Here is a 72,089-nt window from a genome sequence, read left to right on the forward strand (position 1 = left end):
AGAGCTAGTCTTGGCTTCTCTACTTGGCACAGGAGAGAAAACTAGTGTTTCGAGAAGAAAGAATCGAGTTAATGTTCCACTATTAGAGCTAATTCCCCACCATTGTCACTGTGTACTTGGATATTTAACCTAATTGAAATTCAATGAGGCAACACATTTTCATTCATGTATCAGAAATGTTTAGGACTATTCTTGGGATGTTTATGGTATACGTTGTGTTCATATGTACTATAGAAATTGAACTCTTTCAATGGCTTGGGTACTCATCTTGTTGAATGTGTGTTGTATTCACTTTAATAATCATTATGTGAACTATTCTGCTAACAAATATTTCTTATGATCTCGTGTGTCTCTCTTAGGTTAGTACTATTACTGCCTTCCAGAGACTCACTCTTTATCTCCCATGCATGAAAGTCTCATTTTACACATTGCATTCGGTGTTTAACAATGTAAAATTACTTGCTTGTTCAAAGTTTATGTATATAATATCTTATAATATCCATTGAAAACAAGAGGAACCTATGTGTTATTGTGGTCAGGCTGATACTCCATATGGGGCTCCTACTCCAAACACTATGAGGTCTAATTGGGACTTCACATTGGGGAGAGCCTTTGTGTATTTGTGTTATCCAACACTGTCAACATTTTGGTGCTAGAAGGAGGGATAGATGACAAGTTGTGCCCATTGAGTCCATTTTGAATCTCTTATCTTAAATGGATCTTTCCCAGATTAAAATCCCAATATATTTTTCTAAGGAGATTTATATTACCATTCCTGCAGAAATTATTCATGACTTGTCTCAATTCAAGTTCGATGGAGAGAGTGAACTAACTGTCCTTGGACACTTCTTCCAATTTATGCATTTTGGTATCTCTAATGGAATTAATTATAAAGATGTCATGGACAGGTTGTTCACCCTCATGTTTGAAGGTCAAGTTAAGAAATTGTTTCATACATTATCTGGTGCTTCTATCCATTCACTCGAGCAACTTATTAAGGAGCTTGGTAAAGATTTTGACAGGTATGATTATCAAGATGTATGTGATAGAATTTATTTTCATAGAATGGAACATGGTGAAACTGTAAAGGATTTTCTTAATCATTTTCTTCACGTTTTCTGTGAATTTCTCGAGCGAGTTATTGATTCAAATTTCATTATGGAAAAAAATTCAGAATTTAATTCTAATCTCTTTGAGATATTTTGAACTAGAACCGCCAGATGATTCTCTTTGCCCAACTTTTACAAACCATGGGATACCTAAATATTTCAAGGAGGAACCTATTATTCATTTTTTTCCTTCTCCTGCTCCTTTTCCAGTACTATTTTGAGTGCTCCCTGATAATGATGTTAAATTTGGGAAATATGAAAATCAAGTTGCTGATTTGTCTATTCAACCTCCATCCAATTCTTATGATCCACATCCTACTGGGGAAAACTTGGAATGGTTCACTAATTGCATGGATCCTAAAATGAAAACTCATTCCTCTGGTTTTCAAGTTCACATCAATATGCATAATTCAAGTCTTGAGTTTGATTCAATTTTTTATACCCTTCAACCTCTACCACCTATGTTTCATGATTCCTTGTTTCCTGATCCACTTGTTTCACCTACTTCAACTCATAATGATGTTCAACCTATTGTTTCAAGTGGTAATCAAGAACAATGTAGATGTATTTCACATGTAGAGGAGCAAAGTGTTGAAGATATGTCTTATCTTTCCTCCCTCTTCTAAAATGATAATCTTTCATTTCCAACTGATCTATGATCTTTTAATATTGATAACCTATCAAATGACTCTGAACCTCGCATCCAAGTTGAGACTTTGGATAACCATCACTATGAAATCCCTATTTCCATTAACACATCTAGCGGTGAACATCCAAGTATATCAAATGATATCTTCTCTTCCTCTGAGGGCTTGGATTTGCAAGGTATCGATTCAGATTCTGTTTCTCACAGTTTACAATCTCCATTTGTGAATTGGGATTCTCTTTTAATTTTGAATGATACTAAATCTTATTTACTTCAAACATCCTTGGATGGAAAATATAAAGTGGCAAGTTGTTGGGTTTTTTAATCTTTGGAAGTTCCTGGTTAATATGAGTGTCATACTAATATGCCAATCTTTGACCATTATACTGATGAGCATGATGTTGATCCATTGTTGTTTCAAGTTCAATTTGATTTAAGTACAACTTCTCCTCCTCCTCCTGAGTCTTTCAACCCTTCTTCATCTCTAGCACACTATTCATTTTACCTAGATATGTTTATTAAGTTTACCACAACATCAACCCCCTAAATCCTTTTGATCTCTATCGAGATGATCATGGTTGCAATCAAGTACATGATGGTGTGATACTACAATCAAAGGATGAAAAGTTTGAATCTATTATTCATGATCTATTCAATTGTAAATATTTCATAAGTCTAGAAGAATATGTTCCAACTCTAAATGATCAAGGGATTTTTCAAATTGATGTATCTCGATTTTCTATACATCAAGAGTCTAATATTATTAATCCTAAATATGAGCAAACCAAAGGCATTAACAATTTTTTTATTAATACATGAGATGATAGTGATGCATGTCTACTTGTTGATGTTTCTAAGCCACCCAAATTTGATGATCCACCATCAGAAAGTTTTGGGACTTGTTAGGAAGTCAAGGCACTTCAAATCCTCCTGATGGTTATGTTAGGTCCTTGCAATCCTCTTGAGATCTCTAAATTAATTTGGATCCATATTTACATGCATAATTATTTCCTTAACATCCATCAATTTAAATTGAATTCACTCTCAAAGGACTCCTATTATTTTCAAGTGGGCCTCCAAGATAGGATTTCTTATCAGAGGAAAGGTGTTTGTTTGCTTAGTTTCTTTTCATGTCAACCATTTGAGCTAGGCTAAGGGTCAGAGAGCACATATTTCACAAATTATGATGGTTTCAAGGCATGTCATTTTAATGATTGAGATAAAGGTCATTTTGGGTTGAAATGTTTTTCTTTGTTAAACCCTTCTGAATCTTACCGTTTTATTATCTATTTTTTGTATATCATGAAACTAATCATATCCATGGAGCATTTCCTCTTCTAGAATAATTACATTTTCTTTGATCATTCAGCTGACCAAAACCCTTGTGTTAGTACTGGGATTTATTTGACACATGCTTCTAATATTTTTCCTACTCAATATCCTTATTGGTTTCCCAGATTCACAATGTCAACAATTTTATTGAATGTCCTAAGATTTCTTATTGCTTATTTTTCATGTAACTAGATACTAAGGGAACCAATAGAGAATCGAGAACATTATATGTTAATAAACCAATATGATCATAATACCAAAGATTCTCGTTGTGATTCAAATGCATTAATTGAAAATTCATTTTTCCATCTATCCCAAGGTCTTACCTAGCAAGCTTCATTGTAAATAATAAGTTTCGATATTTCTTAATGTTTGTAAGGGTGGAGAGCGTAGATGAATTTGTATTCACAAGAAGCCTTCAAGGTTTGTATAATTGAAATTTCAAACAAAAATGTAAAGTTTGAAACTAGCTCAAACCATTCGGTAGGGCACAACCTTTTGGTAACAAGCCATACCTTCAATTAGTTGTGCAATTTTTCCAAGTTCTTATCTTTTCTATTGCACATTGTTTTATATTGGTTTTAATTGCTCCTATTTTTGTGGTTGCAAGTGAGGAACGATGATGGCTGCATTGGAAATATAATTACACTTAGCCCTAACCTTCTAGTTGATTATGTTAGGAGAAGGCTTAGTTACATCTAGTTTCCCTTGCATTGCATCCACCCTTTATCCTTCTCTCCATTGAGTCTCTGAATTTGTTTGTTTTCTTATTGTATATTACCCACGTTGCTTTATCTTTCACCTCCATTTTACTTCTTCTTCAGTTTTGTTTTGTTTGGTAAGATTTTTCATGAAAGATGCTCTTGTCTGGCTTGAAACCTAATGTTTAAAATCTTGAAAAGGAAAATTATGATGATGAATAATGCTTGTCTAACCTGTTACCTCTTCTCTATCTTGGGTTTATATATCTTTCAAGTCAATGATGTCTAAATGGAAAATATGATTCGTTCCAGATAGAAAGCCTTTGGTTGAACTACGAAGTTAGTATCTTTATTAGGACCTTATTTCTAACTCAACCTTGTATTGAATGCTTAGACATGTCAACTTGACTGGGTAGAGAAGGGAAAGGAGAAAAGCTTTAAAACAAACATGTATATTTTAAATCCCTTAAAACACAAAAAAACCTCTTCTTCTCTCAATAAGTCAATATCCCTCTTCCACCCCATTAAGTAAATAAGTTCCTAAGCACAGTTCTGTAAATAAAATAATTAAAGGGTGAAAGAAGAGAAAGGCTTCCTGCTCAAAGAGTTGAAGAAAGCAACTTTGTCAAGGTCCTATCTAGGCCCACTGGTAGTGAAGTGACACTTTTGTGCTCTATAGGCAACTCCATATGGGTATTGTTCAGGCTTGTTAATAGCAGAGAAACACTGGGGAATGTGCTTATAAGCTCTATATAATTACTATTCTTATCCCCTATTGAAAGAATCAAGGCATAACTAGTCTTATATTGATGTGTTTAAAGTTGAACAAAGAATAAAGGGGACTATATCTTTAACCAGGATAATTAACAAAACTGAGGTAACCTATATGGAAAATCAATACTTCTTGAAATACTTATAACTTGCACTTAGAGATTAAACCTAAATAGAGAATCTAGAGTTCTGCCAGTGTGTTTCTAAGTGTTGACGTTGCATTCAAAACCCTCCAATTTTTTTGCCACACTTTAATTTTGGATCCTAATGAGGATCTTACGGTCTATGATCTTATGGTTACTTCATGGTAGTTTGATGTTTTGTAAAGCATTTAAGTCTTCTTCCTAGTTTTAAATTGTCAAGTCACTTGAACACACATGCTCAATCTTCCTTCAATTCATAAGTAAAATTCCTTTATGCAAGCTTAAACAACCATTGCACCATGCATGAAGACAATGCCTATGCAATTTTCAACTCATTTCAAAAGTCAGTGTGCACCTTTATTGATAGTCCCCCTCACTTTTGTTGTGTTTGTACTTCCATTTTGGTATGTTTTCTCAACTGTCGTCTTTTGCGCACTTTCACTTTCACAAGTGTGATTTTCACATTCATGGCTATCGCTTTTTGTCTATTTCACTTTAATAAGTGTATTTTTCATGTTATCTTAGTTATGGTATGTGTCTCTTTCAAGCATTTTGCAAGTGTTGTCTTTATGTTTTCCTCCTGTCATAGTTGTCGCTTTTGTTTTTTCAATCCTACATGTGTCACACCTTTGTGTATCACCAAATTTAGTTATGGAACACTCTTCTATGTTATATGGTCTTAAATATAATTATAATATGTTCTAGATACATTCCTACAACTTAGCGCACCTTTTGGTTACAGTAGTCTCTGTTGTCGCGACTTGTGTTCTAAGTTACGTAATGTCGCTTCAACTGTCGCACTTAGAAATAAGTGTCGCTTTGTTGTTGTTTCAAGGTTTCATTGTTATCCATGGATCTTGCATATCTTTATGGATTTTATTGATGGTTTTATGTGTGTGATCCATGTTTGAGTCATATTCAAATGTGTTTCTCTTTTTTCTTTTTCAGTCTCACACTTAGCCATTTTGAAGCCCTTCTTGGTCCTTTAGCCTAGTGCAAGTTATGAAGGAATTACCCCTCTTACCAAGGGAAGAGCTTAACCTATTCATGGGACTAAATTTCAAAATCATACTCACCAAGAATAGTGCACTAATTCCTCCTCAAGATCACCTCCAAACTGCTGCACATTATGATCCTCCCAAGGGAAGTCAACTAATCTTTCTTAGTCATACTGACTCATTACCCTAAGTTCTAATCACCTCTACCTTGATTGATGCATAAATAACTCCTAGCTAACATGTTTAACCTCTTCAACCCTTTTGTAGAGGAAAATCATGCCATGCAAAGACCCTCCTATCCTCCGAATGTAGTGAAAACCCTCCTAGCCAAAGTGGTTTCATTCCTATGGACTCCCCTAATGAAAAGTGCACTCCATATGGTCAAGCACCCACTATTGGGTCAAAATATTCTAGCCTAGGATTAAAAGCACACTCCAAAGCCATAGTGACCCCTTGTGAAAGAAAATGGTGTTATCTTTCAAGCCTTTTCCCTTTGAGCACATAGTGCACTCCCGAGGTTGAAGATTTCACCTTCCCCCTTCCCCTATGTGCAGTCCACCCAAGCGTTGCTTAACCTCTTACTGAAGAGCACATGACACACTAGGTAAGGCTAAAGGAAGCCCCCTCCCTTCCCTTGACTAGTCAAACTACGCTTTCAAGTCTCCTCCTCTTTTATTTAGGGCATATGGTGCAGACTTGAAGGTTGAAGCCTTCACCCTTCCTCCTTAATGCTTCCTCAATGCACTAGACCAAGGAGAGCTCCTCTTCATAGTGCATGGCATAGTAAAAATGAACAATGGAGTCTTCCTAAGACATTGATGAGATTGAATTCACCCTCCTAATGAAGCATCATTCTTTCAACCCTCTTACAGGCCTATGACGAACTGATCATTCTATTGTCACCCTCTGCATTATTTGTTTTTCAGTTGTCAAAAGGGTGAAAAAGAGAAGGAATCATTTCAGCCATATTCTAAACCATAGAAGCACTCAAAACTAAATTTGACCACTCCATGGGAAAGTTCTTAGAAGAATCTTTCCAACGGTATATAGAACTCCCCATATGGACTCCAGAATCAAAATTTAGAGCAGATGAAAGTTCCCCTTTCAAAGGCCAGAGAAAAAAGGAAAATGCCTAAGTATAAACCCCTGATCCTACATATCAGAGTTTTCTAAAGCAGCGGTAGTGAAGTTTAAAGAAAATCTGCAATATCTGATCACCAATATCGACAATTGGAGATCGGAGGTCCAAGGCATATGGTACATCAGAGCATATCGACGATCAGAGCTGCATGGTCATATCGATGATCAAGGCATATGACACATAGTAAATCGACGATGGCATATCAAAGAATTTTGTGACATGAAAATGTTGTGAATCAGAGAAAGTTACGATATGGAAAGCACCGATAGTGTTAAAAATGTTGGGAAAAGTATCGATAGTGTTAAACTGTTGGGAAAGCACTGAAACAGGTTAATAAAGAAATTCATTACATAACCAAGGGAGGATGGGCCCTTTTCTCTCTCATCCAAGGGGCCATGTGGCTGAACATTATTAGATCTGATAAAATAAACATAGCTACGCATGATTGGTTCTGATACATGACACTTGGTAGCACATGGTTGGTTTCGATAAGGGCCACATGGCGGTTGACATCATCATGACATGGCAATATGATGGACACATGGCAGGAAGATTCGACATTTTCAAGGGTCATATGAGGCCAAGAAAAGGGTGACACATAGCAGTGAGGATGTCACACATCAGAGATTGGCGACCAGAGGTTGTAGTGTGTTGTAAATCAAAGTGGAATCATCAATTTAAAACCTCTGATTATGGGGGATCCGATATGGGGGATGGCCTATGGTCATGGGAAGAGCCAAAGAACCAAGAGCTAAGCAACAAAAGGTGATTGGCATTCGACAATCACAAATTTTGGAGGGTGCAATGAAAGGTAATTCTATGAAATCGCCGATTGCGATATCCCGATACCATGGGCCCAAGGCGATGTGGACATGTGGCATAAGGTGGGTCACATTGATATATGTGCCTTATGTATCAAAACCAATGGTTAGGTGGAGGAATTGATAAAGGTTTTAATAGACCGGAGAAAGATTGTTAAAGGATTTTATGTGTTAAAACTATCACGTTGGCCCTCCCTCATTCCATATACACGTGGATCATGTTGGGTTGTGTGATATTCTTTCGATGACTAGCTGAAGTAGTTAAATGGGGGGTTAGAAGGGGGGCGGAGCCACCCCTTCATTGCCTCGATTGCATAGTAGAGGGGTCACAGGGGGTTTTAGGGGTGTAGGTAACCCCACTCTATGGGGTCCGGTGCAGTGCCCTGGAAAAGTTTGTTTTTGGACACTATATTAGGTTGGGCAAACATACCTATGGTTTTGTGCATGTTTTTTTGCACATGGTTTTGGATGCAATGTTTTTCAGTCCATGGTATTGGATGCTTCAGCGTGTAAAAATATGTATTGTAACATTGAAAGGAATATAATGAAAAATCAAGCTAGGAGTCCCATTTTTTGGATCCAGGGTAAAATCTCTGTGTATGTGTGTTTTATGTGTCGTACTCTCGCATTATTTATTTTTTGTGTTTTAGAATTCATATGCAGGTAATTTTTGTATGCGGTTAAAACCTACATTTGGTGTCAAAGCTATTTTGGCTTCAAGGGGACACCTTTGCTACTAAGGGGTTTCGCTCGGGCTTGTGCTAGACCCTGTTCAGTGGGAGATCTATGGGATCGATTCTAGTAGTGAAAGAAGATGGCGAGCAGTGGAATGATAGAGATCGAGAAATTTAATGGTCAGAGTTTTGAGTTGTGGAAATTCAAGATGGAGGATCTGTTGGTGGATAAAGATCAGTGGATCATTGTAGATTCGGGTATTAAACCAACAGGAGTGTCCGATGAAGAATGGAAGAAGTTGGATTGGAAGGCAAAGAGCACAATACGATTGTGTGTCTCAGATTCAGTATTTCTGAATGTATCAGGGGAAGCTACAGTCAAGGCTTTGTGCAACAAGTTAGGGACTTTCTATCAATCTAAATCTCTAGTGAATAAATTGTTCTTGCGAAAAACGCTATATAACCTAAGGATGAAAGATGGAGACTTGGTGACAGAGAATCTGAACACATTTAATACTGTGGTAAGTTAGTTATCATCTATTGATATTAAAATTTCAGATGAGGATAAGTGCTCAGTTTATTATGTTCTCTACCGAATTCATGGGATAGTTTGGTTATTGCAATAAGTAGCAATGCAACCGTAGTTTGATGAAATAGCCTCATCCTTGCTGATGGAGGAAATGAGAAGCAAAAATATGGAGAGCCAAAATGGTGATGCCTTGTCTATACGAGGATGGTCCTAGAACAGAAGCAAAAATAAGTCATCGAGTGGGAGATCTAAATCTAGAGGGAGATCTAAATCTCCAGGAAAATCTATAAAGGTGGTGTGCTGGAAATTTGGAAAGGAAGGGCACTACAAAAGGGACTGTAAATCTAAAGCTCTTGATAAAGGAAAGGGATCTGATGATACTACTTCTATAGAGGTGAAAACAACTTCAGATGAAGGTGGGGATGTGTACTTGGCTTCTTCAAGTACACATGTAGATCATGAGGCATGGTTGATTGACGCAGGTGCATCCTTTCACTTCACTCCCCATAGAGAGTGGTTCTGCGAGTATGAGAAATATGATGGTGGTGATGTCTTATTGGGGGATGACAAGAAGGCTAGAATTGTTGGTCATGGAAAAGTAATGTTGAAGTTGCAAGGTGGAAGGGTTATAACACTGTCAGGTGTTCTTCATATTCCTGCATTAGAAAAAATCTGATTTCTGTAAGCAGGCTAGATGATGCAGGTGTAAAAACAATGTTTGAGAAGGATAGGTGCAAGATGGTTTGCGGGGCACTAGTATTAATGTGGGGAGTTCAAATTGGAACTATGTACAAGCTTCAAGGTAGCACTGTTGCTGATGGGTTCAACAGTTCGGTGGTTCCTGAAAGTGGAGCAAAAAATCTAGTGGTCTTTGGAGAGAAGACCATGTTGTGGTATCAAAGGTTTGGACATATTGGAGAGAAGGGCCTTCGAAAACTTCATGGTAAAGGTATGGTAGAAGGTATGAATAATAGCTCTCTGAATTTTTATTTCTGTGAAAATTTTGTATATGGGAATTAGAATCGGGTGAGTTTCCCCTCTGGTGGTAAGAGGGTGAACTAGATATTAGAGCTTGTGCACAGTGATGTGTTTGGAGCTGTGAAGGTTCCATCACTGGGTATGTCTATGTACTATGTATCATTTATAGATGACTTCTCAAGGAATACATGGATATATTTCCTTAAGAAGAAATCTGAATTCTTTGACAGGTTTAAAGAATTTAAGGCTCTGGTGGAAAACCAAATAGAGAAGAAGATAAAGGTGTTGAGGACATATAACGGTGGAGAATTTTACAGTAGGGAATTTGAAGAATTTTGTAAGAAGTGTGGTATAGCATGGCAAAAGACTACTCCATATACACCTCAGAAAAATGGAGTTGTAGAAAGAATGAATAAGACGTTGATGGAAAGGGAAAGAAGAATGCTCAGTGGTGCCGGGTTAGGACAGGAATTATGGGTAGAGGCGGTGGAAATAGCATGTTACCTGGTCAATAGATCACCCTCATCAGCGTTGGAGGATAGGACTCCACAAGAGATATGGACTAGTAAGAAACCCTCTTTTTCACATCTGAGGGTATTTGGATGTGATGTATATGTACATGTTCCAAAGGAGAAACGAACAAAGTTGGATAGTAAATCTGAAAAGTGCATCTTTATTGGGTACAATGATGGTTTAAGGGGTTAAAAGCTTTGGAACCCAGTAACGAGGAAGGTTTTTTATAACCGAGAAGTGGTGTTCAGAGAGGTAAAAGATGTTATTAAACATGAAGCCCAATCAAAGGAACCTGAGAAGATAGAGTTTGAGCTTAAGAAGGAAGAATCAGACTCTACAACAAAGGAGGAATCAAAAGAAGAAGAGCCACAAACTCCAAGTGTGAGAAGATCAGTTCCAGAAAAAAGGCAGCCACAAAGGTATATTCCATCTACTTTCTATTCAAATTTTGCTTTATTTGTTACTTATGATGATCCCAAAATTGTGAAAGAAGTAGCAGATTCAGAGGATGGACAAATCTAGAAAGAGGCCATGGTTGATGAAATGACATCTTTGCACAAAAATTAGGCATGGGATCTAGTGAAGTTACCCGCTGGAAGGAAACCCATTGGCAGCAAATGGGTGTTCAAAAAGAAGACAAATGCAGAAGGAAAGGTGGAGAAATTCAAAGCTCGATTGGTAGAAAAAGGTTATTCCCAAGTGCCGGGAACTGATTTTGGTGATATTTTTTCTCCCGTTGCCAAAGTAACTTCTATTAGATTACTTTTATATGTTGCTACTAATTTTGATTTTGAGGTAGAATAGATGGATGTGAAAACATCATTTCTTCAGAGGGATTTGGAAGAGGAAATCTAGATGAGGAAACTTGAAGGCTTTACAGTGAAGGGTAAGAAAGAACTGGTATGCAAGTTAAAGAAGTCTCTGTATGGGTTAAAACAGTGACTAAGGATGTGGTATCAGAAATTTGATACATTTAAACGGGGACTTGGCTTCACCAGAAGCAAAGTAGATCATTGTGTGTATTTTAACATAATTGGTGACCGTGTTATTTATCTGGTCGTGTATGTGGATGATATGTTGTTGGTTGAAAATGACAAAGAAATTATCCAGGATTTGAATACCTAATTGTCCTCCAAATTCGACATGAAAGATCTTGGTGCTACAAGCTATATTTCAGGTATGGAAATTGAAAGAGATCAGGAAAAGAGGAATCTACGGTTAAACCAAAGGAAGCATGTCGAGACAATACTACAGAGGTTTAATATGCAGGATAGTAAACTAGTGAAGGTTCCTATTCCTGTAGGTGTGAAGTTATATGCTAAACAGTGTCCTGAGACACAAGAAGAGGAAGGGGACATGTGCCATGTTCCATATGCAAGTGCAGTCGGTAGCTTGATGCATGCAATGGTCTATACTAGTCCAGACATTGTACATATAATGGGAGTATTGAGCAATTTTATCTCAAAACCAGGGAAGGAGCACTGGACTACAATGAAGCAAGTTTTCAAGTATTTGCATGGCACTAGTGATTATGGTTTTTGCTACCCAGGAAGACCAACATTGGACAGTGTTATATACCTAGGGGGGATAATATGGTGTACCAAGGGAGGTACCCAAGGTAATAATGTAATAATGGGATGGGCCATAGTAATAAATAAGGTGGTTAACCCATGTCATGTAAGGGACCACAAGTAGTTAATAATAATGTAATGGGCCCATGGTATTAGTTGATGGTATGAGGGAACCATGGTAATGACCCATGGTATTGTATGTATGAGGCCTATATAGAGGCTAGAGACTCCATGTGGAGATATAATGAAGGATTATTGTATGAACATGCATATGGCTTGTGGAGTGTTCTCCTTCCTTAAGGAGTGAATGTATGGTGTTGCCCTACCTTAAGGGTTTGATCAATAAAGAATCATTTCATATTATTTCTGGGTTTATTTTCATTATCTTATATTTTCATATCAGATCTATAGTATTTCCGGGTTAGATCTATAGTATTTCTAGATTTCTCTCTTATTATTCTTGGGTTATTCTCCATTATCATATATTTTTGGATTAGATCTACAACAAATGGTATCAGAGCTACAACAAGTGGTATCAGAGCTACAACAAGTGGTATCAGAGCCAGATTTCGATCCTGGGACCTGTGGGTTATAGAAGCAATGATCTTCTCTTTATGAATCAATCCATGAACCTGCAATAAGGATATACCAGTAGGAAATAGCCCCACATGTTTCTCTTTATCTTGTTTTCTGGCATGAGACCATTTGTCCATAAAGAGTTTTTCAAATTCTTTATCCGACAAGTCGTCCAACTGTTTGATGCCAAGCGAGTTCCACCATTTGTCAGCCTCTTCTGTCAAATTAAGTCGTACTATAGCTTTCCAACATATCCCATATTTGGACTTTATTCTTTGTATGAATTCTTCAATAATAGGACCATTATCTTTTCCTGTAAAACATAGAGTCGCCATGAACAGGGTTTTGAAAAAATTCACTTGGAGAAAATTTGAAATTGTCACAGTTCTGTTAATATTGCTCAGAATCCCTATTATGACCTGTTTTTGGAAATGGAACAACCATTCTGCATCTACCCATGTGATAGAAATCCTTATCCAGACACTAGAATTTCAAATCTATGCTGCAACTCTCCCGCCGTCACCCAAAATTTCTGAAAAAAAGAGCTGATTTTAAATCAGCGATATCTCCCTCATCCGGACTCCGATTCGACTGATTGTTTTTTGAAATTGGGTAATTTTTCTCAAACAATCTAGATCTACAATTAGATTTTGCAGATCTTCCACCAGGACGTCCAGATCTACGCCGCAAACTCGTTGCCCTGAAAAATTGTTTGCAACCCCACTGATTTTAAATCAGCGATATCCCATTCATCCAGACTCCGATTCGACCGTTTTTTTTTTTTGAAATCAGGTATTTTTTCACATAGAATCCAGATCTGCAATTAGAATTTACAGATCTTTCACCAAAACTTACAGATCTGATCTGCAAACTCGCCACCCCTGAAACCTTGCAAAAAATAAAAAACAATTCTCCACGGTTTGCCCAGGAAAGTGCTCTGATACCACTTGTTGTAGATCTAATCCAAAAATATATGATAATGGAGAATAACCCAAGAATAATAAGAGAGAAATATAGAAATACTATAGATCTAACCCGGAAATACTATAGATCTGATATGAAAATATAAGATAATGCAAATAAACCCAGAAATAATATGAAATGATTCTTTATTGATCAAACCCTTAAGGTGGGGCAACACCATACATTCACTCCTTAAGGAAGGAGAACACTCCACAAGCCATATGCCTGTTCATACAATAATCTTTCATTATATCTCCACATGGAGTCTCTAGCCTCTATATAGGCCTCATACATACAATAACATGCGTCATTACCATGGTTCCCTCATACCATCAACTAATACCATGGGCCCATTACATTATTATTAACTACTTGTGGTCCCTTACATGACATGGGTTAACCACCTTATTTATTACTATGGCCCATCCCATTATTACATTATTACCTTGGATACCTCCCTTGGTACCCCATATTATCCCCCCTAGGTATATAACAGACAGAGTGTTGGATATTCATGGCTTTGTTGATGTAGATTGGGTTGGAGATCTAGATCAGAGAAGATCTACAAGTGGGTATTGTTTAACCTATTTGGAGGTGCAGTCATTTGGATGAGTAAGAAATAATATGCAGTGGCACTGTCAACTACAGAGGCAGAATACATTCAAACGGCTCATGCAAGAAAGGAAGCAGTTTGGTTGCAGAGATTGTGTTCAAGTATGGGGTTAGTACAAGGAGCTATAAGGATAGACTGTGACAACCAAAGTGAATTTTTCTTGGCAAAGAACCTTGCATATCATTCAAAGACAAAGAACATTAATGTTCAGCATCACTTTGTGAGGGATATGGTAGAAGGCAAAAAGGTGTTGCTGGTAAAGTTGGACACTTTGAAGAATACTACAAATGCATTGACAAAATCTGTGAGCTTTAAGAAGTTCTCTTGGTGTAGAGAAACAATGGGTTTTGCAGGGCTAGATAAATGACTAAGCTCTCCTATGGACCCCTATGGAAAGAAAACAACAAGTGGGAGAATGTTGGGTTGTGTTATATTATTTCCACGACTAGTCAACGTAGTTAATCAGGGGGTTCGAAGGGGGGTGGAGCCCCCCTTCGTTGTGCCGATTGCGTAGCGGGGGGGTCACCAGGGGTTTTAGGGGTGCAAGTAACCAAACTTTATGTGGTTTGGGGTAGTGCCCTAGAAAATTTTGTTTTTGGACCCTATATTAGGTTGGGTGGACCTACCTATGGTTTTGTGCATGATTTTTCACACATGGTTTTGGACGTGATGCATTTAGGTCCATGGTTTTGGATGTGATGGTTTTTGGTCCATGGCATTGGATGTTGCAGCATGTATAAATATGTATTGTAACATTGAAAGGAATATAATGAAAAATCAAGCTAGTAGTCCAAGTTTTGGGATCCAGGCGAAAATCTCTGTGTATATGTGTTTTATGTGTTACGCTCTCACATTATTGATTTTCTGTGTTTTAGAATTCGTATGCAGGTAATTTATGTATGGGGTTAAAACCTACAATTGAGCCACGTGTGTGGTCCTATGTGTTACACATGGGGACTGTTAGTAATGTATTAATTCAAAGAATTGCCCCCCTGTCCCTGCTAAAGGGTTTTAAGCTCCTAAAGTCTTGGGTCCTGATTCCCTAGGCCTCTATCATATAGTTTCTACCTAAAACCCGAGGCTAAGTTAGAGGGAGAAATCAGATATCTTCATTCACAATTTTGTTAAGTCTGTTCAACTTGAGATCTACGATCTCTAAGCTTCGATACAATTGAATGATCATTTCATAGGGAATATTTAGTTTCAATAGATTGATAAGGATAGAAAGGTGACAAATGCATTGGGAGTTGTGCTCAAAATACGTTATGGCCATCATGGATGACCTCTCCCAGTTCTTGTAAGTGAAGAATTAAAGTGGTTAAAACTGAAAGTGACCAGAAATCGACTGAGAGAGTATAAGGTGTAATGTGGTATAAATGTGGTTGGATTAGAGGCTAACAAAGGAAGTGGCATGGAGATAGTTGTACAGTACCATCATTTAACTTCAAATGTTTAATTATATTTCATGTATTTTTTTTGTTATTCTGTTTTAAAGAAAGGCATATTTCTATTGTAACAATTTGAGGTGACAGAGCCTTCACTCCGAGACATGTAGTCAAGCAGACAAGTAGATGCTTAGGCCTAAGATATTTTTTTAACTAATTTCCAAGCTCTCCCTCTGCTTATAAAAGGAAGGAAGAAACACTTAACAAAGGTTTAGAACTTTTAGGAAAGATTTATCTCCTACGAGACCTTTCATGTTTTCCTAGAGGCATGTTTAAAGGCTCTTGTATGCTGGTTTTCCTCAAGTTATTAATACAAAGTTTCTGGTGATTCCAACTGATATGGATTACAATATGTTCTTCTCTCTTTGTATTTCATATATGTTTACAATTCTTCATAGATTGCATGTCAAAGTAGCAGCTAGTTGTATTTCGCTTCAGATGCAGATTCATTTAAATCAAAATATTGATGTATAATTCTTGTTTCAAGGTGGAAATCGAGTCTTTAAAAGGCGCTCCATGTATCTTAGGAGTTCATAACATTCCATCTCTCTCGTTTCTCTCAAAGCCTTCATATATATAATTCTTATATTTTAATCTCTATATGATGGATTCCTCCTCTACTATCTTTCCCCATTACATATGTCACAACAACTAAATCGCTGCAAATTCTGAGTCTAATTTGGCTACCTTAAGTCGAAGATTATTTCCTGAGTACTCCTGTGTAAAAACTTCTTTCTATTTTTTATCTTTATGAATGATTCTAAATCAAACTCATTTATATTTCTATGACAAACCGAAGTGCTGAAAGTATTTGCTATAAGTCTGTTAAGCACTCTTTAATATGTCCTAGCCATTGGTCTACAATCAACCGAAACGCTATCTCTATAAGGAAGCTTTCATATCTCCTGAAACACTTGTGCTACAGGTGCTAGAAAAGGCGACAACATCTTTTTGGCACCATTTTTGGGGAGGAAATTGAAATAATACTCTATGGGTATGAAAAATCTTTACATTCCCTCTGTTAGGTGAGCAAGGGAAGTGTGAGTTGAAGATCTCTCACCTTGGAAACTCCACTTTCTGAATTCTATTATAAACATCTTGGTGACTCCACTGTATATATCTCTTTTTGATCACTCTAGCTTATAATATGCCCCATACCTGCTCAAATACTTCTCAACGAAAGACACCATCCATATCTGACCCAAAAAGAATAATATCCAGAATGATTTGGAAAGAAAAGACTGCAAACATTGATGTTAATGTCTCTTCATTTCCCGAAACCTCCTCATCTAGTTTTCATAAAGTTGTAATTCATTGTTCTGAATTTCCTCCTAGAGTCCTAATATATCCTATAGAAGGTCATCATCCAATCAGTACCACATCAGTAAAGGTTAAAGAAGAAGTCAAGGAGATCAAAGGTAAAATCCAAAGCAGCACTACCCATAGTGTGAGAAATTTCTCATTCCATTGTCAATCAATTGCCTTACCATTGATAATACCTAAGGCTTCTCTAGTAATTCAAGCACCACCACCTTTGTTGCAAATGGTTGTCCTAGGCTTCTTGTTAAACAAATATTCTCCCTTAAATATGCCTCAACCTTTAAATTATATGTCATGGGACTATCTCAAGCTCCTACCTAGGTATAATGAAGAATTTGATATAACAACACAAAGACACATAGAATTTTTTTGTGCATTTGTAGAGAATATAAATGTTGAACACCAGGATGTAGTGTTGATACTTTTCATCCAACATTTGGATGGGGAAGTCAGGAAATTATTTAAATCCTTGCCAAATTCTACCATTAACACTTGGGAAGAAATGGAGAACTCCTTTTTGTGAAAATGGGGTGAGAAGATATATCATGGGTACATTCTCACTGAGTTTAATGTTATCAAGAAGAAATATGGTGAGGATATCTCAGATTTTATTAAAAGATTTAATAAAGTATACAACAATCTGCATGCTGAAATCAAACCTGCACAAGCTCCTGCTCGAGTAATCTTTGTTGGGGCCTTTGATTCAGAATTTGGTTTTACTCTTAGAGAAAGGAATTCCCCCACCTTGTACCAGATCCCAATTTATTCCCTTGAGGTAGAAGAAAACTTCACCTTCAAAGGGAAGTCAAGAAGTAGAACTAACCTTGGAGATAAGAAAAGGGGGAAAGAGGAGGCATCTTCCTTAGCTCAAGGAAGAGAATTTCAAGAACACATGATAGAGGAGATGGATAATTTGATAAAGAAATTATCAAGCAAACTGACAAGAATGGAGCTAGAGAATAAAATCCTTCAAATACAGAACTTCCCAACTTCTAATTTGGGTTTTAATACCCAATACAAAATGCCTCCCCTACAGATAATGAAAAAGGAGAGGAGAGAGAAACAAGACCATATCCATCCTCCATTGTATATAGAAGATGACCCGAAGGAGCTAACACGAGATACAAGTGATTTTAAGGGGGACCTATTTTCCTATTTCTTTGGTGAGGGACAAAAAATTAGAACATATGAAGAGGAGGAGGAGCTTCATGCCACACTGGACGACGAAGAGATCGATGACTGCTGCAAAAAATTTTCCGACTTCATGTAGGCTTAGTTACATAAGAAGTATGATCTACAATCATCTAGAAAGAGATCAAGAGCACCATATCAAAATGCAAGTAGTTTTTCCCAGGAGCCTCCTAAGCTTGCTAACAAGGGGAAGGGATTTGTAGATCCAAGCATTCCAAGAAAGTGTTAGAGTCAGTCTGGTCAGCCCTTTGTCAGAGATCAAAACTCTTTATGCATTTCATTTTTCGGTGTCCCGCTCCATTCAATTAGCTGCATTCCACTAGGGGCATGCCATAATCCAATGGAGGAAGTCATGCTAATCATTTCCCTCTTGTCTGGTCCCTGCTGGCTTAAGTCTTTGTGTCAAAAAATCAAAAAGTCCATACTAGTCAAGGTCTGGTCCTTCAATGGACATAGGTCATTTTCGGTCATTAGGTCTAGGAATTGATCAGTTTGGTCTTGAAATATGTCCAGTAAATCCATGCAGGTCGGAGTGATACTCTTGCAAAGTAATGATCCTCAGTCCTCCATCATCTTATTGATAAAAATCGATGGTTCTTCAAAACTCCGTTTTGAAGAAAAGTCTCACAGTGCTATTGGTGAAAAAAATTTCAAAAAGTGTCGACAATTGATTTATTTAGGTGCAGTCATGGTTTCTGTGGCTAAAGTGCTCTATCATGCAATCCCTCCGAAAAGTGTCAAAAATTTCGTCGTTTGAGCCCAAAATTCAAAGAAAAATGAAAATCAGGGTGGATTAAAGTCAGTGAAAAAAGTGTTAAAACAAGACATTAGAAAAGTGGATTTTTGAAAAAGTTAATTTAAAAAAATGTCCTCCAAGCCTAGATACACAAAAATCACCATAAGATAATCTCATTGTGCAAGCAACGTGTTGGAAGTAGGTGCAAGGTCGAAGAGTTGGAGAGTTGAAGGGATTTGGAGCAATTTCGGGCATTTTTAGAGCGTGCGGCACACACAGAAAGGAGTGTGGTGCACTCATTGGGCGGGACACACAGGGAGCCTGTCTGCTATGTAAATTTGCCACTGGTGCGGCGCACTCAGGGCGAGCGGCGCACTAGGCAAAGCGCGCGGCGCACAGGGGTGTAAAGCCTAGAAACCACCAAATTCACCCAAAAACTTTATGGATGCTCATCAAATCGAAAGGTAGGCAACCTACCTCCCCTTTTGCATCAAATTTTAAAGGAATAGCATGGTTTTAGGAGTATAAATCAAATGCAAAATTTGTTATAAAGGAAAAACCCAGGAAGACACAAAGAAAACATGAGGCTAGGGTTTCTGCTACAGTAATATTGTTGCCAAGGTGTTTTCCTATCCTACCCTTATCACTAGTGGCCCTATGTCATTTTCCCTCGATCATTACCCTAACACCACTAAAATCATATTCCCTTTTCCCCCCTCCTCCTATGGCTCAAAAAACCCAAACCCTACCAAAATAAACTGAAACCCTACCTTGCCCACAATACAAAACCCTACCCTATTAAAATACCATAAAACTCCTTTTATGTCCCCAAATAAAATCTTCCTATAAACCCCTATCCCCATTATAGTATCCCCATCCTAATGCTCCCTGTTTAATTGTCCCCTTGGTGGCAGATTGTCAAAGCTACCTCGAGCTTCATTAAAATCAAAGGGCATCCTAAATTCAACTCACAAAACAGTAGTCATGGCATCAGAAGTTTCATCAGAATATGAGGAGGAGACCCACAATGAAATAGCTTCAGGAGAAAGGGCCCACAGGAGACATCATCGAAGTGGCAAACATCTTAGGGATGAGCCAAACACCCTCACTGAGCTGTAGGCATGCCCCTTTGCTATGTCTTGTTTCCAGCACTTGGCATGTTATGAATTTTGTCAAAGGGTGGCAAATGTCCGAGTCCATCATGAGTTGGCCCGTCTTTTTGCACTTCATCTACATGAAAGTCAGTCTGTCTTGGCTGGGGTCACTTTCACATTGACACCCAAAACCATATCAGTGGAAACAGGCATACCGAACATTGGAGAATAGTGGCATAAGAAGAAGAAGGTTGAGAGGCATCATTATGAGCCTTACATTAAGGCCAGCCATTTGAACCAACTCACCAGAGCTTTTCCATTCATATTTTTGAGAGATGAGTATGCCCCGCTCATGAAATTGATCATGAAGTATTTCAGTTGTGAGGGGAGGTTTCCTCGCCTTTATGCCTATCACATTAGGTTGCTCATGCACTTTACTAGTGTGCGGACGATGAACCTTCCATTTTTCATTTGTGGTAACATAAAGAAGATGAAAAACTTCATGCACCACAAGACCCCTCAAGAGCAGCTAAACAGTGTTTATCATTTTTCTCTTATTCGGATTTTGGTGGACCATCAATTAGGATTGTAGGGTATTGCTTGGGAGGAATTCATCTCCCATGATTTCTTCAGCACTCGGCAGGTAGTATCAGAGGCAGGGTATGAGGTAGGTGGTCCTTCACATCAGTATGAGTGCCATGAGACTGCTACCATGCCAATATACATCACATATCAGAAGGGCAGTAGACCTTTGTTTGCAGCAACAAAGCGAGTGTTATCTCCACCCTGGGTGGAAGGGGCGTCACTTCCGACATCAACATCACAAGAAGGGCAGAGGTGAGGAGCCAGTGCATGATGAGGGGCCTTCAAGAGAGCCATCAGGTGAACGAGAGACCGAGTTTGTTCTCCTTTACGATGATGAGACCGATACAAAGCCAACAAATGTAGAGCTTAGAGAGGTCATCCAGGAACAACAGTCAGAGATTGAGGCCTTATCCCTTGACTTGGAGAAGGCCAAGTGGAACATGAAGTACCTGGAGTAGAGGAACAAGTAGCTTGAGGACCAACAGGTGATCATGGATCTGCAAAACATTCAAGAGCATGGCCAAGATGCTCAAAGAAGAGGGTTTGAACTCACATCTTTGGAGCAAGAAATAAATGAGGATAGGGAGGCCAACCTTGAGAGGGTCAGCATACATTTGGAGAGGCTACTAGACAAGGTCGACAAGGACCTTTCTCTATTGAGACACATGGAATTTCACTATAGGGCACGAAACATGAGCACCAAGGCCCGAATAAAGAGTTTAAAGGCAAAATTGAGGAAAGCAACAAGGAGGGAAAAAGAGGCAAAAGAGAAAGATAGGCTTAGAATCTTAGTTGAGGCTTCCTTAGCTCAGCATCGAACCCCATAGAGAACCTCCAGCCCAAATTTCAAGAAATTTGGGGTAATTTTGGTCACATGGAAATTTTTTGGACAAAAAACAGGGATTTTCTCCTTGTGCGCCGCGCCACTGGCATGACCCTAAAATTCTACAGCTCCAAATGAGGAATGGCTTACAGTTTTGGATTCAGCATGGAAAGTCATGACTATTGGTGTCCGGGAAAGAAATTTGGGCAAGATATGAGCCTCCTAGAGGTCAAAAACACCAAAAAAATGGCCTCTCTGTCACTTTTTTGACACACAGAAAGAAGTCTTGGGAGAATGAAGATTTGGAGGGGCAAATGAACACCAAATTCAAAAATTCTAGCTGGGTTAGAAGGTAGACAGGATAGGCTTTCCAACAAGCCCACTTGGGCACATTTTGGACACCCGAAAGTGCCCCAAAACAGGCCCCAAACTAGCGCGATGCACAGAGAAATTGGCACGACGCACAGAGGAAAAATTGCCAATTTGCTCCCGTTTCGCGAAATTTCCATTCGCGACTTCTCCAAGTGGGCCTGATCTTCTACACATTGGTTTTTTGGCACCAAAGGTAGCATTTAAAGTGTTTTTTCTCCAGATTTGCATCTATCCAAGTGGCAAAGCAAGGCAAAGGGTCACCCCAGCCAAATGTCATGCTTGTAAGTGCTGCACCTGTAGCTGATGGTTGGATCTCCTTCTCCATTTTGTAATGATTCGAGTAACTCCCCAACCCTTGGGCATTCTATCTCTTCCTCACACATTCTATCTATTATATGCAAGCTATTTGCAAAGGGTTGGTTGGTTTGTAACTTCTAGGAGACTGTGGGAAAGAAACTATGTTTCTTCACTGTGTATTTTTGACACAGAATTAATGAAAGGCAGCGGCTCTGTTTCATGGGATTCTTGTGGTTGTGAGTGTAGCAAATGTGTTCTTATGTTTTCATATGTATCTTGTTATGTTTCATAATTCAATCCATGTTTCATTTGAGTGAAATTTTCTGAGTGAGATTAGGTAGAATTCAATTTTATTGCTCTGCCTGTGGGAAAATTTCATGTTCAGTGTTATTCTTCTGTTGAAAAGGATTCATGTGACTATGACCTTTTCACTTTCTTCAACAATCTTTTCATTCCACATTACCTCAAACTAAAATTGCTACACTTTCCACCTGCCTTGGCTCACAAAATAATCTGTGCCTTCATATTAAATTCTCTGCTCTTAGCTGATCGTTGGTCCCATACCATCCCAGAAGCTTGGTCATTCATAAAAATTGTTTCTCGAATCCCTATTCACATACTAGCCTAAGGTAAATATTTCATTGTAAAGTCATCTCAGACTGTTTTCAATTATCTATTCACTGAGCGTGACTCGGAGAGAGCCCTCTCCTGTTCTGGTAGGGCTAGCTACCAAACTGAGTGTGGTTTGTGGTTACCCTAATTTTTGCCCTCATTCAGCCTAGGGCAGATTTAGGTGCTAATAGAAAGAAAGAGTCCATTGATCCAAACATATATAAGCTTGAAGTTGTCAAATAAGGTAAATCACCCCCCTTACTAGACTCACTCGTGAAAAAGAAAGTGATATTGTAGAAATTAGCACTACAGATAAGGGCCCTACTATCCTTAGCCTTCAAAAAGAGCTTGAAAAAGTCAAGATCCCAGTCCCATTGTCTGAGATCTTGAAACATCCCACCTAAAAGGCCAAAGTCTCCCAATTTTTGTTTCCTTCTGCTTTAGTCCAATGACTTGATAGTCTAAAACTACAAGAAGAGAGGCCAATGGTAGTCTTTGGACCTAATTTTGCGGAACAAGATCCATCCACCCCACCTTTTTATGTCACTTTGGTAGTACATGACCTCCTACTCCATAATTGCATATTGGATTTAGGAGCTTCTCATAATTTGATGCCACTATCAGTGATGGAACAACTGGGTCTAGATATAACTAGACCATATAAAGATATCTTTTCTTTTGAATCCAAGAGGGTCAAGTGCTTGGGGATGATCAAAGACCTGGTGGTGAATTTGGTCCAGATCCCAGCAAAAAGTGTGGTGATGGACATCATATTTGCGGACATCCCTGCAAGGTTTGGTGTGCTTCTGTCCAGGTCTCAGGGATCCAAGATTGGAGGGTCCATCAAGCTGGATCTAACTTATGCTACCATTCCTATCTTTGGTAGAGAGGATAGGAGGTTGTACAGAGAATCTCGATTTGTCAAAACAGTCAGAAGAGATGATTGTTCAAACAATGAACCTATGTATGGGACAAAAAGGGACATCTCCTGCTTTATGTTGGAAGAAGATGAATTTATTATAGAAGAAACACAAGTACAACCTACAGTCAAATCGAATAGATAGCTCAAAGATTATAGCAAGGTATGGAAGTTATATTTCGATGGTGCCAATTCTAAAGAAGGAAATGGGGCAGGGGTATTGTTGATATCTCCAAAAGGTAGCTTAATTCCCCTCTCCTTCAAATTGGAGTTTGAGGCCACTAATAATGTGGGAGAATATGAGGCATTGTTGCTGGGCCCGCAAGCAATAAAGAATATAAGCATTGAGTGCCTTACCGTATTTGGGGACTCCGAACTAGTAGTCAAGTAGATTAGTGACCAATGGCAAACCTAGCACTCCTGACTAAGGGATTAAAGAAGTGAAGTTTGGGACTTGATGGAAAACTTCTTCTCAACTTTTAATGTCCAATTATTTCCCAGAGAAGGAAATCGAATGGCTGATTCTTTGGCTATAGCTACTAGCAACTTCAAGCCACCATAAATCCTTTAATTACATATGAAATTGAAGTTAGATACTGACCCTTAGCTCTTGACAATGTGAAGCATTGGTAAGTGTTTGAGGATGATGAGAAAATCAAACACTTCATGGAATTCATTACGGAATTCTCTAACTTTTTGATTGACTAAGAAGAAAAAGAAGAATAATTGATAGAGGAACAACCAACTACATGGGAAGAAAACATCGCGGGACATAGATTTCTACAGCTGAAGGGAAATTCCATTCCATGGGGTCTAGTTCCTTTGGAAAGGTTATTCAAAGCTAATGATTTGGCTTCTAAACCTGTTGAACGAGAAGCCGATGAATAGGTGGAGGAGTGTAACATACACTTAGAAGATGAATCTTGAATGATTAAGTTGTCAAAAGGGATCCCTCATCGATACAAACAAAGGTACTTAAACCTCTTAAAAGCCTATAAGGATTTTTTTTTTCTTGGTCTTATGATGATTTGAAAACTTTTGATGTAAATATTTTTCAACATAAGATTCCTTTAATAAACGATATGAGGCCATGTAAGAAGAAACTTAGACAGATCAATCCACTTCTACTTCCATCCATTGAGAAGGAAGCGAAGAAGTTGCTTCAATCTAATATCATTGTACCACTAAGTTACTTGGAATGGGTTGCCAATCTGGTTGCGGTTAGGAAGAAATGGAGAAATCAAACTGTATATAGATTTTAGGAACTTGAATAAAGCTTCTTTGAAGGGAAACTACCTATTGCCTAAAATGGATCACATTTTATAGAAGGTAGTTGGCTTTTCTGAAGTTTCAAAGATGGATGGATTTTTAGGATAAAACCAAGTGGCAGTGCATCCTTAGGATCAAAAGCAAATTGCATTCACTAGACCTTGGGGGACTTTCGTGTATGCAAGGATGCCATTTGGCCTAATAAATGCAAGAGAAACTTTCCAAAGGGCAATGGATATAGAATTTATGAGAGAGAAAGACAAATTTGTGGTGTTTTATTTAGATGATATCACTATTTTCTCCAAAACAAATGAGGATCACATTGAACATCTGAAGCTCACCTTTGAGAAATGCAGAAAGTATGGTCTCTCCCTAAATCATAAGAAATCCTAGTTCTCTTTGAGCAAAGGCAAGTTTTTGGGCACATCGTAGCGTAGGAATGAGTAAAGATAGATCCTAAATGGGTGGAGGCTATTAGTCACATCTCCCTACCGAGGAATACAAAGGAGGTCCAAGTCTTCCTGGGGAGGATTAATTTATTGAGAAAATTTGTACCTAATTATGTAGAGAGAGTGAAGGGCATTACAAAGATGTTGAAGAAGTAGAATGAAGTAAAGTGGAGTCAAAATTCTTGAGAATCCTTCTCTAGAATCAAGAGAGATTTTGCAGAGGCTCTAGTGTTAGTCATCCCAGAATATTCAAGGAAATTTTACATATTTTCTTTTGCATGCCCCCATACTTAGCTATTGTGTTTCTTCGGAAAAATAAGGAAGGCTATGAGAAGCCTATAGCTTTCCTCATCCACGTGTTGTAGGATGTTGAACTGAAGTATAATATACTAGAAAAATAGGCATATGCTGTAGTGAAAGCTATGAAGGCTTTCAGAGTTTAAGTATTGCACTCAAACATCATGGCTTATGTCCTGACAATAGTTCTTAAAGACATCTTGGTGAAAGGATACAATGATGGGAAAAGGGGTAAGTGGATTGTAAAAATCCAAGAATATGACATGGAGGTAAATCCCACCAAACTTGTTAAAGGACAAGGGTTAGTTATAATCTTATCGGAGTCTAACTTCCATGCCTTGGGGATCAACCTCTTAACTGAAGAAGATGAAGAGGGGGCACAACCCATGATAAAAACTGCAGTCCAAAAGATTCATATCAAATATGAAACCTATGGCTGGTATCAAAATGTTATCCATTATCTCATATTTTTGAGGTGCCCAACAAAGATGAAAAAATCCAAGTACCAAGCATTGAGGGCTCAAGCCCATAAGTTCATTATATCTAATGGGAAATAGTAATGGAAATATTGTTGGGAATTTTGCTGCTGCATTTGGTCGAGATAGAAATTGAAAGAGTTATGGATGATTTCCATACTGGCATTTGTGGGGGGCACTACAACTGGAAGACCATTGTGCATAAGATATTTAAATTAAGGTTCTATTAGCCCACACTATTTAGTGATGTTCATTCTTATGCTAGGTCCTGTCAATAGTGTCAAGTGTTTGCTGAAAAGCAAAAATTGGCTCATTATGGGAATTTTGAGGTCTAAAATGGGCCTCCTACAAAAAATGTACAACCAAAATATTTTTTTTAAAAACCAATAGGTTTCAAGATGATGATGTCAACCATGGGGTATGATTCACAATTTTTGGATTAAAAAAGTTAAAAGATTAAAAAATAATAAAATAATAATAGTAATTTTTCAACTCGTATAATTTTTAACTTATCTCCCTATAGTTTTACTCAAATTTCGATCGGGCGCACTCGTTGGATGCAAAATTTAATTCCTCATCCAAGTACCCATGTTTCATACTTTCGATGGACACTACTACATGAAAAATTAGTAATATAGGAAAAATCATGATTGCAATTATGTTTTTCATGTATTTCTCAATTTTCGTGTAGTAGGGTCCATCGAAAGTATGAAACATGGGTACTCCTTGGATGATCTGAACTTAAACAAGAACGAAACCAACAGGTTCTAGGTGGAATAGGTGGGTGGCCACCAATATCGACTTGGATCATTCCTCCCCCCTTAGGAAGTGGTGGTCCCCATTGCATATAGAGCCTCCATGAAGTGAGGAAATTTCTATTGAACCTAGTCCCTAGTGAACCACTTGTACTGGTGAAGCAGTTGGCCTGCTTTGATAACTCGATATAGTTGTATCCTTTGTTGTTGATTTTTCTTGATCTGTGTGTCCATGAACTGATCAGTTGTGGACTATTCCATGCAGTCCGTGATGAGCTCTATTGGTGTGAGTTGTTCTGCAATGTTAGATATGTCCAACAATGGTGGAAAGCATTACTGAAGGTGATCTACATTGAACAGTGGGTGTAGACCAAGGAACGATGGGATGTTGAGCTTGAAGGAATTGTCACCAAAAACCTTGGTGATGGTTTATGGTCCATATCGAAGTAGGAGAAGCTTGTGGTGGGGTCCAACAAGGCGCTCCTTCTACAAATGAAGCTAAAATTTGTTGTCGACTTCGAACTTGTGCGACACTCGATGCTGATCATGGCACTGCTTATACTTAGAATTGGCTCTATCCAATATGTCATGGACCTATTGGTGGATGTGTTGAATGCACTCAATGAAGCTATTATCCCTTTCAACTTCAGACTACATTTGATTTGAATCTACCTGAGTGGATGCAAATGGTATGGCCACATCAATGGGGCATAATGGCTAAAATCCTAGCCTTACCTAAAAGGGGTTGTGGCCTGCTGAGCATTGGAGAGCTCTATTGTAGCTGTGTTGTTCATAGGGGAGACTTTCATCCCATGTGTGTGGATTCTTCAAGTTGCACATTTGCAGAATGTGTACGATCATCCTATTGACAATCTTTTTTTGGCCATCATTTTAGCAATGGAAAGTCATGGACTTAGTAAGTTTTGTATCTAACATTAACTAGAGACTTGACCAAAATGCACTCAGGAATCTGTTGTCCTGATCTAAGATAATGGATTGTGGGATCCAAAAGAGTACCCACACACACTCAAAGAAGAGCTTAGTAGTGGCCTCTGCTGTGATACTCTTCTTGTAGACTGCCATGATACCTATCTTAGAGAATCTGTCAATGACCATGCAAATGCAATCATTGTCGTGCTTAGTAGAAGGAAGGCTCAACATATAATCCATGGAGACAAATTCCCAAGGCCGACTAGGAGTAGGTAGAGGAGTATACAGGCCTTGCTTCTTAATGGTTGGTTTGGGAATGGTGTAGGTGGTGTAGGATCTAATGTACTTACCAACATCTTGATGAAGTTTCAGAAAATTAAAATACTTCTCCAATACCACCACAGTTTTCTCTACTACGAAATGTCCAGCGGCTCGACTGTAGTGTGCCTCCCAAATCATCTTGGCACGCTCACTTGAAGGAATGCATATGTGTCCTAAGTGGCATAACAGTGCATCCTGAAGGTGAAAATGTGGAACTTGCTTCCCTTCTAGGAGTGTTTGGTATATGCTGCCGAATTCTGGATTTCTCTTGTAAATATGTGGCCACCTCGATGTCTCGTGCCCATAGTATTTGAGCATAGTGATTAGTGCCATGACCGGTGGTCACTTGAGGCAATCAACGAAATTATTGGTGTTTCCCTTTTTATTCTTAATGCTCAAATGGAATTGTTGTAGATAGGTGGATGATTTTTGATGGTGATCTTTCTTCAACTTCCTTTATGTCTGTATGAACTGTATAGTACGATGGTCTATGTGGGTGACCGTTTCCTTCACCATAATCTAATGCTTCCATTAACGCCAAACCTACATAATGGAATACTTTTCTTTTTCGTAAGTGGGGTACTTTCAGACTATACCTGAAAGTGTCTCACTATGGTAAGCCACTGGATGCCCATGTTCAGTAAGAACCTCACAAATAACATAGTCAGAGGCATTTGTCTCAATATCAAATGGTTGTTGCAGGTATGGTAATGTGAGCACTAGTGCAGAACATAGATGATTCTTGAACTCAAAGAATGCTCGTTTATCGGTTTCTAATCAAAATATCTTTCCTTTCACTCCACCCTTAGCGACTTGAATTAAAGGGCAATAAATATCAGAGAACCCCAACATGAACCTACAATAGAAACTGGAAAGACCCAAAAAGTTGTGGAGCTCTGTTAGAGTGATTGGGGCTATCCAATCCCAAATGACTTGTATCTTGGATGGGTCCACATGTACACCCTTCTCATCAATGATGTACCCCAAAGATTGAACATGGGTTAGGACAAAGGTGCATTTCTCCAAGTTAGCACATGTGTGTTGTTAAAGGGTTTGAAGGACCTGTCGAATATGGTGGAGGTGCTCTTCCCAACTCTAGCTGAAGATCAAGATGTCATCTAAATAAACCACCATGAATTCATTAGTGAAGGGCCAAAATATGTCATCCATTAGTCTCATGAAGGTTAGACAGGTATTCGTCGATATGAATGGTATAACCAACCATTCAAAAAGTCCCTCCTTGTATTTGAAGGAAGCCTTCCACATTGGAGGGTTCGATAGGAATCTAGTGGTAACTTGACTTCAAGTCAATCTTGCTGAAATATTTGGCTTCCTTTAGGTTGTATAGAAGGTCATCAATCCATGGGATTGGGTAACTATTCTAGACAGTGATTTTGTTCAATGCCCGACAGTCAATACAGAGCCTCTAGGTTCCATCCTTCTTTTGTACCAATACAATCAGGCTCCCACTGGGTGATGAGATACTTATGATGTGCCCTTTCTATAGTAGTCATTTTTTCTGACTCTTGATCATCATTATTTAGAATAGAGTGTTGATATATGGGTCCATTGGACAATAACATGCCTGGGGTTAGATCGATGAAGTGCTTGACTTGACAATGCAGAGGTACCCCTATGTGTGAGGTGAAAATATCCCTATACTCCTCCACGACCTTGTCCATCTACAGTTGTTGTGCAGATGAGCCATGCTTAGAAGTCATGGCCACAACCTTCTTCTACCTTGGGGGCAAAACATAAGGAAAGCAAATTTCCTAGTTTGGGAAATGATCTTACTGCATTTCTTTGTAGTGATCAAAGAGATGGCATTAGGCGAGGCAACCTACGGTATCTTGTACAACTTATTAGCCAAAGTAATAATCACAGAGTAGGGTCTAGACTCATATACAACATGTTTCTTCCACAAGTATGGTTGTCCTAATAATAAATTAGAAAATTCAAGAGGAGAAACTTCACATAGTAACTCATCTATGAAGGACTTGATGTTGTAGGGAAGGTGGCACTGCTGGCTAACGCGAAGTTCTTGTCCTTGGTGAAGCCACCCGATGGTGTATGACTATGGATGTGCTGTAGTCTTTAGGCCCAGTTGCTTCATGACTTATGCTGAAATGGGTTCCTTTTGCTCCCACTGTCGACAATGAACTGCAATGGAGAACCCTTCACCCACATCTATTAGTGGAAGAGGTGTTCCCCCTCCTCTGGATCTTCAGGCTCAATTTTCTAGATCTTTGTGGTGGCCACGGTGGCACTAGGCTTCACATCAATGATTTGATTCCCTTTGTCAGTTCCCTTATCGAAATTTGATTTAGAGTCAGAAATTGTGTCTAATTCAGAAGCCTTTAGCTCGACCAACAATCACTGCTTGGCCCGAAACTCACTTGTATTGTGAGTGGAGGTCTTATGGAACTCGCACCATTTTCCCATGTCCTTCTTCATCTTTATGGTGTTGTTCTTTTCTTGTGGCTTCGACGCGCTGTTCTGGGTACCCCGCCTTAGCTTGGTCCCTTTTTCTTTGGTTTGGGGGTGCCCTTTTCTTTCTTTGGATTCACAGATACAAAGTCCTGCTTCTTCTATTTAAACTTTTGCTCAATCTTTACAGTGTAATGACACACTGTGACGAGTGACGAAATGTCCTGAAACTCCATCTTGTCCTAAATGTACTTGTGTAGATAGCTGCGGTTCTTGAGCACCAAATGTCACTCAGTATCCTTGAAAGTATTTTTCAACTCTGACACATCTTGGTCACTTCCATGTCGTAGTGTGGTCCACTTCATGTATTTATCTCCATAGCTAATGATAGGGTAATACTATTCCTTTATGGCGTCTCAAAATAATTTCAAGTGGCTGTAGCTAAAAACATCAGGGCTTCACTCTGATCCTTTTGTTCACAGTAGGTTTCCCACTAGTCCTTGATGTGTGGGGTGGATTTGAGAAGTGAAAACGTAATCTTTTCCTGATTGGAAAAGTCATGAACTAAAAAATATCCTTCCAATAGATTTAACCATTTATCTATGACATTTGCATCTATGAGGCCTTCGAATATGGGAATATTGAAGCTAACTTGTACCTTAAAAGGAGTGGCAGCTCCAGAGTAGCTGATGGATGAAGATGCATCGCTTGTGGGTAGCCGTTAGAGGATCTAGCCAAATTTATCCATCATCGTGTCCCTTTGTCGCTCGAGGGCTTCTTTGTGCAACATTTTGAAACGATCTCCTGCCTCCTCGTCTTTATTTTTCCTCCAAAATGGGAGGTTGTCAGTGTTATAGACATTTTTGGGCACTGCAACCCTAATCAAACATGTCCATAAACCAAGGGCTCCTAAGTCCCTAAAAGTGTTGTTCCATCCCCTAAAAGAACAAGGTCAGCTGATTACATCATCTTCCAGAAGTTCTCCATGAAAAACTACTCAGAACTGGTCAAAACTGGACCATCTCAATTTCTCCATGGTCAAAGTGTGATGCATCCCACCTAAATTCACATGGGAGGTGCGATGCATACTGAAAATCCCTTCTATGGGGTGCGATGAGTGAGAGTGGAAAAATGGCAGAGGTAGTATGCGAGGTGGATGATCATGGAATCTTCCAAAAACTTCTCCTGTGATACTTGCCTCTCTGAATTCGCCCAGGGATGAGTAGGAGATCATCATTCTCCAAGTGGAATCAAGAACTATCAGAGAGAGGACACTAATCAGAGCCCAGAAGCTGACTCACTCCCCCTTGCAAACATTTATATATGGATCCCTCATCCCAGAGATCCAGAGCCCGGAATTTTGTATCTTGTAACGAAGTGTTGTTGGTTTCTTGTTGTAACATCATAGTGTTGGGTGATCTAAGCTTTTCATGAGGTGAAGAAGGGCTTCTTGCTGAGAGGATGACGCTGGGCTATAACAATTGGTTGTAATCCCCTTTTCTATTCTTGATATTAATAAAGCTATTCAATTTTTCCTCCACATTCTTGTATGTTTGATGATATATGCTTTTGCGTGGTCAATGTATATCTGGTCCTATATTGTTATGATTGTAGATCTCTGTTCTTCAATAGTGTTATGCTGATTTCATTCCACAGGTGATCTTTGAAGCTGTGTTGACGAGAGAGGAGTGGCAAGGATCTATCAGAAGAAGGGAGAGGAACCGAGCAAGGAACCAAGCGCAGGACTGAGGTTGGTGTCCTTCATTCCCCTATTATCTACTTCTCATAAAGGAAAACGAAAGTAGTTTTAGTTTGTTTGTTTCTGAGATAGCTACCCGTCTTAGTGGGACTAGCAGCTCTGCATAGACACTAGATTTACTGATAACAAAATGGTGACTCCATTGGGGAATGAATAGCTTGTTTACTTTTCTATATTTGTTCGTTTTATAAACTTACAGACGGAGCCTGAAGTCAAGCCAGCTAGCCTTCGAACTGCATTTGCTATGCAAGTGCAAAGTAGACCAACGCTGCTTCAGCCTATCTCCGGGTTTTTTTTTATAAACTGAACAATTGATTTGTAAACATCCTAATTTCCCTTGTGGTGGCTCTAGTAACCTCCTTAGATCTACCCCTGTGATTTATTTAGTGATTATTACTTGCTCGGCCTAAATCCCTGAACTGTGCTGCAAACTGTGATCAAGAACTGGATTAAAAGTCTCGCACTTTACCATCACACCCTATCTTCAAGGATATCAGTATGCATCTCACTTCCCATGTGCAGTAGGTGGGATGCATACTAGAATACCTATGTAATAGGTACGATGGTGAGAGAAGGCTAATTTTGCCTCTAGACTTTGGTTTTTCTTCACTCTTTTCAGCTCTATTAAGGAGTTTTGTTGTCTATAGTCAGTATACCTCTGAGTAAACCCCCTTCCTTTCCATTATTCCACCTCCATTATGCAGAGAACTATAAATATTTTTATGTATTGTGAGCCATTTTCAGTTCTCTTTTACAAAGAAGTAGCGTAATTGAACTGTCATTTCTTGATTTGGAAGTGTTGCGAGTGTCGTTTTCAATCATAGAAGAGAATCAGATTGTTCTTGATAGTCGATTACACTATTACTCTTGTATTTGATTTGAATTAGTAGTCTTTCAAGTGTCGAAAGCAAGTTTTCAATTCCAAATCGCAAAGTCTCGTCATTGTCTTCATTTAGTCTTGAAAAGAAGCTTGTTAGTAATGTCGCTTTGAAAAATAATTCAGATTTGCGCTTAACATTCTTTTTATCATTCACACATTAAGAAGGCTGAAAAAAAATACATGCATGTGCATTTTCATTTAGACTGTTTTTTGGTTTTATTTAGGACAGTGCATATAGTGTGTGCTCTTTGCTCTATGTTAAAACAAAATCATCTCTCTTTCTTTAGTAGCTAGGATTTTCATTGCAAAAAGAAGAATAAACAATTTTTTATCATCTTAGACTGCATTCTAGGAATTGTATATCTACATCACACGGTGAACTTGAAAGGAAAATTTCTTAAGCAAGATCAACTGTAAAATAAATTTAATGAATCTAAAAATTCTTTGGAACCTAACGCACAACATTTAGAAGTCTAGGCTAAAGACGTATTCCGATGTCGTAAAGCCTGGTAACTATTGTTTTCATTGTTGGTTGGGTGATTCCTCCACTTTGAGACGACAAGTGCTAGTACGGACTTGTGCTCCCACATACCGTCGAGTATATATTGGGAGACCACAATAGGCTATATCCTTTCTCCATAGGAAGCTGTGTCTATAGCCCTATCGATCGCAATGCACTGAACACAGCATTCGGGATGATTGACTGTTGTACCATAAAATGTATTCTGCAGTTTTGCAATTGGTTTGGTAATCCCTTTGTCTAGATTTCTATATTAGTCTCTTTCATTCCTTTTCAGACTCCTTAAAGGAAAAGGTCCATCTGAGCACTTATCACTTCAGGCTCATTAAAAATCGAAGGCGACTAGAGTCATCTTTTATTTTTTCTCGACTCTTAAAAATTGAAAAAACAAGTTGTGTCAAAGTGTCTAAAATTTATTTTAATCGGAATAACATCACTGTTCCCTCGTTGGTCTTTAGATTGAGAAAAATGGAGTCCACCAACCAAGGATTTCCCCTTGGAGGAAATCCTAGTCCTTTCTCCTCTTGGGGAGATGTTGGTGCACCCCATATGGCCACATTGTCACTTCGAAGATTGCGATTGGCTTGCACAATGGCTCTTCTCTACCTCTGTCGTTCAGAATACCGCAATTCCTAAGCAATCAAGTCAGCAACTAAATGATACTAGAGTTACCCCCAAACCTTCTACTTCGTCCGATTCTCCCTCTCCTCCTTCCTCTTCGCTTGATGAAGCTGGTAAAGCCAAAAATTAAGTAACTGAGATGAAGAAGGAGAAGAAGAATAAAGAGAAGAAGAAGAAGGAGCCAAAGGTGAAAAGGCGCAACCAGGCATCGTCTAGCGAAAATCCACAAACTGCACCGTCCAAGCCTAGATCGCCAAGTGTCATTTGCAAAGGAGACCACTATCATCAAGATTGTCCTTGCATCTCTCGGATATTAAGGGACTCGTCTCCTCATTTGCACAATCCGATGTCAGCAATCTCTAACGACCATGTTGAGAATACACCATCAACTAGTGAAAGTGAAGTCCCTGGACAAAAAGGAAAATGTAAATTTCGTTGTAAACTGTGTGAAGGCGATCATGTTGTCCACCGTTGTCCCTTCTTAGACGATGCTAAAAGAATTTTGGACGACCGTCCGGTTTCACTATTACGGTTTCCTCCTGGATATAAGAAACTCTTTCTGAGTCCATCGCTGCTTGAAAATCCAGCTGACACGCCATTGTGGTCAGCTAAAGCATCTACCACTGAAGATGAACCCTCTGAATCCATACCAGATGAAAGTCAAAAGGTCGAGACGGAAGTTGACCCGGTCTTGCCTTCGGAAAGTCCATCCTCAGATGATATAATCACCGAGGGGAATAAGAATGACACTGTTCAAATTCTCTTCGTAAACACAAAATCCGATGAACATGGGGGCAGTCTACCTGTTCCTTTACCGCAGGAAGGAAGTTCGTCAGAGCCATATCCGGCCATCTATTCGGTCCCACCTCCAAGCAACCTAGTTGTTTCCTTCGACTGGAATCTACTAGGCAGACCCCGTTTACCGGCTAGTGTACCATTTCGGATCATTGTACAAGCTTACAAAATGATAATGGTCAGTACCATCATAGATGAAGGGGCTTATGTGAGTATCCTTTCCTCAATAGCTTGGGAAGTGCTTGGTTCGCTATCGCTTCTGCCTGAGATGAGAAATCTGACAGGCTTTGACAAAGGAACCAGTCGACCGTTAGGGATCCTTCCCAATGTGCACATAATGTTGAGAAGGAAAACCATTCACATGAATGTAGTGGTAGTCCAAGGACCCCTAGATTATAATCTACTCCTTGGACGTGACTATATTTATAGAATGGGATCCATTTTCTCCTCACTCTTTAGAGTAATGTGTTTTCCGCATGAAGGCAGAGTGGTCAAGCTCATAGACCAACTATCGTTTCTCGGCTCACACATAGCTAATAGTCAAATACCATCCCTAAATGGTATTTTCATGCAAGGAATGTCTCAGCAATCCCCAGTCCGTCCACCTGATGAGCGCGAGTGATTCAGGAGGACATGACTGAAACCCAGGGGGCATGCACCCTAGTCTGTTTTGGCAGGAAAACCTTGGGTATAGGGTAGGTTTCCACAAAGGATATATGACTCATTTCTGAGTTTAGACTGGAATAATATTCCTCCGCCAAAGTTATGTGAGTGAAGGCAAGTTGCACCACTCACCTTTGTCTATTTCGGTAGACATCGCCGAGGAAGTGTTTTGTCTGTAGTGCGGATAGAACAATCTTTGGTAACCTGGAAATTTTTCGCTATACCTGGGGGCATGCAAACCCCTTATAAACAAGTGAGAAATGACCACCTAACGTTAGCTTTATGATTCTGTTGACTTCAACCACCTATGTCAGGTGAGTGGTCTAATCTATCGTTCATCTTCGCAGGGGCCAGATGGCGCCGACAAAGTAAAGGAGAAAGTTTCCTACCTAACCTTGGTGGTAATCTTGGTAGTTAAGTAGAGAGGCATAGTCAGTCATTCCTAGCTTGCGTACGCGAGGCTCTGGAGCAAAGCTTTGTAAGGTGCAAGCTCCATAAAAATGGCATCTTAGATGAGACATCCTTATTATACGACTGGATCGAGCAGTTTTTATGTGGAGTTCAAGCTTGTTAAAAATTAAACATAAGCAGTGAGCAAATGTTCCCCCCAGAGTTTAAGCTCATTCATTAAAAAATGAACCAATTTCCAGTAAATAACCATTGAGAATGCATTATCATCAACTTTAGAGCCATGGTCGTGTTCTCATCATCACCTCCACTCTGTTTTAGCTGATCATTCACCTCCATTTGATTGTTTACCCTTTTTGAGGAACAACTGCGAAGAGTGATCCTGTTAGCAATCCTTGTTACACTGCGTGATTGGAAAATTCCAAACCTTACATGGAATTAGCTACTACCAGAATTTATCAGTCGTTCCTCGAAAAACGAGTCTCCTTTAAGATCTTTTCATCTGACTCGTAAAATATGAAACGATTGCCAAGAAATTGGCCTCTCCAGCTCGTTAAAGTGACCGGAAGTACTATCCCTCTAGATTTTAATCTTTTTGGACCTGAGGGATTATTACACAAAAAGATCGAGCGCTTGTTTTGTTCGGCTTGTTAAAATTACCGAAAATTCATCCCTTTCATATTATTTTATACTTTTTCGGACCTAAGGGATTATATGACGAAAAAGGATTATTGGAGTTTTCTTTACGTCCCTTTCAGACTCTCCAAAATTGAAAAGGACCAAGTTATCTTTGTCGTTAAACTCGTTAAAACCTAATAGCGACAAACTTGTCCATACAGACAAGAACGAGTTTCACTATCGCTAGGCTCGTTAAAACATAGCGATGGGTTTGCTCGAAGGCCAAATTATAGAACAAGCATATTTTATCGTCCTCAAGCTTGACAAAAATAAAGAGGTACTGGTTAGCAATGACTGGGGAAAAATTGGGAAGAAAACTTGAAGAAACTTTATTGTTAGCAAGTCGCTCTTGAACATGACACTTTCGCTCCGCATCCGAGTCGGGTTGGGTTGTTCCATTCACTGGTCATATCACCATTGGTCCATCACACCATCCACATTTGGGGTTAACGATACCAATCCATCATGTTAGTGTCACCGGTATGTTCAAGAGAAGTCACTCAGAGAATTCACCTGTGTCTCATCCACTATAATACATTCACACTCCATTCTTTCATGACCGCCACCCTGAACCTTATATCATCAGATCGTTTTCACCTCCATTAAAATCATTTGCTCCGTTCCGTGTCGTAGATGTGGGATTCATTAAGGCCCTCCTACAATGGATCACTTCTTGTCGACATCAACTCATTATCCAGGAAGTCGATCTAGGAGAAACCCTTTCAGTACTTTGAAGCTTGCATACCTCAATGGCAAGTTTCTCACTTCCGGTGATAGGTTTACATCAATGGCCTTCGACCGAAAGATTTTACGTGGTGTTTGATGCCAAGTCCCTTTTTCACACCATGTGAATTATACTGTATTACCTTGAGGGTCATCATCATTATCGGTGATTCCTCTCTCACCTGTTAACAACTTACATCATCGGCTGGTAATCAGGTGATGTCTTTCCATGTTTGACTCCAGAACATCTCTCACATGGATCGACTTGTACTTTGAGTGAAGATCGAACGAGATTGAAGACCCCGGATCTAGTTTCATCCATCCGAGCTGCGATATATATTCAGGAAAATAAAGACATCAAATGTACATCATTGCTACACAGATAATCATCCAAACTAAGGGATGATGGCTCTACCAGAATCATCAGTCTGCACACAGACGATTGTCTGTCCTATGTACATGAAAATGAATTTGTAAAGCTGAGCATGGGAATGCCTGACTCAGCCAGATCATGAAAAATATTATGAATATAATGTATTTTATTGTATCTTATTACAGGTCGCCTTCCAGCTCGAAAAACTTCGGATCCTCATCATAAAGCATTTCACCCAACATCAAAATATTAACGACCTCATGCTTTAGGGGGTAAATGTTATAGACGTTTTTGGGCACTACAACCCCAATCAAACATGTCCATAAACCAAGGGCTCCTATGTCCATAAAAGTGTTGCTCCATCCCCTAAAAGAACAAGGTCAGCTGATTACATCATCTCCCAGAAGTTCTCCATGAAAAACTACTCAGAACTGGTCAAAACTGGACCATCTCACCTGCTCCATGGTCAAAGTGCGATGCATCCCACCTAAATGCACATGGGAGGTGCAATGCATACTAAAAATCCCTTCTATGGGGTGCGATGGGCAAGAGTGGACAAATGGCAGAGGCAGTATGTGAGGTGGATGATGATGGAATCTTCCAGAAACTTCTCTTGTGACACTTGCCTCTCTGAATTCACCCAGGGATGAGTAAGAGATCATCGTTCTCCAAGTGGAATCAAGAACTATCAGAGAGAGGAAACTAATCAGAGCCCAGAAGCTGACTCACCCCCCCTTGCAAACATCTATATATGGATCCCTCATCCCAGAGATCCAGAGGCTGGAATTTTGTATCTTGTAAGGAAGTGTTGTTGGTTTCTTGTTGTAACATCATAGTGTTGGGTGATCTAAGCTTTTCATGAGGTGAAGAAGGGCTTCTTGCTGAGAGGATGACGCTAGGTCAGAACAATTGGTTGTAATCCTATTTGCTATTCTTGATATTAATAAAGCTATTCAAGTTTTTGTCCACATTCTTATATGTTTGATGATATATGCTTTTGTGTGGTCAATATATATCTGGTGCTATATTGTTTATGATTGTAGATCTCTATTCTTCGATAGTGTTATGCTTCTTTCATTCCACAGGTGATCTTTGAAGCTATGTTGACAAGAGAGGAGCAGCAAGGATCTGTCAGAAGAAGGGAGAGGAACCGAGCAAGGAACCAAGCGCAAGACTGAGGTTGGTGTCCTTCATTCCCCTCTTATCTACTTCTCATAAAGGAAAACGAAAGTAGTTTTAGTTTGTTTGTTTCTAAGATAGCTACCCGTCTTAGTGGGACTAGCAGCTCTACATAGACACTAGATTTCCCAATAAGAGTCAGGTTTTATGAGGCTGATCCTACAATGGTTCAACCAGATTGAGCCCTAACTTCTTATACCCTGACCTTGTTGGGGACATGAAAAGAAAAAAAGAGAGGAAATTTCTATGATACCACTGATCCAAACTTAACAGGAATGCAACAACTTATATATATAATCATAAACACAAAGATGCATCAAAAAGGCACTTTATTTCATTAATAGAAAAATATGAACTATGCTTACAAACATAATGAAAATAAGATAGCTCAGGCGATGGTAACTTATCTCTGAGAATACATGTGGTGGCTACATGCCTCTGAACTGAGTTACAATGAGGCTCAAGGGCCTTTTTATTATTGAACAATAAGATAAAACCCTAAACAACCAAAACCCTAAACCAAGGAGATGTAACACCAAGAGTTTATGGGCGCCATTGGGGTTAGTTGGGTAACCAACTTCCCGAGGTTGTAACTTGGTCATATTACCTCCATTTGACACGTATGATACCTCGTTGGAAAAATACCTCCAAGGACTACAACTATTGATGTGATTACCTTAATAATACTTAAATCAATTTTTCCAAAAAAAACGTCTTTTAGGGCCTCAAAACGGCTCTGAATGTTTAGGAGCCAAAAAACTACCAAAAATAGTAAATTGTGCTATAATTAAGGAAACAAAAGAAACTAAATGGGGGGTATAGGTGGACTACAACTATTGATGTGATTACCTTATTAATAGTTAAATCAATTTTTCCAAAAAAAACATATTTTAGGGCCTCGAAACAGCTCTGAAAATTTAGGACCCAAAAAACTACCAAAAATAGTAAATTGTGCTATAATTAAGGAAAAAAATGAAACTGAATGGGGGGTTGTTGAAGCCCCGAAAATCGGGTCGACAACAAGGGGGATACCCACCCGGTCCGGACCTTGGTTGGCAGCTCCTTATCCGTTTGGTATAGCGGGTCCGACTGGGATAATGGGACCAGTTTCCGAATCTAAGGGTGTGTGTGTGTGTGTAGAGTTGGATGATGTTGATCTAGGAGTATTTTAATCTAATTTAATTCAAACTTCTAAACTAACTCTATGCTATTGTAATTTAATAAAAAAAAACACATCTAATCTACGCTAACCCGGGGTGTATTTCTTCTATTATGCGATCTAAAGAGATTTCGAACAATAACTGGTAATAAAGATCATTCAGCTATCATAAGAATAGAAATCAATTAAGATAAACCATTCTGCATAAAAATTTAAGAAAAACAGTTGTGAACAGCATATCGCATAATAAGTTATTCATATGTCAAGCACAAATAAATGACTCCACCGTACAAAAGTGCCAAATGGTAATCCACATATTCATGCATTAACATATAAACAACTGAAAACTACATATCACTTTAAGAATATAAGCAGAAACTGGTCAAGAGATAAAAGTACCATTTATGACTGGTTCCACTCATAAGCTTCAAGCAATAACGATTTATCTCTACTTGTTCTAACATCTACTAAGAGTACAAAAGTGCAACATCAGTAGCAGACATTAAATGCAAACATTGATAAATCTCGATCCATCCATTCACCAAAAACCCCCTCCGAGGGTGCAAAAGTGCATGTTCTGAGGACAAGTTTTTTGACAAATTTCCCGACCCTTCTCCAAATGCCTGAGAAGGGTTTAAATACTGCTAACTAATTAATCTTATTTACATAAATTTAGGACACGGTTTCAAATGAATGCCCTTCTACTAAAGCAAATTTATTTCTAAAAATTGAATCTAGTTTCTAACCGTTTCTGTATTTGCTCCTTAGTGTCGTAAGCAATGCAACATTCGCCTGGGAAGAGTCGGCTGGTTGTCTTCTGATAAAAACAGCTAAAACACACTATTACAGAAATTAAATCATATATTATGCACAAATGGCGCATGTGTAAACACACTCACACACGCAGTTTTACATTCAGATTACTCTATTAAATAGAGTTTCTGAGATCCAACTTATTCCCAAATTAGATAGAGAGGTTGAGAGAATTTCTCAACCATCACAAACCAACTTCTTAAATATGGAATGTAAGCATTAACTCCAACATCCCCCCTTAATGATTACATTACATGAAAATAACAAAATAATCAAGCTTATCAGTAGATGCTCCATCAAGTTACCTCATAACCCTCGGAAAGGTGTAGTTGGCAAGTTGGATTCCCGAGTTCCCTTCTCAACTCCCGAATCAAGGACCTCCCGAAGTCAATTACTAGACATCATCCCAATCTGTCGCATAACCTCATTAGGAAACCACTTCCACGTCTACCACTAATGAGGGATCCTTCCCTAGATCCGCAACTGCCATACTATCTGGACAACCATCCATATTGAGCCTTACTGCTACTTGATCTTTAAATACTGGCATCAGACACATAGTTGAACTGCTGGTTATTTTAAAAGAGTTTAATAGGTTCACTCTCTTCATCATCAGAATTCCATTGGTATTCATCTGTGGTTATATTTGATGATTCTTTCCCTTTTAACACATCACTGGCATGACTTCTGCAATTCCACGCTGTATGCCCAGTTTTCTTGCAATAGTAGCATTCAATGTCACCTTTGTTTGCATTTTTCTTTCTCATCCTTGACTTTGTCCACAAGGCATTTTCTACATGAGAGTTCTCTTTGGCATCCTCTAGTTTCAGTCACTTTTCCTCCCCGAGAAGTGCTGCAATTGTCTCTTGCAATGTTTGTGTAGATATTTGACTCAAAGTAAAAACAACATTACTATAACTTGAAGGAAGACTATTTAATAATACAGCTTTAGCATCTTCATCCTCCACCTTTGTCCCCGCTTCACTTAATTGTCCTAAAAGAGACATTAAATTATTTATATGACTGGACATAGATGTCTCCTCATTCATTTTCAAACTAAACAATTGTAGCTTTAGGGAAAATTTTGCATTTGTAGATTTTACACCAAACAATTGAGCCAAATGTTCCCATACTTCCTTTGATGTTTTAGTAAGATCTACATGATGTAATTGTGAATCAGAAAGGGTAATTCCAATAATAGACTTAGCTTTGTCATCTCTATTTTTCCCTTCAAATAACTCTTTCGCATCTGTAGGTGCTGCTCCTGAACCATTCACTATTCCCCACAAATTTTTATTCATTAATTGCAGTTGTATTTTTACTTTCCATGAGGGAAAATTCAAACCACTAAATTTATCTAACACCATAAACTCCATGATAAAAGATAATACCTTTTCTAGTCCAGATGTTGCAGGCCAAAGTAGCACGGCTCAGGAGATTGCTGCTGATGGTTGATGAGATTGCTGAAGAGATCGCTGAAATCAGATATGACGGAATCGTTGCAGGCTGAAATATTAATGGATATGAAGAAATCAGCGTTGCAAGCTGAAATAGTAACAACAGTGGAGCGTTCTCAGAATACTGAGTAATCCAACAGAGTATTAGTGGAGTCTCCGAGAGGCAAGACCATGTATCTCACCACAGATTGTAAAAAAAGCATGGCAACCATAGCGACCTCGACAAACAGTGACGACAACAACACATTCACTATCAATCATTTATTTGCGGTGAGATCAAAGCGATTATCCAAATAGTTGGGGATGAAGCGACAACATTCTCAATGAAGCTGCTGATAAAAATAGCTAAATAAGACCCGAACTCTGGCAGCAGGCATGGATTCGTCTCCTAAAGGCAATACTAATAGCAGTCGTGGCCATCATAACTTTGGAGAAAAGAAGAAACGACCTAGAGATTCTAAGGCGAGTCCCGCTACAGTTGTGATGACAGACCCATACACTTTCTGTGCAAAGGTGCAGGAGTTCACAGGAATGCCAACACCTCCCAAGAACAGTACTTGTGAAGAATCCGAGGGGATGCCGCCTTTGCTCTTCAAGCCCAGGGCGCACAGAGCAACAATTAATGGACAACCGATCACCTTACCTTCTCACAACACAGTTCAGATCTAGCTCTGATACCATGATAAAAATAGCTAAAACACACTATTACAGAAATTCAATCATATATTATGCACAAATGGTGCATGTGTAAACACACTCACACACGCAGGTTTACATTCAGATTACTCTATTAAATAGAGTTTCTGAGATCCAACTTATTCCCAAATTAGATAGAGAGGTTGAGAGAATTTCTCAACCATCACAAACCAACTTCTTAAATATGGAATGTAAGCATTAACTCCAACATCTTCTCCTTTCGTTTGAGTTACGAAAATAGAAATAACAAGATTTGGCACTGCTTTCTGACAAACTGGAAGATATTTTCGTCTAGCTTGGTGTATTCACTGTGTGTATACTTGGTAATAACCCAAATTTCTCTCAAATTGATTATGTTGTTGCTATTTCGGTTTCCAGCCTTGCGAATGACTGAATAAGTTAGGGACTTTGCTCTCTGAACAATTTTCTGTATTGAAAACTGCTTCCGTTCTTTGTTCCAGGATTTTCTGGTGCGTTTTCCCTCTTTAGCATTTTTCTTTTTGCTTTACCCAGTCTAAGCTTCAGGATCTTTTGTAAACATGCTGCTTTTGTGCGCCTTTGACTCTGAGTTTTGGATGGCCTATTCACATCAGTATCTGTTGAGTGATACTCTGGAATCCGCGGTCCTGCTGCATGCGGCATTCATTTGCGAAGGCATCTCCTCTCTGTTCTCCGAGTATTGACACTTTCCCCTTTTCCTTAGATGTTTCCTGCACATTGCTTTATGTTAGCTGTTGTCTTACAGTTTACACAAAGGAAAAGAGTAATGACGAAAAGATTGATATGAAAGCTTTAAGCTCTAATGAATGAATAATCATGACACTCATAATGAACTGACTCTTCGAAAAACACAACACAATCCTTCTTAGATACTTTGGCGTACAATCATTAATTTATTTTAAGGCATGCACCCAATTTTGGTCTACAGACAGCTTTCCTTGAACACTGTGTCGAGGAAATTTTACGATGAGTGATTTCTGCGACTCGCATCGCAGTGTCGAGGATTGCGTCATCAAGATGTGTCATTGCAGGAATTGATGATCGCAAATCGCAGATTGCAATATCGCAGATTTCACTTTAATCATCCAATCATTGTGTGCTGCTTACGCGATGTTGTGATATGCGACGTCGCATATCGGCTGTCAGCGATTGCTTAAGTTTTTCATTTAAGAGTGCTTCACAATATAAGCGATGCGATGAATTTCGCGTCGCTTCTTCGCAGCTTATTATGCGCATAAGAAAATGTCTTAGTCTCTTCTTGCAATGGGATACAACTTTAGGGAGTTAAAACACAAAACTTTTGATAAAATGTTTTTTTGGATTTTTTGTTAAGGGTCCCCATTTGCTTGGTGTTATTGCTAATACCAATCAAAGAGGGGGGTTGTTGGTGACCACAACAATGGCGATTCACTGTGAAGAACTAGTTATCTCTGTTTTTCTATTGAATTTTAACTTCCGAAGAAGAAAAATTTTCATATGTCTAAATTTTGTTATGGATAGATAGAGTATATTACGCCTTATCCTATCACTGATACTTCGTCTCAACCTTTTCATATTCCAATCGTTTGTTTCCTCAGGCTTAGTTCTTGTATTCACACCAGACATTACTTGGTCTTTTAAAGATAAAATAAGGTCTTCTCTGCGTGCTGGCTTTTAAAATGTGCTCATTTTTCGTAGGTAGAGCCTCTGCTGCCCGCAAGCGTCCATAGCCTCGACAGGGTTACCTGTTACTCAGCAATGATCCTTTATCCTGCTTGAGGTTATTTAGAATTTTTCAGAGGAAAACCCTTTTTTGTCACTTTTTTCCTTTTTTATTCTCTAAAGAACAATGTCTTGGTTTGGTGGCCAGATTATGACACAGTCATTCACATGATTTACACTTTTGCTGAACAAGCTGGCTCGTGATGAGACCCCTTGTCTTTTGATTGCAAAAATCTTGAGTCGTTGCCCTGTTTTGGTAGACAGTATTGGCAAAGTCAGCAAGTTATAATATCTGTGATCATGATAAGCCGGCTTGTGATGAGACCTCTTATTCTTTGAGATATAGTGTTTTCTCGAATTGTTCCTCTGAATGCTGCGATTTCCTTTAGCAGGGAGGAAGTCATTGTTTTTCCTTAAGAAAGCTCTGGACAACAATAATAGAGTTTGAAAACAGCAGCTTTATAGAGAATATTTATTTTATTATTGATACCTTTCATTGTGCTGACATAAAACAATTTTTTTACCAAAGGTTGCTTTCATCAAATTTTTGAAGTTGAAACTAGTATCATGTCTAGGCTAAAGTTAACTCTACCTGTCAATAATAAAAATCAGATTTTTCGAAAATTTTTGCTACTTGTACAAGCGAAAAGCTCAAAATCTGATAGAGAATCGGTGTCTTTTTCATGAACCCTTTTAGTGACCATCTACAACTGGTTTTATTTATAAGAAAGAGAAAACAAATAAAAACTAAAACTATCCTACAAAAATAGAAGAGTGATCTTCTATGGAAAATACATTTTAAGAATCTGTCCATTCACAGGCAAAGAATCTCTTCTACCTGCTAAATCCTACAACACAAACGTCGATGGGCCTATGACTTCTACAATCTGAAAAGGACCAAGCCACAGTTTCTGAAATTTCGTATGTTTTCCCTTTTCTTCATGAGCCTTATCCCATTTCAAAACTAAATCTCCCATCTGAAAATTTTTCCTGGTCATTATGCTTGAGTCAAAAGAAGATTTTATTAGCGCTTGGTGATGGGCATGTGTTTTCTTAGCTTGTTCTCGTCGTTCTTCTAATTTAATTATTTCCATTTGTCTTAGTTGTATGGAGGAGGTAGATACCTCATCGATATGTTGTACCAAAGACAAAGAGGGGATGACTAAGTGAGTTGGAGGAACCATTTCTTTCCCATAAACTAAATTAAAGGGAGAAGTGCCGATTGAAGCTTTCTTCGTTATTCTATCTGCCCATAAAGCATTTACCAATGCTTTGTGCCAATTCTTTTGGTTTTGGTCGACTGTTCTTTTAATAATCCTGATCAAGTTTTTGTTTGTTGATTCACCTAATCCATTACCTTGCGGATAGTAGTTGGCCAAATATTTCAGTTTGAACCCTCTTTTAAGTGCAAACTCAGTGATTGTATTTCCAGAAAAGTATGAAGCATTATCAAATATTAAGGCCGTTGGCAATCCAAACCTAGTGGTTATAAATTGACCTATGAATTCAATAATGTTTTCAGAATTCGCTGTCTTGAGAGGAACTGCTTCTACCCATTTAGTAAAATAATCTGCTGCCGTGAGGATGTACCTATGCTGCTTAGAAGAGTGAGGAACGATCTCACCTATTATGTCCAAGCCCCACTGGGTGAATGGTTGCTCGATGTTTACCGGCTGTAGTGGCATGGGCGGTTTCTTTTGTTTCCCTGCAGCAGTCTGGCAGACTTGGCATTTCCTCACGTAACTGTGTGAGTCTTTGAATAATGTGGGCCAATAATATCCTGCACGTAAGATTTTATGTGCAGTAGCATCTCCAACATAGTGTCTGCCTGCTGGTCCATAGTGGAGTTCCTGCAAAACCTTTTCGGCTTCAGTTTTCTCAAGACACCTAAGAAGCACAAAATCGTAATTCCTTTTAAACAGAACATCATTTATGAGCTGGTATTGTTTAGCTTTCAACCTCAGAGCTCTTTTCTTGGTGTGATCCAGGTGTGATGGAGCATACCCGTTCTTAAGATAATAAATGGTGTCAGCATATAATGATTCTGCATCGTTTAGGCTTACCTCATACGTATGTACCTCTTCAGATGAATTCTCAGGAATTTGCGATGCTCCAGCCAACATTTTGCAGAAGCCTTGACCTCTTACAATGTTTGCTAGTTTGATCTCAAGATCGTATTCTTGTAAAGTGGTGATCCAATTTGCTCTTTTTTCGCCCACATCCTTCTGTATTAGAAGGTTTCTTACCGCTGGAAATGGTACTATGACCTTAGTATGGGCTTTAAGTAAGAAAGGTCTGAAATATTTGATCGCTTTGAAAACAGCATATGCCTGTTTCTCCACGTTTGAATAGTTGAGTTCAACACCTTGTAAATTCGAGCTAAAAAATGTGATTGGAGCTTCCGCTTTCTCTTGATTTGCTTGAGTTAGAATTGCGGCATAAGATTTCTCTGAGGCAAACGTGTATAAGATAAAAGATTTTGAAAAATTCGGGGTCGCTAAAGATGGAGCGTTAATGATGGCCTGTTTGATCAAGTTGAATGCTTCATGCTCATCTTGACCCCATTTAAAATTTGAATTCTTTTTAATCATATTTTGCAAAGGAGAAACAATACGTGAGAAATCTGGGACAAATCTCTTCACAAAATTGATTTGACCAAGGAAAGATTGCATGGCTTTTTTGTTATGAGGCATGGATATTTCAGAAATTTCTTTGATTCTGTCAGGTTCAATGTGAATACCAGATTTTGACACTATGAATCCTAGAAGTTTTCCTTCACTTAATGCGAAAAAAGATTTCTTTGGGTTAAGTGAAATCCCATACCTTAAACATCGTTGAAAGATTTGTTTCAAGTCTTTGAGATGGTCGCTTCACTTCTTGGAGTACACTGTTATATCATCCAGGTAAATCACTACAGATTTATTGACTAAACCTTTGAATGCGATGTCCATGGCTCTCTAAAATGTAGCGCCGGCATTGATCAAACCAAACGGCATCTTCCGATATCCGTATGTGCCCCATTTAGTTCGGAATGTGGTTTTTAACTGATCATCGGGATGTACCAGCACTTGATTGTATCCTGAAAATCCATCCAAAAAAGACATTAATTCTGAGCCTGCTACTGCCTGTAATATCTGCTTCATAGGTGGGAGGGGAAAATTGTCTTTTTGACAGGCTTTGTTGAGATTCTGGAAATCAATACAAATTCTAATATCTCTGTTTTTCTTTCTAACGGGTACCGTATTGGAGACCCATTTGGAATGTCTGACGGGGAAGATTATTATGGCTCTCAATAACTTATTTAGCTTAGTTTTTATCTGATTTTCTAAATTGGGGTGGATTTTTCTGAGTTTCTGTTGGACAGGTTTTTCATTGTCAATCATAGGGATAGTGTGTTGAATGATAGAAGTGTCGTATGTCTTCAGCTCATCGTAATTCCAGGAAAAAACATTTTTGTATTGTCTCAAAAGACGGATATATGCTAATTTTTCTTCAGGGGCTAGGCCGTGGCCTAGATTAAAGTTTTGTGGTTTCTCATCGGTTCCTAGGTTTACTAATTCATAGTTCAGAGTCGAACTGTAGAGCTTAGAATTGGTAGACCTCTTAAACCGACTTTTCAAATCATACAAGTCTTCTAACTTAACCACCGACTTAGGTATAGCATTATCTGTGCTATTTTGTTGTATTTGGTGATCATGATGGTCTTCGTCAATTATTTGATTTGAGTAGGATCCTTCAGAAGTGAGGAAATTTACAATGTCTGGATTGTCATTGAATACTCTCCAGTTCGTAATGTTGTCAGGGATGGACGGTCTAAAGATTAATTCTATTGAGAATCTATCTCGACTAAAATCTTCAGAGGGAATAAGTCTAGAGGCTACATTAGCTAACAGGTTTGCGCTCGCATTTTGGAGTCTTGGGATTGACGAAATATTGAATGCTATGAAATGTGCAGTCAGATCTTGTACTAAAGATTGATAGTGCTTCAAATGACCTGATAGGCAATGTATGGTGTTACGTACCTGTTTGACAACAATTTCAGAGTCTCCGAAGACTTGAAGGTACTTAACGTTCAACCCGATTGCTTTGTATAGGCCCCGCACCAAGGCCTCGTATTCCGCTGTATTGTTTGTGCAATCGAATTCAAGTCTGCACGTAAGCATGGTCTTATTTCTGTCTGGGCTAATCAGAATGCATCCTGCTCCTACTCCCTCGTTAGATTTAGAGCCATCAAAATATAATTTCCAAAACAAAGATTTATTTACAGGGTTATCTAAAAAATTAACACACTTCGAATTATCAGTTTGGGAAAAATTTTCGACTTGGGACAAAACCGAATTTTCTAAGTAAGGTGAGGTATGAGCATTAAAATTGTCGAGGAAAGAATCTATCGAGTAATTTCCTATGATACTGTTGTTGTATGCTATTGCTTCATTTTCTCCCTCCAATTCCGTCACTATGTACTTCTGGTGTAACTCTCGTTCAAACTTTATTTCATTCGGTTTACCATTGTAGGGTAACCACATGTGCGACCAGTCGGTTGAGAAGTATCCATGGAGTTTTTCAGACCAATCCCTGCTAAGAATTAAGCCATAGAATTAAGGGATATCAGCTACTAGAATATCAATAACCTGACATACCTTCGGGTTAGACGACAATCTTATGGTCAGTTGATTAAGTTCACCAATCACTTCGACTTGAGATCGATCAAGCTGAACTATGAGCACTGCGGATTTTTGCGGTTGAACATTCAACTTGGCGCATATTGATCTGGGTAAAATATTCGTTGAAGCACCAGAATCTACCAAACAATTGTGCACGTTTTTGTTGAAAATTTCATAAGTGAGAAGAAAAGGGGGAGTGTGAGACCTTGATCTTCCTCCAATCAAGGCGATGTCATTTGGGTCAACCTTATTGATCGTCTTGGTTGGAGGTCTTCCCGTGTTGTGGGAAGCTACAGCTGTAGGCAAAGATGTAGTAGGCACGACGTGTAATTCTTTCATCATTATTTTCTGTTGATGTTTCAATTTGCTCAACTCATAAAGAGTGATATTAGCCCTAGTATTTTTCATGTCATCAATAATGTTGTACTCCATTTCATCTGACACAATCAGTGTTCTTGATGGAGGTGTTTGATCTGATTAGACTAGGCTAGGTTGAGTCACTTTAGTGGTTGTTTTCTTTGTTGCGACTTTATCTTTTGCTGCAGGGCTTGCGCCCTTCTGCTTAGGGGTAGTTTGGGGAGGATCAAGTTGATTTTTGCTTCGTGTGCTAACCGGAAATGCTTCTTGATCTTCTTCTTGCGGGAGGATGAAATCCAACATTCCTTGTAGTTCCACAACTTCTTCGTCATCAGTCTACCCTTCAGTGGTATTCTCTTCTTCTTCTTCTTCTTTGGATTCGACGTTTGAGATAGCGTTGGGCGGTTTCACCTTCATTGAAGGATTTCTTTTAAAAGCTCTGTAGGGCTTTCTCGAAGAAGTTTCTGCTACTTGTTTTTTTATGTCAATCATCTCATTGGACATGGTTTTTAACACTTCTTGTAATCCTTCCAAATCGAAAGGATCTTTCGATTGTTTCTTCTTGGGGTCTTCCTTGTAGGAGACTTTCTTAGATTTGCATTCCTCTATCGCAGATCGTTTTTCCAAGGCTACTACGCGTTTCTCTACTGCTATCGCCTCTGTCAAGTTTTCAACTAAGGTTGTCTAATTTTCCCTATCCACGAAGATTGCAAAGTTCGATGGTAAGGCCGTAATATACCATTCACATCTCACTTCTTCGCTGGGTTGGGAAGCAGCGGGGATTTTGTTGAGGATTTTATTGAACCGTAAATTGAAATCTTTGATGGGTTCTCTAGCCTCGGCTTTAAGATTGGATAGGTCATTGATTAACATCGTCGTTGATCTATCATCACCAAATTTGGTAAGGAATTGACTTTGAAAAATGTCCCAACTTGTGATAGACCCGGAAGGTATGAAAAGTACCATGACCCGGCTGTCCCTTGCGTTGTGTAGGGAAAAAGCCGGATGATAGCATCCTCGTTGGTAACTCCGTTGAGATTAACAGAAAGCATGAAATTATTAATATGCTCTTCAGCTAGCATGCCTGCTTCTGGATTGAATTTGGGTAGCCATTTCTTAGGATGGGCTAGTATTGGGCTCAGGGGTGGAGGCATTAAAATTGCCCCAGGATTGTTCCATGGAGACTGGGCCATCGTTGAGCTGCTAGTAAATGAAAGTGCAGAGGATGATCCCTGATGCTGGGAAGATGAAGATATTATGATCTTTGATGATTGAAGAGGAGGGGTTGTGGAAGATGGATGAGTGGTTTGGAATGAAGATGTGGGTGGCTGACTTCACGGTGAGGGAGTTGAAATGGACGACGTGGATGAAAGAGTCTCACTGTCAGACTCTGGTGGTGTTTTCCTTGCTCTTTTCCTGGTGGGGAGAGGGAATTCAATTGGGTGGATGCCAAATTTTTCACTCTCTAATCTGGTCAGGGGATGAGCAGGATTGTACTGCGAAGTCACGCTGCTTTGAGATTTATCAGACCTCTGAGTAAAAATAGAAAATCCATGGAGTTTGCGAATCAGAGTTTGAACTTCAGGGGGTTCAATGATAAATTGGTCTGAAATATTAGGGTATGTAGCAGCGGGTGATACTCGAGCGACTTCTAACTCTGGATTTAAACGTACTGGGGAAGTCGGGGGAGTTGATGAGGGCGATTTACTCTCAGAATGGTATTTAGATTTTGATTTAGGTGCCATTCATAGGTCGGGCCCTCCTTCTAGCGCCAAATATGTTGAAGCCCCGAAAATCGGGTCGACAACAAGGGGGATACCCACCCGGTCCGGACCTTGGTTGGCAGCTCCTTATCCGTTTGGTATAGCGGGTCCGACTGGGGATAATGGGACTAGTTTCCCAATCTAAGGGTGTGTGTGTGTGTGTAGAGTTGGATGATGTTGATCTAGGAGTATTTTAATCTAATTTAATTCAAACTTCTAAACTAACTCTATGCTATTGTAATCTAATAAAAAACAACACATCTAATCTACGCTAACCCGGGGTGTATTTCTTCTATTATGCGATCTAAAGAGATTTCGAACAATAATTGGTAATAAAGATCATTCAGCTATCATAAGAATAGAAATCAATTAAGATAAACCATTCTGCATAAAAATTTAAGAAAAACAGTTCTGAACAGCATATCGCATAATAAGTTATTCATATGTCAAGCACAAATAAATGACTCCACCGTACAAAAGTGCCAAATGGTAACCCACACATTCATGCATCAACATATAAACAACTGAAAATTACATATCACTTTAAGAATATAAGCAGAAACTGGTCAAGAGATAAAAGTACCATTTATGACTAGTTCCACTCATAAGCTTCAAGCAATAATGATTTATCTCTACTTGTTCTAACATCTACTAAGAGTACAAAAGTGCAACATCAGTAGCAGACATTAAATGCAAACATTGATAAATCTCGATCCATCCATTCACCAAAAACCCCCTCCGAGGGTGCAAAAGTGCATGTTCTGAGGACACGTTTTTTGACAAATTTCCGGACCCTTCTCCAAATGCCTGAGAAGGGTTTAAATACTGCTAACTAATTAATCTTATTTACATAAATTTAGGACACGGTTTCAAATGACCGCCCTTCTACTAAAGCAAATTTATTTCTAAAAATTGAATCTAATTTCTAACCGTTTCTGTATTTTCTCCTTAGTGCCGTAAGCAATGCAACATTCGCCTGGGAAGAGTCGGCTGGTTGTCTTCTCCTTTTGTTTGAGTTACGAAAATAGAAATAACAAGCGCTGGCACCGCTTTCTGACAAACTGGAAGATATTTTCCTCTGGCTTGGTGTATTCACTGTGTGTATACTTGGTAATAACCCAAGTTTCTCTCAAACTGATTGTGTTGTTGCTATTTCGGTTTCCAGCCTTGCGAATGACTGAATAAGTTAGGGACTTTGCTCTCTGAACAATTTTCTGTATTGAAAACTGCTTCCGTTCTTTGTTCCAGGCTTTTCTGCTCCGTTTTCCCTCTTTAGCATTTTTCTTTTTGCTTTACCCAGTCTAAGCTTCAGGATCTTTTGTAAACATGCTGCTTTTGTGCGCCTTTGACTCTGAGTTTTGGATGGCCTATTCACATCAGTATCTGTTGAGTGATACTCTGGAATCCACGGTCCTACTGCATGCGGCATTCGTTTGTGAAGGCATCTCCTCTCTGTTCTCCGAGTATTGACGCTTTCCCCTTTTCCTTAGATGTTTCCTGCACATTGCTTTATGTTAGCTGCTGTCTTACAGTTTACGCAAAGGAAAATAGTAATGATGAAAAGATTGATATGAAAGCTTTAAGCTCTAATGAATGCATAATCATGACACTCATAATGAACTGACTCTTCGAAAAACACAACACAATCCTTCTTGGATACTTTGGCGTACAATCATTAATTTCTTTTAAGGCGCGCACCCAATTTTGGTCTACAGACAGCTTTCCTTGAACACTGTGTCGAGGAAATTTTCCGATGAGTGATTTCTGCGACTCGCATCGCAGTGTCGAGGATTGCATCATCAAGATGTGTCATCGCAGGAATTGATGATCGCAAATCGCAGATCGCAATATCGCATATCACACTTTAATCATCCAATCATTGTGTGCTTCTTATGCGATGTTGCAATATGCGACGTCGCATATCAGCCGTCGGCGATTCCTTAAGTTTTTCATTTAAGAGCGCTTCACAATATAAGCGATGCGATGAATTTTGCGTCGCTTCTTCACAGCTTATTATGCGCATAAGAAAATGTCTTACTCTCTTCTCGCGATGCGATATAGCTTTAGGGAGTTAAAACACAAAAATTTTGATAAAATGTTTTTTTGGATTTTTTGTTAAGGGTCCCCATTTGCTTGGTGTTATTGCTAATACCAATCAAAGAGGGGGGTTGTTGGTGACCACAACAGGGGTCTAGGTGGAATAGGCAGGTGGTCACCAATATCCACCTGGATCATTGGATTAAAAATCAAATTATGCATCCAACGAGTGTTGCCACTCAAAATTGGAGTAAACCCATAGGGAGATAAGTTAAAAATATGCATTGAAAAAATACTTTTTTCTTTTTCCCCTCTAAAATTTGATGATGTAATCTAATGCTCTTTTATTATTTCCACTATTTTTTTATAATTTCCTTAGGAGGCCCATTTTAGACCTCTAAATTCACCAAATGCAACTCCCCTTGATCCCTGCTTGTGTAGAAGAACTATTCAGGAAATGGGGAGTAGTATTCATTAGAGAGACATCCTCCTTCAAGTGGCAAACACAATTGGATCCTCACTGCCACATACTATTTCACTAAGTGGGTAGAAGCAGTCTGAGCTAGGAATGCAACTTACACTATGGTAATGAAAATTTTGGAGGAAAATATCTTGGATAGGTTTGGTTGTCCTGTAAAGATTGTGACTGACAATGCCTAGGATTTTAAGTCTGTAAAGTTTAACACCTTTTGCTAGAAATTTAACCTCATAGTTGGCCATTCCACCACCTACTATCCTAAAGGAAATGGGCTGGATGAATCTTCCAACAAAAGGGTGGTGAGAATCTTGGAGAAGAGAATTGTAGAAGGCGAGAGGATCTAGGATTCTCAACTAAAGTTTTCACTACGAGAAAATAGGGTCACTCCAAAAATATCCACAAGCGAGTCGCCTTTCGAGTTAGTATATGGAAAATAAGTTGTATTCTCTATGCAACTTGCTATTCTGGTTGCGAAGATGATACAAGATGTTGAAGAAGAACCCAAATCCCTGACAAGAAGGATAAATCAAATAGTCGAGCTCCAGGAGACCAGGGAACAAGTAAGCCACATGTTAGAAAACTACTAGCAAAGAATGAAATCCTTGTTTGATATGAAAGCTAAATACAGGCCTCTCCAACTAGGGGATCTAGTTCTAAGATGGGATATGAGAAGAGAAGACAAAGGGAAACATGGTAAATTTGATCCCTTATGGTTTGGACCCTTCAAGGTTGCTGAGACTAAAGGAAACAATACTTTCATGCTGGAGAGCTTGGAGGGTGAAATACTTGAGCTGCTTGTAAATGGGCAATTCTTGAAACTTTATTTCCAACATTAAGAGGTTCAGTTTTGACCCATTGTACATATCGGTGAGCCATTATGAAATATCAACAATGCTTTCAGTTCTTTATATTTCTGTTTTTGTCTTTTATACATGAATAAAATGACTCCATGCCCAATAGATAGAGGGTTGCTAGTTTGTAGGTTATCAACACCTTGCCAGCAAGGCCCTGTCCCTAGGTGGAGCCAATATTCTCACCCTCTACATTATTTGTTTTTCAGTTGTCAAAAGGGTGCAATTTAGGAGGAAATGTTGCATCCATCTTCCAAGCCACATAAGCACTCTAAACTAAAATGGGCCCTCTCCACGGGAAATTTCTCACAAGCAACTTTCCAATGGTATATAGAACTCCCCATATGGACCCTAAAATCAAAAGTTAGAGTAGATCAAAGTTCCCCTTTCAAAAGCTGGAAAACAAAGGAAAATGCCTAAGTATAAACCTCATATCCCTTATATATGATTTTTTTAAAGTAGTGGTAGTGAAGGTTAAAGAAAATTAGTGATCTCTGATTGTCGATATCGATAATTGGAGATCAGATGTCCAAGGCATATGGTACATTGGAGCATATCGGTGATATCAAAGATCGACGATCGGAGCTTCATGGTAATATCAGTTATGAGGGCATATGACACATAGTAAATTGATGACCACATATCGGAGAATGTTGCAACATGCAAATGTTGTGAATCAGAGAAAGTTGTGATATCGCAAGTTCTGATAGTGTTAAAAATGCTGGGAAAAGTGACGATAGTGTTAAACCTCCGAGAAAGCACTGAAATAGGTTAATAAAGAAATTCATTACAAAACCAAGGTAGAATGAGCCCTTTTGTCTCTCCTCTAGGAAGCCATGTGGCTAAGCATCATTGGATATGATAAAAGAAACATGGCTATGCATGATTGGTTCTGATACAAGACACTTGGCAGTGCATCGATGGTTCCGAGAAGGGCTACATGGTGGTTGATGTCATCATGATGTGGCAATACAATGGACATGTGGAAGGCATATTCGACATTTTCAGCAGTCATATGAAGCCAAAAAAGGGTGACACGTGTCACCACTCATAAGTTGACACGCGTCAATGATGATGTCACACATTGGAGATCAGGGATTGGAGGTTGTAGTTTGTTGTGCATCAAAGTGGAATCATCAATTGAAAACCTCTGATAAGGGGGCTCCGATATCGGGGTTGGCTTATGGTCACGGGAAGAGTTGAGGAACAAAGAGCTAAGAAGAAAAAGGTGATCAACATTCAGCGATCGTAAATTCTTGATCCAAATGGATCTTACAAAACCCTGTAAGTCTTCAAAATCAAAACAGTATGTAATACCTTAATAATTTTCTAAGATCTCATTATCAGATCAAGTGTTATCAGAGCTTTAGGTTCGCTAAGGTTAGACAAGCTTGTGCTGGATTGTTGAATGCTAACTAGGTCAAAGCTCAAATTAGGAGAAGGAGAACTAGTCGAGACTAACCCAGAAGTTGGAAGAGTATATCCTAGGAGGAAAATGGTAGAAAAAATTCCCTTAGAATCAAACTTTCAGTTCATGGATAGTTTCATGACCAAGAGAGCCATGGTAGAAGAGATGTATCGAGAATTTAGGAAAGGTCGAGGTGAAGATACTTCAACCTCCAAACAAGACAAAGGAATAGAGGAACTTATTCTAGATGGTCATTTAGAAGGAAAATGGAAAGGGAAAGAGCCTGCTCTATCAACACCTCCTTCTAGCTCTTTGATTAAATTTGATGTAAAATCTGATTTGCCAATATATGATGGAGAATTAAATGCATAAAAGCTAGATAACTCGATTATACAGATTGATGTATATTGTAGGGTGAAGAACATCAATTCAAAAAGGAGAAAGATTCAACTGGCCAGTCTTCGCCTTGGAGGAACTGTCTACTGTGGTGAGAAGGCAGAACAAAAGCTGATTTGAAGAAGCATGGTAAAATTCTTTCTACCTGGAGTGAATTTGTTTCTGACATTAAAAAGCAATTCTATCCACTAGCTTATATGTAGCAAGCCATGTTGAGTGGGAAAACTCTTTGTTAATTAAAGGGGCAAAGTGTATAGAGCTATGCCTAGGAATTTAGAAAAAGAGCTTTAATTCTAGGCATTTCTTTTAGACTCACCTGAAACTTTGCTGAAGTATATAGGTGGTCTACATAGCTATCTGAGGCACACGATTCTCATGTTTAACCCTACTAGCATATATGAGGTCTCAGTTCAGGCTACACATCTGGAGGCTAGAGGCAAGAATGTGAACCCAGAGATTGGGGGATCATCAAAACCCACTGCAAGAAAGAACAAGGAAAAGAGGAAGAAGAAATGGAAAGAGAGGAAGGAAAATGTTGTACAGAATGGACATGGTGATGAACATTGATGGTCTTTGCATCTAGAGCTGAAACCCAAGAAGTTCAATGGCAAGAAAAAGAATATTGTTGCTGTTATTCAAAAAGATTTGGTGTTAGACTTAGGTGCTGAAAAACAATCACAGATATAGGTATAAAAGGTAAAAATACTGAAGCATCTACTAGTAATTCTACACAATCTAATGATAATGAAGAAAATTAGAGGAAAAGGCATGAGCTTTTTCATATTAGAGTGATTTCCAAGCATCAAAAGATTGCTCCTTTATTTGATAGTGGTTCACAAGTAAACTTGATTTCTGAAGCAATTGTAAAGAAGTTGGGACTACTAACCGCACCTCACAAGAAGCCATATCCATTAGGTTGGGTATGTGATAAAGCAAAGCTACAAGTGACTAGACAATGTAAAATTAGGTTTGCTTTTGGTTCATCATTTGTAGATGAGGTTTAGTTAGATATGGTTCCCTTGGATATATGTGGTATTGTTTCAGGAAATCCTTACTTGTATGGTAGAAAAGCTATTTTCTATAGAGCCGAAAATAAGTATCAACTCACAAAAGATGGAATATCATATGTTGTAAGAGCTCATCAACTCAAAAATAACTACATTCTCATAAACTCATGCGAGATGAAAAACATTGTAGATTTGTGCAAGTTGTTGTCGTGCAGATTGGCACGACAACGCTCAAACCGGGGGCTGTCACTCTGATCCCCGATCCCTCCATTTAATCCTGTCTCCCACGGCTAAGGGGGGTAGTCCCTGAGAGATGACGAGACCAACTGTTGACCAGTTGGTTGGGAGACACGAGACACGATATGAAAAGCACTAGATGGATTCGATTAATTTAGCAGACCAGTGCCTTCAGAGATTGTCATTAAAATGATTACTTGTTAAATGATATAAAAATATGGACCATGAACAGCAATCATCTATCATCAGCTAAATCACAATGCTCTTAGAATGACCAAAACGATATCCACCAATTGAGAATTTTCAAAAAATGAATGCTTTAAACCGCCACGAATCATAAACCATTAACTAGATATCAATTTCGCATCTCGACTTGAAAATTTAGATCTCAGTATGAAAGATATGACAATTCCCGAAAATAACTGGATCTAAAAAAAATTTCCACATATATATATATATATATATATATATATATATATATATATATATATATATATATATATATATATATATATATATTTTAAACTAAAAAAAGCAAAATTCTAAATCTAAACCTAAAACCCTAAAAAACTCATTAAAAAAAATAATTTTTTTATTTTTTATATTAAAACTAAAAAATCTAAACTATGAAAATTTAAAACTATATTAAAATCTAAATAAAACCTAACTAAAACAAATCAAAATCCTACCAAAACAAAATTTGATTTTAACCAAGCCTAAAAATAGAAATTTTATTTCTTTTTATTTTAAAACCAAGTCAAAAATCTAATTTAAAATCTAATTTAAATATAAATCTAAACAAAAAATTCTAACCAAACCTAAGACTACGGATCTTCTATATGCATATATACCCCTTTTTTTTTTTTTTTTTGATTTTTTTATAAAAATGAAAATTTAAAAAAAAAATCTAAAATTTACAAATCTTAAAATCTAAAATAATATAAACTTACCAAAATCTAACTCTAAATTAAAATTAAAATCAAAACTTAAAATGATTAAAATCTAATTATAACGTAACAAAATCGTAAAATCTAAAATTCTAAGTGAAGGAAACACAATTTTTTTTTAATCCTAATGAAGCGTAAAACATAACTACGCATTAAAAAAAAGTCTAACGAAAGTGCCGCCTAAAGTTTTCGTTTTGATGCTTACCCTCTGCGGCGATGAACCTATTTACCTACGGCGAATACTCTGTTACGGTACTCACTGAAGCATACTGGAAATACGCATGACCTTTTGGGTTCCGATTTCGTTTGCCATAATGGAAAAACCAGGAGAATACGCCAACATGTTTGATGATTCAATTACAGTCGACGCAGAAAGTGTATGGGCAAAATGAAACTCACTCTTCCCTCGTTGTTGTGCAGGCATCCGACAGCAGTAAGAAACCACAGCTTTCTTCTTTCCAAGCCGACGCTTAATAAACAAAAACGCCTTCCTCAATACTCAGAATAATGACACGCAGATTTCCAGGAGTGATTTCCTAAGCCGATGGTGAACATAGCAAGCAAAAACGTTTTCTGAGCCTCCCACACAAGAAATCGTACGTTGATAACTCGCTGAATACTGTGGTGGATGGTACAGCTTAAATGAAGTGATGCCCAGCACATAAACTTCAGTTTCAGATCAGAATGCGTGAGACATACTGAAAAATCGATCGTTGTGCGGCCCTTCCACCAAAATTAGACCATTTCTTTCAGAAACATCATTCCTGCGCGTAAGCGGATACACGATGATGACACTTGATAAATCTGAGACTTAATTTTTAACTGGCCTGCAAGTGTTGGTGGGGGAAAAGTAAAGAAAGATGGCCACGATTTTAAGCAGAGGAATGCTATAATCCGGGCAGCCGCACACTCCTGAAAATCTGATCTTTATGAAAACCCTGCACACAAAAAAAAAAACAAAACCCTAATGAAAACTGTAAAAAAAATTTGAAACCCTAAGACAGCTGATAAATTTACAAATGTGGCCCGTTACAGCCAGATTTAGCAGTAAGCACAGAAAATATTTTAAGAATAAAAATTTGAGGTTTTCACTGTGAAGAACTTCAGAAAAATATCTCATGCAAATCAAATAAATAAACCGAATGATAGACCCAGGATCAAATCCAACTGGGCTCAGCAAAAAATGCTTGCGGGAGTTGGCTGGTTCAGTCGAGAACTTCCTCGAATGCCCACAAAACTTCCTTCAATGATGTTTTCTGCACAGCTCAAAACAACTGTCAATAAAGAGGGCAAAAATGCCGCTAGATCTCAAACAGTAATGGAGATACCTGCCATTACTTCAGAAACCCTAACAGCACTCAAACCCCAGCAAGTGAACAAGATACCTGTGCTCACAATACTCTACAAAAAAGCTATTATTAATGGCTGAAAAGAAAATATGCATAAAATTTAAACAATCTCACAGCATTTCAAGAGAGTAACACCAGCAAGATATGGACCCCAAAGTCTTCTTTTATTAACCAGAAACAGATTTAGAAGAGAGCTTCTTCAGTATCAGACTCACTGATCGAATGATCTGAAATGACCCCTAGCACCCTATTTAAAGGAAATGATCCCAACGGCTAGTTCGAGTGATCCACGTAGAAATGATCTCGACCGTTGATGAGGATCAAGACATCTCTTGATCTCATCCGTAGATTTATTCACTTAAAATATTATTATTTTATTAGTTAGGGTTTTTGCTTTATTTTCTTTATTTTTTATTATTTTTTTATTTATTTCATTTTTTAATTTTATTATTTTATTAGTTTTAAAATGGATCATCGAACTAAGCCTTCGGAAACATCACCTAGGACCTAGGACTTAGGACTCATGAGGGGATTTAAAACATTTCTCGACCCTCAAGACACATTTCATGATGACTTTTACAAATTTACATCTTAAGGGGGAAAACCCCTTTAACAAGACCCTCACAAAACACCCAGTTTCTGCGACACAACTATAATCTAGCAGATTAACACACTAGGATTCTCCTAAAGTTCTAATGAAAAAATGCATCTCGGCTTTGGGGTCAGGTTTGAAGGAAAACTCTGCCGATCATGGATCGGTGAGACGAAAAACCTTCCGGGACGTAGATTACCATTAGAAAGTTAGGTCCACCTAGGGAATTTTACATACACGACTCATATCTGCTAAGATTATTTACAATTAATACATGCAGACTGGGTTTACAATGAAAAATGATCAAGTTGCTGATGATTACAGGATGGCATGGACATGCTGATCAGGTGCTGCCCCTTTTTGCAAAGAAAAGGGGGGTGTACTGCATGGGTAGTTGACCAGTAGAGGTCAACATCTGGCTCTACTTGGGGACACGTTGCTGCTTGCAGGAATGTGAGAATCCAGAATCTGCATCCATACAACACAAAAATAAGTAGCATCCATCCAAAAAATCATCATATACATTAAGCACAGGAAAAGATAAAAGCTCTTCATTTATTAACTATCTAATAACATGAAAAGTAAATCTAATCCTAAAACAGAAATTAAATGCTGAAAAGACAAGGAGTAGAGTTAGAAATACAATACAAAAAATGCCCCACGACATCAGATGTGTTCAATATAGTGCATACTGAGCATTTGCCTGCTTTCAGGCAAATCTGTCGGCTGCTTGTCGGATGTGCCATGTCCAATTTGCATATGGTAGGACTTTTTCCTATCTGAAAATCAAGCTGCTCGCGGCCGTCTGATGAGTCAAATCTTCTTCTTATTTTCTTTCTCTTGCGCTTTTTCTTTCTGGCTGGTCGAATTACTGATGACCTGGTACTTTCTGTTTCAAAACTATCAGATGAAGTATGTAAGATATGCGTGTCATGTCTGTCTTGCATCTGATCTTTATCATTCTTAAGTCTGTCTGGATCACCTTCAATTAACCATCTCTTAATCGAACCAATGACCTCCTCATAATAAGATGGAGCTTGTTGCAGCAAATGAGAAGGCTCCTGATCTATTAATGTTTGGTGGTTTCTCTTATCCTCTGCCAGTTGCTGAAACCTTTGAACTTGTATTTTAATGGCATCCATCTGACTAGAGTGTTCAACCTTTGTATCACTGATTTGTCTGGCATGGTGTTCTTGCATGTCTTTTATTACTTTAACATTCTCTTCCTTTATGTCCATCAAGCAATGCTGCATGGTGCTTATTTCTTCTTCATGATTTGATTGCATGGTGGCCAACTGATTATTATGATTGAACGTCATGATAGTCATTTCTTCATCCATAGTCAATAACTTGTTTTGCATAGAATCAATTTCCTTATCATGATCAGCTTTCATGGTCACCATATTTTCCTCTAATCCTGACAGCTTGCTATGCATGATTCTAATTTCTGTTTCATAATTAGTTTTTATGGCCTCAATTTCCTTAGCATGCTGATTTTGCGTGACTTCAATCTCCCTATTATGTTTTTCCAGGTGGGTGCATAAAGTTTTCACATCATTGACATAATTATTTTGATTGATTTCCATATTTCTTACCAACATCATTAGATCTCGTAAAATTTGTTTTTTCTCTTCCCTTTCATTGTCATTTGTCCCTGATTTTTCACTATCATGAGCTTGATCTGCAATATTTTCGGTGGAAGACACATTCTGATATGAAGATTCATCTTTCTGTTGCACAATTTTAGAAGGCAAGCTGTTTGGATTATCATATCTATCTTTAAAAGCATTGAGAATGTCTTGTAAAGAAGTGAAAAAATCATTAGGAAAATTATTAAACCAATTCAAGGCATCACCCTCTAAAGAATGGAAAAATAGACGCATCTTGAAATCTTCATTATTATATTGAGGAAATCTACAATATAAGATCATTACACAAGTAAACATGTTTAAATGCTGTTTAACAGTGACCGAATCACCACCCGAGAACTTAAATAATTTACCAACGGCCTCTTTCGGAAGATCATGGAGATTATCAGTAAAATGACATGGTTTAAATGAATAATCCATGATGAACAATAAGGGATCAAATGGATGATAGAAAGAGATTTCTGCTCAAGAAAATTAAGAGATGAGAGAAGTGGAGTCGCCACTTGAACAATGAATCTGATTCTAGGACCCAAAAAGTAACCACAAGCAGATATGAGGAAAGCTTCTTGTCTGGGAAAAATGAGAAAATGGAGTCGCCACCCAAACACGAAACAAACCCAAGAGATGCTGCTGATATGATGAAAGGCAATAAAAGATCAAATGATAACCCCCAAAGGTTGAATCTGCCAGCTCAAATGAGAGATGAGAAAGATGAGAAGATGAATGTCGATGAAACTCCAGGAACAGAAAAACTCTGTCCCCGGCAACGGCGCCAAAAAATGTTGGCGTTGCCGGCTCAAACGAATGATAGACAGATGAACGATGAATAATGAAAAGATGTTGAAACACCAAGGACAGAAAAACTCTATCCCCGGCAACGGCGCCAAAAAATGTTGTCGCGCAGATTGGCACGACAACGCTTAGACCGGGGGCTGTCACTCTGATCCCCGATCCCTCCGTTTAAGCCTGTCTCCCGCGGCTAAGGGGGGTAGTCCCTGAGAGATGACGAGACCAACTGTCGACCAGTTGGTTGGGAGACACGAGACACGATATGAAAAGCACTAGATGGATTTGATTAATTTAGCAGACCAGTGCCTTAAGAGATTGTGGTTAAAATGATTACTTGTTAAATGATATAAAAATATGGACCATGAACAGCAATCATCTATCATCAGCTAAATCACAATGCTCTTAGAATGACCAAAACGATATCCAGCAATTGAGAATTTTCAAAAAATGAATGCTTTAAACCGCCACGAATCATAAACCATTAACCAGATATCAATTTCGCATCTCGACTTGAAAATTTAGATCTCAGCATGAAAGATATGACAATTCCCGAAAATAACTGGATCTAAAAAAAATTTCCACAAAATTTTTATATTTTTTCGATTTTTTTTTTTTTTTTTTAAACTAAAAAAAGCAAAATTCTAAATCTAAACCTAAAACCCTAAAAAACTCATTAAAAAAATATTTTTTTTATTTTTTATATTAAAACAAAAAAATCTAAACTATGAAAATTTAAAACTATATTAAAATCTAAATAAAACCTAACTAAAACAAATCAAAATCCTACCAAAACAAAATTTGATTTTAACCAAGCCTAAAAATAGAAATTTTATTTCTTTTTATTTTAAAACCAAGTCAAAAATCTAATTTAAAATCTAATTTAAATATAAATCTAAACAAAAAATTCTAACCAAACCTAAGACTACGGATCTTCTATATGCATATATACCCCTTTTTTTTTTTTTTTTTTTTTTTGATTTTTTTTATAAAAATGAAAATTTAAAAAAAAAATCTAAAATTTACAAATCTTAAAGTCTATAATAAAGTAAACTTACCAAAATCTAACTCTAAATTAAAATTAAAATCAAAACTTAAAATGATTAAAATCTAATTATAACGTAACAAAATCGTAAAATCTAAAATTCTAAGTGAAGGAAACACAAAAATTTTTAATCCTAATGAAACGTAAAACATAACTACGCATTAAAAAAAAGTCTAACGAAAGTGCCGCCTAAAGTTTTCGTTTTGATGCTTACCTTCTGCGGCAATGAACCTATTTACCTGCGGCGAATACTCTGGTACGGTACTCACTGAAGCATACTGGGAATACGCATGACCTTTTGGGTTCCGATTTCGTTTGCCATAATGGAAAAACCAGGAGAAATACGCCAACAGGTTTGATGATTCAATTACAGTCGACGCAGAAAGTGTATGGGCAAAATAAACTCACATTTTCCCTCGTTGTTGTGCAGGCATCTGACAGCAGTAAGAAACCACAACTTTCTTCTTTCCAAGCCGACGCTTGATAAACGAAAACGCCTTCCTCAATACTCAGAATAATGACACGCAGATTTCCAGGAGTGATTTCCTAAGCCGATGGTGAACATCGCAAGCAAAAACGTTTTCTGAGCCTCCCACACAAGAAATCGTACGTTGATAACTCGTTGAATACTGTGGTGGATGGTACAGCTTAAATGAAGTGATGCCCAGCACATAAACTTCAGGTTCAGATCAGAATGCATGAGACATACTGAAAAATCGATCGTTGTGCGGCCCTTCCACCAAAATTACGCTGTTTCTTTCAGAACCATCCTTCCTGCACATGGGTGGATACACGATGATAGCCGACACTTGATAAATCTGAGACTTAATTTTCAACTGGCCTGCAAGTGTTGGTGGGGGAAAAGTAAAGAAAGATTTAGCAGTAAGCACAGAAAATATTTTAAGAATAAAAATTTGAGGTTTTCACTGTGAAGAACTTCAGAAAAATATCTCATGCAAATCAAATAAATAAACCGAATGATAGACCCAGGATCAAATCCAACTGGGCTCCACTGAGAACTTCCCCGAACACCCACAAAACTTCCTTCAATGATGTTTTCTGCACAACTCAAAACAATTGTCAATAAAGAGGGCAAAAATGCCGCTAGATCTCATACAGTAATGGAGATACCTGCCATTACTTCAGAAACCCTAACAGCACTCAAACCCGAGCAAGTGAACAAGATACCTGTGCTCACAATACTCTACAAAAAAGCTATTATTAACGGCTGAAAATAAAATATGCATAAAATTTAAACAATCTCACAGCATTTCAAGAGAGTAACACCAGCAAGATATGGACCCCAAAGTCTTCTTTTATTAACCAGAAACAGATTTACAAGAGAGCTTCTTCAGTATCAGACTCACAGACCGAATGATCTGAAATGACCCCTAGCACCCTATTTAAAGGAAATGATCCCAACGGCTAGTTCAAGTGATCCACGTAGAAATGATCTCGACCGTTGATGAGGATCAAGACATCTCTTGATCTCATCCGTTGATTTATTCACTTAAAATATTATTATTTTATTAGTTAGGGTTTTTGCTTTATTTAATTATTTTTTTATTATTTTTTTATTTATTTCATTTTTTAATTTTTTAATTTTATTATTTTATTATTTTTAAAATGGATCATCGAACTAAGCCTTCGGAAACATCACCTAGGACCTAGGACTTAGGACTCATGAGGGGATTTAAAACATTTCTCGACCCTCAAGACACATTTCATGATGACTTTTACAAATTTACATCTTAAGGGGGAAAACCCCTTTAACAAGACCCTCACAAAACACCCAGTTTCTGCGACACAACTATAATCTAGCAGATTAACACACTAGGATTCTCCTAAAGTTCTAATGAAAAAATGCATCCCGGCTTTGGGGTTAGGTTTGAAGGAAAACTCTGCCGATCATGGATCGGTGAGACGAAAAACCTTCCAGGACGTAGATTACCATTAGAAAGTTAGGTCCACCTAGGGAATTTTACATACACGACTCATATCTGCTAAGATTATTTACAATTAATACATGCAGACTGGGTTTACAATGAAAAATGATCAAGTTGCTGATGATTGCAGGATGGCACGGACATGCTGATCAGGTGCTGCCCCTTTTTGCAAAGAAAAGGCGGGTGTACTGCATGGGTAGTTGACCAGTAGAGGTCAACATCTGCGCGACAACACAAGTAATTTTTACTAATGCTTGTAAAGGAAAAGACCCCTGATAAAGCTAATGCATTTGAAGGCTGTGATGCTAGATAGAAAGCTGATTTAGAAAAAGTTGTTTAAGAATATGATATCCTATTTCAAGAACCTAAAGGTCTGCCACCGAAAAGTGAAATTGTACATGATATTCATTCGCAGTAAGATGCTCCATTGCCTAACATCAGAATGTACATGTTATTCACTTTAGAGAATGCAAAGATCAAGAAGCAGGTACAAGAGCTACTTGAGAGAGGGTTCATAAGGCCAAGCACATCACCATGTGGGTATCCAATCGTGTTGGCGAGAAAGAAAGATGGTTCATGGAGGATGTGCATTGATTACAAAGAACTGAATAAAATAACGATCAAGAATCGTTATCCTCTTCCTCGCATAGATGATCTATTAGATTAGTTGAAAGAATTTTTTTACTTTTTTAAGTTGGACTTGCGTAGTAGCTACCTTCAAGTCAGAGTTGTATAACAAGATGCATGGAAGACTGCTTTTAGAAAGAATCAAGGGTTGTATGCATGGCTAGTTATGTCTTTTGGCTTAACTCATTCTCCTGCCACTTTAATGAGAGTTATGAATGATGTACTCTGACCTTTTATTGATGATTTTGTAATTGTATATTTATATGATATTATTGTTTTCAGTAAAACATGGGAAGAAAATTTGAAGCATATAAAGCAGACTCTAGATGTTTTGAGAAAAGAAAATCTCTATGTTAAATTATCAAAATGTGAATTTGGCAAAACATCTTTGAATTATTTGGGTCATATTGTAGGGGGTGGTGAATTGAAGATATAGCCCTCTAAGTTTGAAGTCATTATGAACTGGCCTAAACTCAAGTTTGCTACAGAAGTTAGGAGGAGCGGCACAATATTGGAGAAAGTTTATTGCTAAGTTTTCCTTCATTGCAGCTCCCTTACATGTTTTAACAAGATTGAACAAGGTGTTTTAGTGGGGAGGAAAATAGTAGAAAGCCTTCAACACCTTGAAAGAAAAGAATAGTACAACACCAGTACTAACATTACCAGATCTTCAAAGACCATTTGAGATTGAAATAGATGTTGGTGATCTTCAAAGACCATGGGAGAAATGTTGATGCAACATCGTAAACCCATATGTTATCATTCTGAGACATTTAATTATGTAGTAGTTAATTATCCCACATATGATAAAAAATTATATGCATTAGTGCAGAGTGTGAAAAAGTGGAAACATTACTTAATGGGCAAATAAACAATTATACATATTAATCATCAACCACTTCAATATTTACACTGGCAAACTAAGTTGTAGCAATCAAGACACTATAAGTGGATGGGTTTTCTACAGCAGTTTCATCTAGTCATCATATATAAGAAGGGCATACACAATAAAGTTGCAGATATGTTGTTTAGACCAATCATAAATGCATCTACTATACTTGAGTATAATTCAGTGTTGCATGAAAGCTACACTGAACAATATGCTCAAGATGTAGATTTTAAAGATGTCTATGCAACTTTAAGTCATGGAAAACAAGTAGAAGAATTGGATTATCATGTTAAGGAACAACTCTTGTATCATTTGGGAAATTTATGCATTCCTCAAACTGAAAGAGTTAATATAATCCGAGAAGCACACACTTCTCTAATATTAGGTCATTTTGGTGTAAGTAAAATAGTTGCACAGCCGGAAAGATTCTGCTATAGGCCAAGAATGCATGAAACAGTTTCTAGATATATTAAAGGGTGTACAATGTGTGCTAAAAGCAAGCCCAACAATAGAAAACTAGGCTTGTACACTCCACTTCCAGTTCCTTCTCATCCTTGGGAAAGTGTTACCATGGACTTTGTTGGGGGACTGCCAAAATCTAGAAAAGGTCATGACTGTTTATATGTTATTATGGATAGGTTTAGCAAGATGTGTATTTTAATACCTTGTAACAAGTAGATTATAGCTGAACAAACAACAAAGTTGTTCTTTTAGCATGTCTGAGTGCATTTTGGGTTACCCACTTCCATAGTATCTGATCGAGATTCCCGATTTGTTGGGAAGTTTTGGTCAATTCTTTGGGAGTTGATGGACACCAGACTGAAGAAGAGCACAACCTTTCATCGACAAACAGATGAAAAAATAGAGGTAATCAACATGACAGTGATCCAGTTGCTCAGGGGCTATTCGAGCAAGTATCCCAAGCTTTGGGATGAACATTTGTGTTATGTGCAACATGCTTACAACAATGCTAAGCATTCTTCTACGCAAAGATTTCCTTTTGAGACTTGTTTTGGTTTTATACCAAGGTCTCCCTTGGATTTTGTCTTTAGTAAAGACATAACAATTGATGCACACAGTGATGTGGACAAAGCAACTAAGTTCATTAAAAAAATCCAAGAAATTCACCAGGAAATGTAGGAACAACTGGAAAAGAGCCAAGCCAAATACAAACAAGTCATGATAAACATCAAATTGAACATAGCTTCAAAGTTGGTAATCAAGTCTAGTTGTACATCAGCAAAGACAGAATGCAAGGTGAAGGAAAGAAGCTGAAGCCACTAAGGTATGGGCTTTCAAGATACTTGAGAGAATTGGTGAGAATGATTTTCGCCTTGATTTTCTAGCTTACATGCACATCTATTCAATAATTAATGCAAAGAACTTAAGACTATTTGAACCTTTATTGATAGAAGATCCCAAAGAGAAAAGTCAGTTGCCTTCTATTAATGATCTGTTGCCTGAATATCTCAATGAGTTGTAGGAAGATACAGTTCTGGACATGAAGGTGAGAACTTCGCGCAGAGGGGATGTTGAGTACATCAGAATTGGACTCAAAGGTTCAAAACCAAGCAGTGCAAGATGGATAGAGAGTGGCTAGGTGAGGAAGTTGTATCCTCACTTGATTGATGCTTCAAAACCAACTTTTGGTGGTCCAAAAGCCTTTTCAGTGGGAAGGCGTGATCCAAATGGATCCTAGAAAACCCTCTAAGTCTTCAAAATCAAAACAATCACAAAAGGATGAACTTTTCAAAAAGTCGGAAAACACTATCGACAACCAAAAACATGAAGAAATAGTGGAAAACAGAGTGTCGGCGGTTTAACACTACTTTTCATGAGAGTCGTGAGATCTAGCCGATCAACCGTCCAGATCCGATCGACATATCGCAAATCCGCGGAGTCCATCAGGAGGCTATCGAAGAATTCCACTTAAAACATTGCGACAATGTTTAGCACAGTCAATAGGGACCATCGATCAAGCACGGAAATTGACGACCCAAGTTGACTCATGATATCGCATTGGAGAAATACATGGAAGCACTTACCAACGACCCGGGGCTCATGCGGTATGTGATTGCAACAAGTCGCATCACAAAGTCGCATCGGAGCTACACAGAGGAGTGGGGACATGTACATATATGTGATACGATAAGCCAGACCCGACAAGGCTACAGGAGATATTGGATATATTTTGAGATCTGTAAGAAACGACTTTTTCTATGTAAAGTTGTGTTTTCATAAATAAATGAAAACCGAGGGAAACATGATTTGGGCGATGATGCCAGACCCGAAAGGGCTTATTAATGCTGTTACATATGATTTCAAGTCCAATATAAGCAGGATTTCATATTTTAATGTATTTTTAAATAGAAAGGCAAATCACGATACAGGCAGGATTTCGGGAGGACCAAAGGTAGTAAGTAGTTTGGGTCGGACTCTACCCAAGCCCACACACTGGCTGCCATGTGTCTAGGCTAAGTAGAGAGAAAACCACCCTTATCGGGTGATTAACCCCCATACGAGAGAGCCGTCCAAAATAAACCATAACTGTTGGCTCTGGATCTCCCAGATCAACAGTGGAGATGTGATGTTTATATAAAGGTAGATCTGATAGGAGTTATTTGGCAGAATTTTACACTTTTGAATGTATTTCTCTATGTAAAATAAGAATGGTTATTTCGAGGATTTCAAAGGCCCGATGACCCATTCCATTACAGAACAGGTGGCCACCATCCCTGAAAGCGTTTAGCAATGATTGTTAATGCTTAGAGGGAGATCTGAGTGGACAGAGGTCAAGAAGCTAGAAAGCCGAGAAGGTGAAATGAACAGATAGCACTGATTGGCTTTAAAGTGACTGATTGGCAGAAAATAGGGCAATCAATGCAGAGGCAGAGCAAAGACAAAGATAGAGAGTGATAGAGAGATTTTGTGTACTCAGAGAGGCTTCATGGGTTCAAGCAAAACTCTTGCTGTTGTATCTGTTACGTGTTGAGTCTCAAATTGAGCTCATACTTTTGTAAAACTCTATTCTAAAGACATAATAGAGATGCCACCACTGAAGGTTGGACCAGGAGACGTAGCCCAGGAGTTTTGGGTGAAATCTATATTAAACGTGTTGTGTTTATGTGTGTTGTCTATTATGTTTATTTAACTACTTCATTGTCTATGTATTTTGCAATCTTATCGATCCATTACACAAAGTAACATAGGCATATCCATGCACATGAGTCTGTAATACCTTAATAATTGTCTAAGATCTCATTATCATATCAATTCTTGAGGGTGCAACCAAAGGCAATGCTATGAAATCTCCAATTGCAATATCCTGGTACCATGGGCCCAAGGCGATGCGAACATGTGGCATAAGGAGGGTCGCATTGATATATGTGCCTTATGTATCAAAACCAATGGTTAGGTGGAGTCATTGATAAAAGCTTTTATAAAGTAGAGAAAGATTGTTAAATTTTTTATGTGTTAAAACTTTTACGTTGCCCTCCCTCATTCCCTCTACACATGGATTGGGCCACGTCATGTGTTGCAATCACAATTTTTGGGAGTGTGAAACCGAAGACAATGTTGCTAAATCCATGATCTCTGAACTTCGATATTCTAAAGGTGTCCTAGGCACATAAGTGTGTGGTCCTATGTGTTACACATGGGGACTGTTAGTAATGTAATGATTCAAAGAATCGACCCCCCATCCCCACTAAAGGGATTTAAGCTCCTAAAGTCTTGGGCCCTAAGTCCCGAGGCCTCTATCATATAGTTTCCACTGAAGCCCCAGGGCTAATCGAAGATTAGTGTTCACAGTTTTGTTTAGTTTGTTTATCTTGAAATCTCTGATCTTTGAGTTCCAATACAACTGAATGATCATTTCCAAGCTCTCCCTCTCCTTATAAAAGGAAGGAATAAACACTTAACAAAGGTTCATAATTTTTAGGAAAGACTTATCTCCTACGAGACCTTTCCTGTTTTCCTAAATGTTTGTTTGAAACCTGTTGTATGTTGGTTTTCCTCAAGTGATTAATACAAAGTTTCTGGTGATTCCAACTGATTTAGATTACAGTGTGTTCTTCTCCCTTTGTCTTTCATAAATGTCTAATTATATTTAAAATTTTATATAAAATTAAAATTAAAACATTAAACAATTAAACTATAATAAAGACAAATAATTATTTTAAAAATTAAGTTAACTAATAATTTATTTAATAAATTATTGATAAATAAAAATAAAATTAA

The sequence above is a fragment of the Pinus tabuliformis genome, chromosome J, assembly GCF_031772625.1.
Source record: "Pinus tabuliformis cultivar Carrire ecotype Pingquan chromosome J, CPIR1, whole genome shotgun sequence".
In the NCBI taxonomy this organism is placed as follows: domain Eukaryota; kingdom Viridiplantae; phylum Streptophyta; class Pinopsida; order Pinales; family Pinaceae; genus Pinus; species Pinus tabuliformis.